At 38.1% G+C, this 72,089-nt stretch overlaps 1 long non-coding RNA gene across 1 annotated transcript; it reads right to left on the reverse strand.

The window, feature by feature from the left end:
• Nucleotides 1-10,657: 10,657 nt before the first annotated feature.
• Nucleotides 10,658-55,304, reverse strand: LOC138924144 (uncharacterized). The gene is made up of 3 exons (XR_011438856.1): nucleotides 55,111-55,304; nucleotides 12,556-12,663; nucleotides 10,658-12,203 (listed from the first exon to the last, which is right to left on the reverse strand). It is a non-coding gene; the product is annotated as an uncharacterized lncRNA (long non-coding RNA).
• Between the last annotated feature and the right edge of the window lie 16,785 nt (nucleotides 55,305-72,089).

Here is a 72,089-nt window from a genome sequence, read left to right on the forward strand (position 1 = left end):
GCTCACATGCCACCTCTTTAGAGAAGCTCTGCCTCATCATTCCCTCTTTTCCATTTATTTTGTTTTCTCCATAACACTTATCATCAACCAGCATACCTCACACTGTACCATATCTCTCTACTACAATGTAAACTCCACTGGGGCAGACGTTTTGTCAGTTTTGGTCATTGCTGTTTCTCTATGGTAAAACTATAATTTTAAAGAAAAGTTACTAACATGCACAGACTAAGAAGCATGCATATTACAGATTCTATAACTGGATGAGGTGTGTGGCATAGTGAGGACTCCATGTGGACTTGGCTTTGAAACAAATCATGTACAGTTAAGATTCATAAAATGACTTAAAGACCAAGACTTCTGCTTAAAGTCATTGAAGGGTTTAAAGGTACAATTTTCAAACTACTATGAAAAAAAGGCACAAAAAATTATTCGTCTGAAAATATCACAAGTTTAAAATGGTTGCCACTTACGTTAACATGTGATTATCAGCAGAATTCACTGTGTTAATAAATCATCAAAAATACACAACAATGGGGCCTGGCCCAGTGGCGTAGGGGTTAATTTCACATTCTCTGCTTTGGTGGCCTGGGGTTTGCCAGTTTGGATCCCAGGCACAGACCTACACAGTGCTTATCAAGCCATGCTGTGGCAGGCATCCCACATATAAAATAAAGGAAGATGGGCACAGATGTTAGCTTAGGGCCAATCTTCCTCAGCAAAAAGAGGAGGATTTGTGGCAGATGTTAGCTCAGGGCTAATCTTCCTCAAAAAAAAAGAAAATACACAACAATGGTGAAAGAAACTTCCAGAGCCAAATCTGTCTTAACTAGAGTGGATAGCTGCCTATCATAGAAGACAATTCTGTAATCCACAGTATGAGACAATTTCTCACAACCATTAAAAATCTCTACAGGTCCCAGGAGACTCTATATTGAAGCAGGTCAGACATCATGTCATCCATGCAAAATTAGGTATGACAATTCATTCAAAGTATCTTTTGAGGACAACTAATGGTTCTCTTAAATTTGGGGCTGCAAAACAAAAAAAGATGAAATCCTAATATTGTTAACTGGCTGACATCCTTTCTGTTTTTTTTTTTAATAAAAAAGGGATTTCCAGTGCCACAGTGCCATATTCATTGTCAAACATAAGAATGGTGTGTATGAATAAGAAGTAAGTGGGGATGAGCATAGTGTGCATCATTGTCCATGTGAATCTTGTGAATTTGTACAGATTTAAAAATTATCATGGCCCTGTACTTTGCATTCCTGGCAATAATAATCCCTGGAATTGAGGCCTGTTTGTTTACAACTTAGAAATATAGTGTTTCATTTTTCCTCCTACTAATGGAACTTAATAGCAATGGCATCATCTTATTATGAACACAAGCATTTCTCAATAAATTCACAGCTTGGTGCTCTGGCAACAATGAAATGCCATTTAAAGGACAGAGCCTGCAAACTGAAATATGATTTAGAGAAACAGCAGTGACGAAATTATTGAAAATGAACCTCATCCCACCGCTGGTTTAATAGCATTATTGAACCAATCAAGATTGCAATTTGGGGGCTAATTTCACCTGCTAATGAGTAAGTCGCTGACAACTGCTAAGGTTTCTAATTCAGATTTTGTGTGTTTTGCAAGCTTAAATGCTAAAGCAGAGATTTGACTACTTCTCCCTGTCCCTGTCCACATCCCTAACTTAGGTAACAGCCTGCAGTCTTCAGTATGTCAGCTCTCCATTGCTATGTAAAGTCAAATTGCCATGGAGGGATAATTGCTTAGAAATTGAACTATAGGCAGTTCTGTCCACACAGTGTGTCATCAGACAAATATTTCAAAGGGAATACTGAAACTTAGAGAAGCACAAATGGTCTTGGCTGCGGATGTCTTAGGATTTCAACTTCAATCAAAGAGAACAGGCCTTGCTTAAAAGTAGTCACCTCCACACCCACTGCAGCCTGAAGTCAGACGTGCGTAATCACAGACACTCCTTGTCTAGTCCCTGCAAGTTGCCCCTGAAACGGGGGTGCACACGCTGCTCGTGAGGCAGCGCATTCAGGTGAGTTGTGGCACAGGATCAGAAACCGCTTCAACTTGTCTGAAGGGAGAGAGCAAGATACTTTAAGAAAAGAGCACAAAATCCTTTGTGATCTTGATTCTTGGAAACATCTATTTTCTTAGTCAATGTAAAGCATGGAAGGGTGTGTCTTGTATTATTTATTCCTGGCCAGGCGTGTATGTCAGAGTGGAAGGGCTTTTCTGGGCTGGCATACATGATTGGGATGAGACAAACAGCAACGCAGATATTCCATTGTTTCCCTCTGTATACAAGGGTGGGTGGTGCTGGAGACAAAGGCGCTGGAATGTTGGAGAAGCGCTTTAGCGGAAATGCTGGTGAGAAGCACCAAAGGCTATCTTCCCCTTCTCCCCAGCTTGCCTTCATTTTTCTGGAGCTGAAACAAAAGATAACTTTAAAAGCATCCACACATACAAATAATAGAAAGGGGATGTGCCAAGTCACAGTTATAAAGGAGCAGAGCATTCTTATAACATTTACAAAAATGAAAACCTACCCTGAGCCCCCTCATCACCATGCATACACCCTCAATTAAAACAATGCCCCTGATAGCAGGCAGTATAATCTGCATTTTATTTCACTCATGAGCAAAATAACAAGTTACTCAGGCCTGCGGCACTCATGAGTGATATGGGGCGTGTAATATCCTTTCCATTGAGTTTCCTATTATTAAGCTTGAAATAAGGAGTTCAGAATTAACTGTGACAATGATTTTATCTAGTGTTGGCATCACCATTAGCTTTTGCAGTTTACTGCTAATAAAACTTTAAATTTGCTATTACTTCTAATAACCTTCTTGCCACCTTAGCTGTAGAAATTAGACAAAGAACCCTGCTGACATGTGGCTAGTGACATTTTCTGGAAGTGTAGAAAACTCCGATGACAACAGTGACTGTTATTTACCAAAGTATAATAAAGCCAGGCCCTGCTGGCCTTCTGCAGCCTAATTTAAAGCACCTGTTCCTGAGGCTCGAAAAGGACTGTAAAAGAACAAAGCATAAAATTTTGGTTCTGTTACTGTTGCTCTGAGCATCAGAGCTTTCTTTCATAGCAATCCAGTAGATTCTTTTTTTTTTTTTTTTTTTTATTTTTCTTTTTTTTAAAGATTGGCACCTAGGCTAACAACTGTTGCCAATCTTCTTTTTTCTTTTTAAGGATTGGCACCTGGCTAACAACTGTTACCAATCTTTTTTTCTGCTTTCTCTCTCCAAACCACCCCCCTCCGTACACAGTTGTATATCTTAGTTGCAAGTCCTTCTAGTTGTGGGATGTGGGATGCCACCTCAACGTGGCCTGATGAGTGGTGCCATGTCTGCACCCAGGATCCGAACCCTGGGCCGCCGCAGGGGAGCGCGCAAACTTAACCACGGAGCCAGCCCCAATCCAGTAGATTCTAAAGTAGGAAAAATAACTTGTGACTAGGCCTACATGAGTGAAATGAAATATTAAAACAAGTCATTGTCAGGTTAACCCAGAAACCCAAATGTATTCATCTGAAGCATTAAAAAGGGATGCAGTGATAGACATCTGTGGGCTTGATCACTTTCCATCAAATCTCTAGGCTCAGTCAGCCCTTCCTCTGTGATATTGGACATTACTTTTCCCCAATAATTAGGGTTATGAATGCTCTCCTGCTTTCATACTGTCAGCAGAATTAATATATATTTGGATGATGTGACTTTGGTCATGGTAAAATATAAATGAGACAACGGACTTAGGTGTACAGAGAAAAATAGTTATAAGTCTTATGAAACATTCTTAAAGCATTTGCTTTTAATCACAGAGAAAAGAATTAGTCAGTTACCAGTTTTTTGTTTGGGAATCTGTGTTACATCTAGTCAGTTTCTGCCTGGCATGACAATTCCTTCCCTCCCACAGTTTCATCTCAGGGCATGCTGTGATATTGGACAGTTTGGTGTTTACTTTCATTGGGCAGTGTGGTTATTTGACGAGAAAGTCTGCATTCCAGAAGACTGAGAATCAAAGGGAAGCTTGTTGGTCAGTTAAAAACATGTCTTTTGTAATTATTCTGCTTTATTCCGTCTTCTTTAACCAACTCTCTTCTCATTTTAAATAACTGAATTTTATTAAGAAATGCGAGACAAAGAGGGAAGAAGTTTTTCCCCTAAGACACTCCATTGAGGATATTCTCTTTACCAGCAAGTGGGAAGTCAGCACTTCTAGCAAGGCTTTGAGCAAGATCGACTGTAAGTGGCAATAGAGCAGCCAGCAAGCTCTTGAGATTTCCTGGGCTGTGAACGAGTTGTTTATAACTGCAGGAACAAGCTCAGACTGTTCTCAGCCTTTACAAAGTTGTGAATGGCTGCAGCATATGGCAGCACTTCCTTCCTCAAGGAACTTCATGGTTAAGCTTCTCCCTCTGGAGCACTACAATCACATCCTAAGAGAGTGTGAGCCATGCACCCATTTTTCTTTTCTCTCTCAGTCCAATGCACACTGTAGATGTAGAGGTCGTGCTACTGCTTTTTCTGAGCCTTTTTGAAATAGATAAGAGGGTATATGGGTGCCAACATGAAGTCTCACTAAGAGTCTTGAAATGGGGCATGAAAGAGATCACTAGGAAAGCAAGCTCTAAAGGAAGCACTTGGAACTAGGCAGGATATTAAATGGTATTCTTTTGACTTTCCTAGTGACCGAGGAAGTTTGTCTTATGGTTTTTGTTACAGTTCCCGATTCCCTCGCAACTCTAGGAAATGCTATCTTGGCATTCTGAGCCAGGAAGGAACAGTATCTTTCCTTTAATGAGCCAGGACTTCATTTGCTGTGAATGTGAACTATGCTTCTCACATCTGGGATTCATCTGTTCGACCACAAAATGTTGGTTAAGAAAGAAAGAATTTAGAAGAGAAAGTGATATTCAAGGCCAGCTCATTCTGAGTTAGCTGGAAATTTGGTTCTAAGAGAGAGAAAATAACTGAGAATCAGGTGAAAACTACCAATGGCTGGAGAGTGATAGAGGAAGCCCCTAGCTCCTGACCTTCATGGCTCACCCCTCAACTTGCATTCCAATCCCCCTCTCTTCAGAGCCCCATCCCAAGTTCCAGCTTTCAATCCACACGCTCTATCCCTGAAAATTCCATTTGTTTCCTGTAAGTTACAGATATGAGGCTTGGGGAAGGAGAGAAGAGGATATCCTGCTTCAGCACTGAGAGAAACTTGCTCCTGACCTGCCCCAACTTAGGGATGATGGCCAGTTCCCAAAGCATCCTTCTTTGAAAATTGTGTTTAGACTCCAGTCAGAGCCATTAGAAATTACATTGTCACTAGATGTGACATTACTCATATGAAATAATACATTTTGGATTTCTAAAATGACTCCTTTCAACAGAGTTTGAGAAAATACAATTGATTCATAAATTATTTTTGCAGAAGTACTGGTTGTGCTAATTTCAATAGATTGCCTTAGATTTTGTTACCTTTTGATAGCTACGAGCAAACTATATTTGTTGAATTCTACTTATTTCTTATCATTCAATTGGTAAACACTTTTCTAAACTCATTATTTGTCCCGTAAAACAGTACTGAAATTGTACATACTTGTCCCCAAATTGTTTCCTCCTCTAGTACCTTTTGTCCACTTGGACTATTCATCTCGATCACTGAACCACAAAAATCGATGTCTTTTGTTATATACCAACAGCTTTCAATCTGCTAATTAGGGCTAATGAGAGGGCAATTGAACTTTACTTTCCCTGTGTCTTTCTCTCTTAAACTGTGGGCTGATGGCATTTTGCAGGCTAGAAGAATGAGCAGCCTCCCTGAGCCTCATACTCTTTTCATTATGCCACTGCTACTATAGACATTTCCTTGTCAGTGTTGGCATATAGGAAGTTGAGGTGTGCAACTGTGCTTATTGCACATGCTCAGGGAAACTAATTTAAGGCAACTGGGTAGAGCTGGGCTGGTTCTAAAGAAAACCTTCAGTGTGGGATGGGAGAAGGAGTAGCTAGGCAATCCCTCAGAATTCACTTATTCTCCATGTTATTTAGAGATATTTTTGCCCTAAAAGTTAAGGTGCTAGAATTTTCTGTTACTCTGTTCCGTATTATTAACTGACATGATTTCCTTTTATCCACCTTGTGGAGTGGTCAGGGTTTTTTGCTCTGTTTCTTTGAGAAATGGGAGCTTGGAGAGTTACCTGGAGAGGGAATACGGCAAGGTGGGAAAAACATGGTCATTGGGGTCAGACAACCTTGCATTCAATTTCTGCTACACCTTTTCTGTTGTTTACTTTTGTGTGTTACTGAAACACTTGGAGTTTCATTTTCCCTCATTAGTTTATGGAATGGTAGTACCCAAAGGTTTGGTGAGACTCGGAGTCAAGAGCTACATTGAGTGAGCTCAAGATCATTCATTCACCAAACTCTTATTGAAATTCTACAATGTGCCATGCATGGTAAGATGTTAGACATACAAAGATAAGCAAGATGCTGTCCATGTCCTCCAAGGGGTTCTGATCCAGTGGAGAAGATAATCATGGTAATAGAAAGCCACAAGACAATGAGATAAGCAGTGTGGTATGTATGGTGACTCCAGGAGGACAGAGGTAGGTCACCTGGCTCAGCTTACAGGACTTCAGGAAGGTGTCCTGGAGAAAGTGAAAATTAAGCTGAGTCTTAAAAGAAGGGACAAGTTAACTAAATCAAATGACAGGTGAGGTTAGGGCAACAATACTCGGGAAGCAAATGAGTAACGGCAAGTGGCCATAAAGAGAATTCAGGGAATTATAAATATACAAGTTATGGATGAGAACCCAGGATTGGGGGTAGTAGCTAGAGAAGTGGTTGGTGGAATAAGAGGTAGGAGAGAGTTAGGATCATAATTAGGAAGGGGCGGAGTCAGGGTTTGAATGTAAATTTTCTGATTTTGAATCTTATCCTCTTTCGTCACAGTCCCCTCCCAGCTCAGCGTGTGTATGTTTGTGTTTGTATGTGTATAGTCATATGTTGAAATGAGTCCTCCACATATATTTTTACCACTCTCGAAGCAGTACTTTTCTTTGCAGCTAACATGTAGATATACATTATATCCTGTTCTAATGGAACCAAAATGTCAACATCCTTTGAGAGAAGCGCTCGGCACTTCTCCAGTTCTTGGCAATTTCTAGAGAGAAATTTGAATGTCAGCTACTTTTTTGTACTTGAATTATTATAAATTTAGATTCATAGATAGGTGATAGTGGACAGATAATTTACCTATACAAGGAAGTGCCTATTACATTTGTCTTTTAAAACACAACCAATGTGTAACATAAGACCTCAATTCTGTATAGAATGTAAATATTCTAGCCCAGAAAGTCAGTTTCCTAAGAAAGTAGACAAATTTGAGTATTTTAAGTGAGACCCATATTATTCTAATCTTCCAATCCAGGCTATTTGATTGCAAAAAGCACAGTGAAAACATCTAAGAATGAAAAAATAAATAAATACACAAAACAAAACTAACTTAGCCCATATCTAAAACTTAACAAATTCAAATATTTGTAATAAATAGGCTCCTTACAAGGGTGTGATTTTAAAAGAATAGCCTAAAGTTCATGAACATTTTAACCTTGCTCTGGCAAACATGTGACACTGATATTTCTTCCTTTATGGATACAATGCACTATTTTCAAATAGCATCTATGATTGAATGTCTTCAAAGCTAATTCCTGTTTCCTGCTGTTTTTCTTGTAACCTGGGGGAATATTTCCATAGGCTGAATTAAAAGTTTTTTTTTTTTAATGGGGTCTGTGGGGAGGTGAGGAAGAGGTTAGTCATTCCCACGGCTCCTGGGCACATTATCACAGTATTTGTCCTTGCTGCAATGTTGCGCTTGCTAAGAAGCAGAAGGCAGAGGTTAACAGATTCCCATCTCTTTTGTACTCCTTTGTTTAATTTTGTTTAACTTCTATTTCTCAAGATCTGAACAGTTTCTCCCGTGCTTTTATAGATATTCTTATTTCATACTTATAACTCCCAAAGCCAAATATCCTTCTTAACTTGGTCAGGGTACGTCACATGTATGTTAAAAGGGTTGCATTTTCCAGTTCTATTGCAGCTGAGGACCTGCAAGTATATCGCCAATTCTAAAAGCACAGAGCATACATCTAGAACAAAGCACGACTCTGTATACCGCTGTGATGGTCGTTTTCCGTTTGCCCCTCCAGATCATTCTCCAGTTTTCTCCCCAGGAGGCTGATCTGAAGGGACTGAAACTAAGTTTCTTTTCCTCTGGCTTCAGTGAGGCTCAGCCAATGGAAAGCCCTAGTAGAAGTGGGGGACATGAGGAAAGAAAAATTGGAGTATTTGTTCTCTGGTTCCCTCTCATTGGGTCATGGGTGGGCAGTGTCTGAGTTCCTCTTCCACCGGCTCCTTTTGGGCGACCCTCCCTTCAGATGCGGGCCTCACCCTAGTTCCTAAACACTCTCTCTTCTTGTCGCTTCAGCCTTGCTAGTGATTAGGAGGCTCAGAAATGCCTGCTTCCCCCTCCTTGGTTGGTGCCCCCTAACTCTGCCCACCCTTTGGGTCTTCTTTGAAACTCTCTTCAGTCACTTCTTTTGAGTGCCCCATCTGCTTCTTGCCAGAACTTTGACTGATACAAATTCCTAAAGCCAAAAACGATGAAAACAGCAGGAACAAATATCAAATTTGGGCATTGAATCAACTGAGATTTGTTTTCCTGCATCTCAATATACTGCAAACAGCAAATATATGTGAATACAAAGTACATTATGTCTGAAAAAAAGAGGTCTCCCTAGGAGTCGTAAATTATTAGTATTACACCATATTTAGCATTTGCCGGACATTAATAACATGCAACTGGCAAAATTTGCACTGAAAACTACACTGTTTTTCTTCTGTCCTGGAAGGCTAGTTTTTTTAATGTGCCAATGTTTTCCTGCAAAGATATGTACTAAAGATGGAATATCATAAGCCAACCCCAGATAACTTCAAAGCCACAGTATTGATCATTTTACAGGCTCTTCAATCTTTTCTTCAGAATACTATGGTAATGGTAAAACCCTGCCCCCCCGCCCCATCCATGGGCCGGTGCTTAAGACAAGCTTCAGTGTATAATGACTTACCGCAAACTCCATTAATGTAATTTGGGGGGTTTGTTGTGTTTTATTTTGTGGCTCATTTCTTGTTCCACACTGCCTTGGTCTCCAGTGCTGCCTTCTACCATAAGTTAGAAATGAATTTTTAAAAATAAGCACTTGTACTTTGAACCATAAAACAAAATCTGAAGCTGAAATCAAAGGAAGAAGGTAAATTACTTTTAGTGCTCTGCAAAGAAACTTTCACTTGGCTATTTCCTGTTGTTTTGAAACTCTGAAAATCAATACAGAAACATATCATATTCTGAAGGCAGGTCATCTGTGCACTAGGTGTTTTTAACAGTTGGCTTTGAAGGGGATACTTATGCCCCCTTGACATGAATCTACAGTTCTTCACACTAAGCGTCCCCATGAAACTACATTTTTGCTCGGGCTATCCATCTCAATGGTTATTACTTTTTACTGTTCCAGGCTCCCATCTTCTATTATAGATTCACTGATAGATCAATATGACAGAGGCAAGATAAAAGTCAGTTAGCTGCACATGTCTATTATGAGCCTGAAAATTCAGACACACATTTCTCTTGACAGAAACCAGGCACGTAACTGAGTCGTTATGTGTCTGGGTGGTTTTCTGGTTCTTTCTGTACAAACTTACATTTCTGGACATCTTTCTTAATTTTGAGGTCCTCATGGCCTGTCAGAGAGTTAGGAGTGAGTGGTTCCCTAGGGGCTAGAGTGATTTTAAAATACAATCTTCGCTTTTGAAAGGAGAGAACAAAACACATTTGCTGCTACTCTGAGGCAGTAAAAGGAGTGCTGACACGCTTGGTTTCTAAACCACAGGCAAGCGCACTGTAAACCAAGCTAGGGGTTCAAAGTCAAGGGAAGAATCTTTGCAGTCCTCTAGTGGGTAATGGGAGTGAGGAAAATGACTTTGGATTGGTTGGAAACCTCAGGTTCCCTCTGGCTGGATCACTTCAGCTAATAATCAGCAATGATTCGAGAAAGGAGTAGAACTCTGTCAAACATTTAAACCACTGTCCACAAGATGGTCTGTAATATCCGCCAGCGTTCACAGGGCAAGAGTGCTCGAGCAACACCTCAGAGAATGAAGAAACGGGTAGCAAAAGAGGCTGAGATTCCAATGGTTTCAGAGTTTAAGATTTTAGCTCTTATTGCAAGTTCTCATGGTTAGATAATTGACAAGAGCTATGAAACTTGAAAAGTCCACCAAAGGTCATTAGAAATTCAACTAGGAGCTGGCCCCGTGGCAGAGTGGTTAAGTTCGCGCGCTCCGCTACAGGCGGCCCAGTGTTTCGTTGGTTCGAATCCTGGGCGCAGACATGGCACTGCTCATCAAACCATGCTGAGGCAGCGTCCCACATGCCACAACTGGAAGGACCCACAACGAAGAATATACAACTATGTACCGGGGGGCTTTGGCGAGAAAAAGGAAAAAAATAAAATCTTAAATAAAAAAAAGAAAAGAAATTCAACGAACATTTAGACCTTTTAATTCATTAATTTATTGTCTCACACATGGATTTAATAAACATTTATTGTGTTCTTACTCTGTATCAGACACTACAAGGTAAACAGGCAATTAATGAAAAATATACACAGACATGACAATACATTATTTTCAGAAAGAATTTTCTAAAATCAAAAATCCAAGCACATTTATGGATCCAAAAAACGCAATACAGCATACGTCTATGGGGGAAGGAAGTGGCAGGAAGAAATGGGGATAAGGGAATAAATAAACAAATGAATGACAGTGAAAAAAGAAAGGCATTATGCAGACTGGAAATAATTCTCTGTGAACTGAGTTTGGAACAAAAACTTACAAGTCATAGGAACTCTATATGACTCCACTCATAGGTGGAAGTTAGTATATTGATCAGGAGATCTGATTGGTGGTTACCAGGGAAAAGGGGGGGTGGAGGGAGGGCACAGAGGGGGAAGTGGTGTACCCACAACATGACTAACAAAAATGTACAACTGAAATCTCACAAGGTTGTAATCTATCATAACATTAATTAAAAAAAAAAAAAAAAACTTACAAGTCATAATGCTGTGTGGTGTGGGCACACATTGCTTCTAGAAACATGGAGAGCAACACTTAGCCCAGATGGGTTTTCAAGGAATTTCTGGAGGATGAGCAGGGGGTTATCAGATGAAGAGGGGTCAGTGAAGATATATTTGCATCTATATAAACATTCATGTATTCATCTATTTTTTATTTTATTTATAAACGTATTATGAGATCTACCCTCCTAAAAAATTTTTAAGTGTACAGTTCAGTATTATCTGTCGGCACAACATTGTACAGCAGATCTCTCGATCTTTTTTACCTTGCGTGACAGCAATTTTATATTGCCCCTCCCCCCAGTATATGTATCTATTTTCAGTTTTAATTTCTCCCCTCCCCCACCCACAAAGACAAGGGAGCACTTACACAAAGGCATGAGGGAGAAGAGCAAGCAGCTTACCGCTCAGTCAAGGGGGAGAGGGGCAAGATTTCATGTGGTAGTCAGATCACAAAGAGCCTTACAAATTACACTACAAAAATTTAATTGTATCTGGAGCAAAAGGAAGCCTGTGAAATTTTTTGTGTGAGGGCTTGAAATGGTCAGGATATTTACTCACACCCATCACTCTGAGGGCAATTAGGAGGGCAGACGAGAGGAGGGTGAAAGCAGAAGCAAGTGAACCAGTCTGGAAAAAGCGATAATTTAGACAAAAAATAATGAGGGCATGAAGCAAGGTGTGGCTGTGGTGGCGGAGAGAGTGGGGATGGGAGCAGGGCAGTGGGTAGTATGACAGGCTCCTAGGTAACAAGAAATGCCAGAAGGGGAAGGGCAAGTGACAGAGCTGTGGACTGTCCATTTACTCACTTTCAAAAGATGAAGCAAGTCATGGAAGCAACCTAGGTGCCCATCAAGGGATGAATGGGTAAAGAAGATGTGGTATATAAACAAGTAGAATACTACTCAGCCATAAGAAATGATGAAATCCAGCCACTTGTGATGACATGGCTAGAACTTGAGGGTATTATGCCTTTGAAATAAATTAGAGGGAGAAAGTCAAATACCATATAATCTCACCCATAAGTAGAAAATAAAAACAACGACAAACAAACACAAAGCAACAGTGATTGGATTGGTGGTTACCAGAGGGGAAGGGGGCACGGGGGACGACAAAAGGGGTGATTAGGCACACGTGTGTGGTGATGGATTATAATTAGTCCTTGGGTGGTGAACATGATGTAATCTACACAGAATTCAAAATATATTATGATGTACATCTGAAAGTTATATAATGCTATAATACAATGTTACTGCTAGAAAAACAAAAATTAAAATTTAAAGAAACAAAACAATATGAAACAAAAAGATGAAGCAAGTCAAACCTCAAATCTGGTTGGAAGACAGTCGGTGGACTTTAATTCAGGAGGAGCTCCGAGCACACCCGGTTTGGCTGTAGTGTACACACTGAAGTTGGCCTCTGCGTGCAAACCCTAAGAAATGACAAGGAGTATCCTTCTTTTTCACAGATTAATTTTAAGAGCAAGAAGAGCATGACTGAGTTTCATAGAAAACAAGTTAAGAAAAGGCAGAACTGGAGCTCTGTGAAAATCAGCGTCTAGTAGTGAATGTCAAAAATTCACCATTGTTTCATTTCTAAAATGTGTCAAATCTAGTCAGTAGCATGCGGTTCTAAAGAAACAACTCTAAGAGTTTTGTTTTATTTTGGCTACAAAGTATTTCCAATCAATATTAACATTTCTATAAAATAAATGAAAAACGACCAAAGTCCAGGAATTTGAGAGGGATGGAAAAAGAGTCTAAAATAAAGACCAAGCCATGCTTTGGCCAGAGTTGGGATAAGTGTTTATATATATATTTTTTAACGGCTTTATTGAGACATAATTCACATACTATAAAAATATCCCATTTAAAGTTTACAGTCAAATTGGTTCTAGTATACTCACAGAATTGTACAAACATCACCATGATCTAATTTTACATATTTATCGCCCAAAAAGAAATCCTTCCACTCATTAACAGTTACTCCCCATGCCCCGTCCCCTGGCCCCAGCTCTAGGAAACATCTAGATTTCCTTATTCTAGGTATTTTATTTAAATAGAATCATATAGTATGTGCTCGTTTGTGACTGGCATCTTTCACTTAGTATGATGTTTTCAAGATTTATATGTCGTCACATATATCAGTATTTTATTCTTTGTTGCTGAATAATTTTCCGTCGTATGAATGTGCTGAATTTTGTTTATTCATTCATCAGTTAATGGACATTTGAGTTGTTTCCACTTTTTGGCCATTCGTGTAACACTCTTATGAACATTTGTATACAAGTTCTTGCATGGACCTAGGTTTAAATTCTCTTGGATATATATCTAGGAGTGGAATTCCTATGATTAACATTTTGGTGAACTACTAAACTGTTTCCAAAGTGGCTGCACCATTTACGTTCCTACCAGCCATGTATGAAGGCTCCAATTTCTCCACATCCTGGCTAACATTTGTTATTGTCTGTCTTTGATTACGGTCGTCCTAGTGGGTGTGAAGTGGTGCCTCACTGCAGTTTTGATTTGCATTTTCCTATATGTTTATATTTTATTTTATTTATTTTATTTATTTTTAAAGATCCTATTTTTTTCCTTTTTTTCCCCCAAACCCCCCGGTACATAGTTGTATATTCTTCATTGTGGGTCCTTCTAATTGTGGCATGTGGGATGCTGCCTCAGCGTGATTTGATGAGTAGTGCCATGTCCGCGCCCAGGATTCGAACCAACGAAACACTGGGTCGCCTGTAGCAGAGCACGCGAACTTAACCACTCGTCCACGGGGCCAGCCCCTATATGTTTATATTTTAAATCTGGTGATTCAATAATCTCTTTTTTCATTATATATAAGGCAGATTCCTTTTGCATTTTTTCAAATCTTGTAAAACTTTGTAAAAATTCACCAGTCGTCTACCAACACAATAATGATGCTTAAAAGCAGTGCAAAACTCAGGCACTTGAAACATTAAGCATCTATTAGTTCGTGAATCTATGATTTAGGCTGGGCTCAGCTAGATGGTTCTGATCTGAGCTCACTCGGTTATCTGGGGGTTGGCTGAATGTTGACTGATCTAGGCTGACTCTGACGAGACAACTCAGGTCTCTTCCATGTGTCTCCTGCCCTCTAGCAAGCAAGACTAGACATGTTCTTCCCAGACAGTGGCCAGAGAACCTAAGCAGGAGTGACAAAGTGCAAATGCTTTTCTGTGCCTTTGCTTCTGGTACAACTGCTTATATCTCATTGGCCAAAGCAAGTCACATGGCTAAACTCAGAGCCAGCAGGCAAGGAAGTATGTCCACTTCTTAATGGGAAGAACTACAAAGTCTCATGCCAAAGGGTATGGATACCACGAGGGTGAAGCAACAAGGCCATTCAAGGGATCAGCCCACAACACATGTGACACTGTCACTCAGAAGAGAGATGGGTTAAATTGGTAGGTCAGCAATCGCTGCTTCACCAACCTCCACACTAGGCTGCATGTGCTCTCAGCTTTGCTGCATGAAAAATGGATCCATTAGCTACTCTCTAGGGTTAAATATTCTGGTAACAGCTGCTCTACTTTTCAAAAATAAGAAAGATATTTAGGTGGCAAATGAACACTCTATTGTTCGAAAGCCTCTCCAGCGCCATAATGAGAAATCAACACAGAACTAGATCAAACAGCAGCAGGTATTCTGAAATATTCTGGGAAGTGTTTAAACCTGGGAGAGATGACATTAGTTAAGTATTTATAAATGTCATATCATCTGTTTTAGGAAAAGCTAATAAAATATCTTGCAGACATTTCTGGTCCTCCCCAAATTGCTTCTGTAATCTATTCTATAGAATTGGCAAATGGGGAAACAGACATATCATGGGTCAATACCAGTGAAAGGACTCTCTGCATGGATATAGGATTCACAGTCCATTAAGCTTCAGGTCTGCCCTGATGTGGATCCCTCTGATGTATTACTATTATAACCTATTTTTGTTGACTCAGTTACTATGTCAGCAAAACCAAACATTTTGGCTTGTAGCCCAGCCTTGAGCTGTCTATGGAGGATATGTTTTTGCCTTTACCACCATGACAGTAATAAGCAACTGGCATTAGTTTGATTTGCATAATTGTGTGCTTCCAACTTAGACTCTGTGTCAGTAGGAGACAACTTATTGTGATGATACCCACAGCATATTATCTGTTTTGTGCTATCAGCATTTATTTATGTAAATTCCATCATTACAAGGGGTCATTTTCCAACCTTCTACCACGAAATCACATTCTCTGCCAATAAGCAGGAAGAAAATACCATAGGAGAAGAGCTGGGCATATTTTATCATTCACAGTTGTTGGTCAAGGAGTCAGAAAGGGTATTTTTGATAGTTGCGTGCTTGTTTGTTTTTTCAGGCAAGTTTGCTTTCAGGATTGACAGATATGATGACAATCTGCAAGTCTGTTGATGGCCGTTTAGTACTAATGCCATCAAACAGACACATTCTCTTTCTCTCTCGCATACACATATACACACACCACAAAGAGTGTCCGACTCATCTAAGATTTTCTTTAAGAATAATTTATGGTCTAAGAAAACATGTTGTGTTCCCTAGATGGTGAGTTGAATGCTTTCTTTGATAAGAAGCAGAACTCTGTAATTTATTCATGCAAGAGATAAAAAGATAGAATAACTAACTAGAATATCCCACTTGTAAAAGTACCTGAAAGAATGAATAGGATCCATGTGGAACATGAGAGTTCATAAACCAAACTTCACAACTCTGTTCACAAAAAATAGCCAAGCTCAACTGTGCATTTTGTCTAGAGGTAGATTTGAGCCTTCTAAGTGTCCATGTAACCGGAGCTGTAATTTATACATTTCTTTGATAGCTGTCTCTAGTTAAGCACAAAGGGATGTCAGCATTTAACCCTACTTCAAGGAGTAACAATGTAGAAAAAAGGAAAAAAAGAAAAAAACCCAGCAGTCAACCATTTTAAATCTAGTTGACACCTGTCAAAAGGAACCCTGACCAAAAGGAGGATAATTAGAATATTACTTTATTGTGAGCTGGTAGTTCCCAGCCTACTCTGTATCATGCTTCAGGCTGGTCAGAGAAGAGAAAGAAGGGGGGAAACAATAAAAATGAAAAAAATCAGCCAGACGTCACATCTCATAATTCAGCAACCTCATCTTTAACAGTTGTCCTTGCAGAGGGTCTTAATGGGAGCTCAGCTGATCGTTCAGCTCAAAATGAACTGAGAAATGATCTTTTAAGGAGTGCAACATAAAAACTACATTTGGGAAAGTTTGTAAAGAAGAATACGCAGGATTTCCCTAGATACCTTTCCAAGCCTCAGTGCTAAATCGAGAATCAACAGACAGATATTCCACTAACCCCAAACTTCTTAGTATAATCCTTTGAAAGAGTATCCTGTCAGGTGTGTGTTTTGTTTTATTTTTCACTGAACTTTTGACACTTTGGCAGGTAGGAGGGCACTGATTCACAGGTACACAATACCCAATAGTGTGGGATGCTCTTTCCTCTTGCATAAACATTTAGAGCTTCAACTCATAACTAAAAAGTTTCTCATGACTTTTTTCCCATTCTCTCCATTTCAATTGCCCTTCTCAATAATATTTCCTTTATTCTGTATTTTATAATTGAAATGTCTTCATATAAAGCGTGGAGAATCTCCTGCCACTTTGACTTCTATTGACCACCTGTGACAAATGAAACTGAATGAGAAATAGGGGGATCCAACGGTAGGCGTGATGAGGTACTGCACAAAGCGTGTGATTACGAGCTACTGGACAGGATTTAATTCCCAGACATTTGTACTATTTATGTAGCATTTGTCCGTCTTTTAACATGTTGGCTCCTCAGTTTCCTCATTTGTAAAATGCAATGGAGAGATGTAAGGGTCTTTTTAATGTGATCTTTGGAACAGCACCACGATTTATGTCATCATTTGCTGGACTGCTTGCATGTGGAATAGAACCAGGAATGGAAAAGTTAGGTCTCTTGATGTGATTTCTTGTGTGGACAAGTTCTCAAAGGGAGAGGAAAAGGTGCTCAAAGAAACACAAAGCCAAGCAAACAGAGCACACGTTCTCTTAGGAATATCTCCTCAAAAAGAGTTCAAATAAGCGACTGAGGAGAAAGGCAAAGCTGGCCATGGAAGAAAAGCTGGGAGAAGCAAAGATCTGGCCACCGCTTCATGTCCAGTGGGGGAGTTATACCGCACACATGTCAAAGGGAGAAAGCAGCCTTTCTGAACAGCCCACCACATACTTAGAGAAGTGGAAGTTGAAAGGCAATGTGAAATGTTACCTAAAAGTCAGAGGGGCAGAATAGTAACACTGGGAAAAATTATACCAACCCCAAAATGGGCAAGACAACTGAAGGATGCAGTTCAAGGAACCAAGGGAGACCCATATTTGGCAGTTGAGCAAGAAGGACTGAAGGAAATGACAGTAGCAGTCAGAAAAAAGTTAATATGTTTGGCCACTGGGACTGACAGAAGCATCTGGAAACAATGAAAGGCAGAATTTATTTTTCTCTACAAGTTTTCTTTGAAAATAACTCTCCAGTGGAACAAAAATTATAATAACCATATCCTTAACATTTCACTTGTTGTGTTTTAAAAACAGATCTAAGAAACAAACATAAAATTCTGGCTTTGTTAAATAAGTGGAATTATGATGTACCAAACAATTCTTTGTGGGCTTTCTGATTTCATGAGTTCTTACTCCACTTAGAAGAAGCCTGAGGCATAAGAAAAGCTTAATGAATACTTTTCTCTATATTCCCTACAGCCGTCTTTATGCTGCTCATCCTCTTTTGGACATATGGAAACATAATGGAAGGAATGAACAAAAGACTCAATGATGTCCTTTCTTGGCTAATGACAAAGGAAAAAACCCATGCTGATCATTTATAATGTGTAATGTCCTCATATCAAAGATAACATAATCAGAGGAGAGTGGGTTACAAACTACCCAATTGACTCAGCAGGTATCACCAAAATATTTGCAGGTTGCTTGGTAACCCAATTAAAAGTCTCTATTTAAATCCCAGATCATTAGTGACTGAAAATCACTATCATTTGATGGCTCATCTCAGTCCAGTTCTTAGGGGAGATTTTCCTACATCAAAAAAAACAACAACATATTTGGCACTAATTGGCTCCCTTGGTGACAATCTCAGCCTATAGGCCAAGAATTGAGTGGACCTCGGAGGCTAAGCTATTCCCCCAGCCTGAGAGTTGGTGCTTCTCAGCACAGGCTGAAGGACACTGGTGGGTTAATATGAGATTTTTACACAGATATTAACTGTCTTTGGATAAATTGAGATGTTCTGTATAAGGATATCACATTGGTAGCAAGTTATGTTTTTAAATTAAGTTCTATTTAAGACTTTCTTTTTAAAATATCTCTCATCTCCTCCCTTGTTCCCCATTTTTACATCCTCCCCCAAACCTACAATGATTAACATGAAGAATGCTAAATTTTATCATCTCAAAATAAGAACACTGGATTAAAGACATTGATGCTACCAAAAAGATAGACCCTGATTAAAAGGGAAATTGTTTCTTCACTAAAATTAATGGGTTGGTAGCCTTGTTACTTTGCTGGACATGATAGAAACTTCTGTAGAAATGGACAGATTTCCATAGCATTCATATAAATATAAGTGAGATTTAGCATTATTTGAATGCTTTTCTGTTGGAAATTAGTCTGAAATTGATCTTTTGAGAAAATGGGTTTTCCACAGATTGTGGTGTTGAAAGTCGTAGACAAATTCAAAATCAGTGAAGAGACATAAGCGTGGGGAACATATGGTTAGGGAATATTAGATTTGCTACTAGAAATAATGTTGTAACTATGTGTGTCTACCTTGGACATTTGACTATGAAGAAGAGCGTGATACAGAGCATTGCAAGACAAATGTGTCACATTTATGGTACAATATTTGACACAAAAAAGACAGATAATGAGAAACATACGTAATAGAACAAAGTTATGAAAAATAAAGTATAATACAAAAGAACTGGACTATAAAAGGGGCGGGGCTCCAGGCAGATGCCTACTATATCTTTGGTCCTAATTTTCTTACCTACAAAGCTGGAAATAAGGATATGCAACAACTCTTCCTTCAGAAGAGATTCCTTTACAATTTTCTTTCTACTGTTGTCTGCTTTTGGTGTACTGGGACGTGGAAAGTCAGTTATATTTTATCTTCAAGGTTTTTAACAAAAATTGTAAAATGACAAAACCTGCTGAATTTATTGGACTGCAGTATTTTCTAAAATGAATCTCAGAGGATTCGCTACAAGAAATATTTAACCAGATATATGGACACTTTTAGTTTCATTTGGCCACAGTGCCATGTAGGAGGAAGGTGGACATGTGGAGTCGTATCGAAAGAAACAGTGAAGAAAACTCCTAACGTTTTTGTAGCAATGAACCTCCTCAAGGCAGAAGTCAAGACCACAAAGATGCAGTGCCTGACTTGATAAAGTGCACAGGCTTCCAACCACTTACAAATCAGAAAGATTGGTTTTTTTCCTGAATTATTTTCTCAGAGCAGCAGAGCACAATAATTTCATATTTTCCACCGTTATCGTTAAATATTTTTTGAATTTGGGACCAGCGTTTCAGAATTTGTCTTGTGCAAATGATCCTTCATTCTTCCTTGTAGCTAAGGCTTTGAGGAGGGAAGGTTCCAGGCACTGCTCTCCAGTTGATTTCTGTGAGAATATGTACGATCCAGTTAAATCCTATCTCATTTTCTACAGCCGCAGTGTATATGTTCGGCTCACATTCGTAAAGATGATCCAGTTCTAGGAAAGTACTCGAATGTGTCATAAAGTCATGGAAGAGACTGTAGCAGTTATCTCAAGCCACTCTTTGGTGCATAAATTCTCTATAAAACATAGTTTACCAAGTAAGTTTATAAAATACTAGTCCCAAGAGTGTCTCAATGAACTAAAAAGTTTGGTGCTCAATTAATTTAGGGAATGTTGCATGCTATCCCATTCCATTGGAGAATAACAGACCCTCATAATGTCTCTGAGAAATCCTGAAGTAGGAGGCAAGCACTGTCTATTTGCTAATTTAGAGTCTCCTACACAATTTGATCATAAATCTATTTTTCTCTTTAATTCCTATTTACTTGTATTCTAAAGTTATTCTTTAAATAACTTTAAATAAACTTTAAATAAAGTTTAAATAACCTTAAATAAAGTTAGAGACTTTATTGTCTCTAACAAAGCCACAAGGCACCCTCTGTGCAAACACCTAGAGATTTTCAAGAAAAACATGATTTTTTTCCAGTAAATTCTTCCTCATTAGGAAGTGGAACACTTCTTTGTTGCCACCACCTGTTCATTGTTACAATGCACCCTAAAGACATACAGTGAATATTGACCTTGTGGCAATACCTTAGATATTTTAAGTCAAGGAAAGAATTAATTTTGGGGCTATGACTCTTCTCCTGCACGTTATACATCCCCAGTCCTCAGACATTCCTTCTGTGCCACAGATTCAAGAACATTCCCCATCTCTGAATACGCTTCGGTTTACTCCTACTTCTCTCAAGGGCAGCACTAGAGATGGATATAATATCCTGAGGGGCTAGAACAGAGCAGAGCAGAGGAAGACTGCCACCTACCCCATGGAGTAGTCAGTTGTTTATCAGGTGGTCAGGATTACTTGCTCTGCTTTTGCCTAAGAAGACCTGTAAGAGATGTCCACTATGGTGGGCAGAATTCTAGGATGGCCCCAGATTTCCTGCTCTCCTCATGCTCATTCCCAGAACAGTCCCTGAGGCTATGAATATGATGGATTTTACTCACAGAGATTACATTATGGCACAGTTGACCTTAAGATAGTGTGGGCCTCACATAAGCACATAAGCCCTTGAAAAGCAGAGAATTTTCTCTGCCTGCTCCTACACCAGTAAGTCAGAGATTCAAAGCAGAAGGATTCAAAGATCCATCGCTAGCTTGAAGATGGAGGGGGCCACATGGCATGGGATGTAGGTGAGGTGACCTTTAGGAGCTGAGGATAGCCACTGGCTGATAGCCAGCAAGGAAACGGCCAGCAGGAAACGGGCACTTCAGTCCTAAACCACAAGGAACTGAATTTGGCCAAAAATCTGAATGATCTTGGTAGTAGATCTTTTTTCAGTACCTCAGGATGAAAACTCAAGTCAGGATAACACCTTGATTTTGGCATTGTAGGACCCTGAGCAGGGAACAGAGTAACACTGTGCTGGATTTCTGACCTACAGAACTCTGAGCAAATAAGGATATTTTTAAGCCGCTAACTTTGTAGCAATTTGTTGCACAGAAATAGAAAATGAATAAGTCCAGATGACTGAAGCTCATCATCCTTACCACATTTTGCTTTTATATGTGCTGTATGATATATGTCAATAATGCATTTTCCATTTGCTCTGGCTGAACAGCTTTAAGTATCTCACATAAATAAATATTACTTGCATGTCTCCTTTTCTTTGCTTTCACTAAGATACTGCCAGCTTGCAGCCATTCTCTGATTCATAGATTTCCCTACAAATTCATATTTTATGGACATACAGATCTATCTAATTTTTTGTACTTCCTTTGGACTTTTTCATTAAGATATGCCCTTTCAGTTTCAAATTCTAAGTGTGAGACATACGACATACTTGATTAAATATTTATAATAGTTATTTATCTTTTTCTATTAAGATTGTAAGTTTACTCTGTTGATTACTCAAACCCTAGTATTATTATGCTGATTGACCTCAAGTATTGATTATGACTTCTCCTCTCATTTGCTTTTTTCTTATGAATTCCTTGGCATCTTCTCTGCTAATATCTTTCTGACTCATGTTCTTTGTCCTTTATAATAATTGATATTAAAAATTTCTTCTTCTACATATTATCTTCAGTTTGATCAGCTCTTGTATCACTCATTCTTTCACCAGCTCTCTTAGTCCATCGTTGCAATATTTTGAGCCAAAGTTTAAGACACATCTACCTTTTCCGTGGTACTCTTTTGTATCGAAAGCTCTTCACTGCCTATAACCTCATTTCTCTTTCTGAATCCCAGCCTTAAAATGAATAAAAAGGTAGAGTTGTTACCTGGGGCCCCAAATTCTTCAGTGTTAGATCACTGTAGGATTTGTTAATGCTCTTCCTTTGGCTTTCCTTGTCCTGCGTGGATAAGCAGTGATAGATAGTAGTTAGAGGGTCTAGTGAGCCTCAGCAGCTACAGTGTTGAATAGATCCTCTTCAAGAAGTAGCAAATCCCCCAATGGACAAGCCGTTAGAGAGGAGTGCTACCATGTCCTCCTAGGTTTGTTTTTGGAAACATTAGCCATTCCTTCTCAGTCTCCTTTGTTGGCTCCTCCTGCTCTTTTGCGACTATGTACACACTTTGACTATGAGCTCAGTTTGGGCTGGAATTTAGACTTGAAGGCGAGATAAAGGACAGTATCATTTGGATCCCATGTACATGCTTGGCTGGCTAACAGAAATCTTAGTGAACAATGAAACATCCCCTTCCCTTTTGTTCTTTTAATGGAAATTAAGGAGTTATACTTTGAAAATATGATTCCAATTATCTGATTTGAAAATGGCTAGCGATCTATGTTACTAAATATCAAAGATTAACATCTGCTATAGCCTGAATGTTTGTGCACACACCCCGCTCCCATTCATATGTTGAAACCTAATCCCCAACCTGAAGGTATTTGGAGGTGGGAACTTTTGGAGATGATTAAGTCACGAAGGTGGAACTCTCATGAATGGGATAGTGCCTTTATAAAAGAGACCCCAGAGAGCTCCCTCGCCTCTTCTGCTATGTGAGGACACAGCAAGAAGATGGCTGTCCATGACCTAGGAAGCCAATCCTTACCAGACACCGAATCTGCCTGTACCTTGATCTTGGACTGCTCAGCCTCCAGAACTGTGAGAAATAAGCATCTGTTGTTTTAGCCACCAGTTTATGGAATTTGTGTTTTAGCAGCCAGAATGGGCTAAGACTGTATCTAATGGCATTTGCTTCAAATTGCCACATAGTTCCTAGATCTCAGGAAGAGCAATGGGTTTGTCTGATTCTCCAGATGACAAATTTCAAGGGAAGTTCTATCTTTGGTCTTGATATCCCGAAGAGTGATTATTGAATTTAAGCACCTCAATTAACCCTTGGTCTACTCCGATAGTATCTATCTTTTGTCACTACTATTTATTGTAATTGTTTAATTGCTTTAGTTCTGAAAACTTGAGTAATTGGTGAGTGGGTGTAGTACATGCACATGCATATAGGGGTGATTCTCTTTGGTTACCATGCTTTTCCAAATATTTTTCTATGCTTTCCTTTTTAACTATTCATTCTGAAACTCATATCTATTATTTTACTTTCCCATTATCCTATAAACTTAGTAAATACTCTTGATTTTTGCTTTATAAATTTTCACGTTAATCAGCATCTCTCTAATTAGTTCAACATTTTCATTAATATTTGCTTTGAATATCTACATTTTCCTTCAATTTCAAACCACAAAATCTGAAAATATTTCTTTAACTACACAAATTTGGCAAATTTGTGTGCAAATTCTCTTCCATCCTCTCTTTTCAATAACAATAATTAAAAATTATCAGAACATATTTATACTGCTTATAAAACATTTTTTCCCTTTCCTGTGTGCTCCATAAGAGCAACACAATGTTATTTTCTGTTATGTAGTTTAATCCTAAAGCAGGATGACAAATTAAATGTGAGTTGGGCTCTAAAATAATTAAGAAAAACATCTTATATATAGAAAAAGGGCCATTGAAGATATCTTAGAGAAAGGTCATGTTGAAGACCACAAACCAGTATTTTCCTTCAGCATTGGAACAGACTATTGTTTCCTTAGTTGAGTTTCAGATAAAATCATTGGCATGAATTTAAGTATCATGTTCTACTGAAAATAAGTATTTTTAAATGATAAAATTGTTCTTCCCTCAGTGATAGACAATTACCGAATGGAAAGCCAAAACATGTCTTCATTTCTTGCTTGATAGGAGATTCATGCTCCTTTATTGGAATTGTGGTAAGAATCTTTTTTTTTTTTTTTTTGACTTGCTTGCTTTCTCCTTTTGGCAAAGACAGCTGAATTTACACAATTTAAATCTGTGGATCAAGTGAATACACGTACAGGATGATATATTGGTATGATAACCATTTGGTTTTAGTTGAATAACCTTAGAATGACGAGACAAAATAAAATATCTTTTATTTTATTTGCTCTCATGATATAGTTTAAACTTTTAACTTTTATTTTGCCCTGTGAGAAGTGAGAAAATGAAGACAGGAAAGGGAAAAAGAAAATTAAGATTTATTGAGCATATATTCTATGGCAGTAATTTTACATTTTGTATGCCATCAAATCTTCAAAATAATCTCATAAAAATGCATTATTTTACCCATTTTATGGATAAGAAAAGACTCATCATTTGTTGAAGACCATACACCTGATACATACAGATGCTTCTCTAATCTTCCAGAAAGCAGTCAGATTCTAAGGCCCAAGTTCTCTCTAGAAAGCTCCCCACCTCCTGCTCACCTAATGGCGTTCCTATTTTAAGACAATGGCTTTTAGGACAGCAGACTGAGGTTTCCAAGGCCTTGTTGACTCTCCCATAGTCCAAGTACAGCAGTTTTTATTCCTTTGTAAGAAACAGGAAATTTATTCCCTGTGGATCTGCTTTATGTGTACTCTGCTCGCAAAGAGGTCTAATGTTTTATCAAGAGCTTTTGAACTGCAAACCAGATGACTTTTTTTTTTAAAGTTACTGGAAGTAAAACGTTCTTGATATAAACAAAATGGAAGCACCTCAGACTATTGGATCAGAAACAAATTTAAATCCCTATGTTTATACTCACAATGATGTGCTATAAACGGAGCAAAGCACATTTTATTGTTTATACTTCTGAGTGCCTAAAATTAACGCCATAAACACGAGTGCGTTTTTTTCCTTAGTGCTTATCAGGTGTGTGTTTGTGTGTGTGTGTGTCTGAAGCTACCATTTCCTCTTTACGATTCATTGGTAGACTATCTAATTTAAAAAATAACAATATTTCTAGGAACTTTTTTCTACATAAATCAGCATAGTGTGTAGGCCCATGATTGAAGTTGCACTTAAATACACAATGCCAATGATTTCATGCAAAGTTAAAGATGGTGGCTTTTAAATCATAGAAGTGTAGTAGTTCAGAAACGTCAAAAGTGAACCTCCTAATTCCCTTAAAAAATAGTTGAGACTGTGGAGGAAACAAAAAGTGGTTGGCAATTAGTGAACTGAGGACATAAATCCTCTGTATAGATTGACTTCTTAATGTCACAAGTCAATTTAGAAATTATGTACAAAATAAATCTCTTTCCTCTCATTGCACCAATGTATTTAGCATAATCATCAGCATCACTGGAGACAGAGATTGAAAACTAAATTGTTCACTGTCTCCAAGACAAACCCCAAATAAGAAACTTGATATTCTGCATAAACTCTATCTCTGGAATATGCTTTTGAAAAAGCATGGTATAATTACATGTGGCGTTATAGAGACTCTTGTGTTTATAAATATTTTCAAAAGCCTTTGAAATTGTTTGTAAATCCAAAGTTTATAAATGACTTATGAAATCCGCAAATTTGCTAAATATGTTTCTGTGTTTTTGTATTATGCTCTGTGATTTTTCTTTCTATGTGCTGTAAGTCAAAGAAAATGATATACAATATGACTAGATGGGACTAAAATTTCCAAACAAAAGAAGCATCTGTTTTTCTAATTTAGTTTTTGAATTGATGTTGGTTTCACAATTGGTTACACTGCAAACAATGTGGTTCAAATGACAATAACATTGATTACAATTCTACTTTGCACTAAGAGCACTTTTCATCCACGATTGTCAACTCCCTTAACCAGCAGTAACTAAGTCTTTCAGCACCTCTGTACCTTGGATATTGTTTTACCCAATCTGAAGCAGATTGAACTGTATCTCTGGAGGAAGCTGACAGTTTTCATGAAGCCATAGATGGCTAGAATTTTATAGATTGGATTGGAAGGCTTATCTTTTGATGTACATTTTGAAATTTTGGATTAAGCTATATATGACTATGGTTTCTCCACTATGCTTATCTTTCCAACACTTTGAAATAACTTCTGGGTCAGGGACCATGGACCAGGTAAGCTTTGCCTCACATTAATTCCTCTTTTCTTTGTGCTTCTATGCAGTGTGTTCCTGCTTCCTCTCTTAGCCGGTGGAAGAGGCCATATTACAAGTGAGTACCAGGCCTCCAGAGTGTCATGCTATCATACAGACCTTTGACTTCTGATGTGGTTTCCATCAATTGCTTTAGTCCAAACTTTCACTTTGAAGATCATCTAAATATCCATATCTGCACCTTGATTTTTTAAAAATCTTTTTATATCTGTGCTGTGTCCAAATAGATTGTGAGTTCTTCAAAACAGAAGAAATTTACATTCCTTGTATTTTCGTCCAGTCATTTGGTCATTCAGCAAACACTTACTGAGTAACTACCGTGTTTAAAACAGCATGCTCAGTGCGGGCTCATAGGAGCCACTGAACACATTTTCCTGGTTAAAATACTTATTATTTCAATAAGGTGAGAACTCTAAGGAAAACTCATTGGAGACTGAGTTGACCAATGTGCTCTACTGAAATCTTTTCACGCTGTAATTTGTGTCTATAATATTAGAACTTTTCCACTGTGTAATTTTTACAGTTATGATATCTTAGTCCTGATGACAACCATTTTGCTTTTTCTCTGTTGAGTGGGAATCATATTACTCTATGACCTGGAAATGGAAAGCTCTGAACCATCTCCCAAGGGTTTTGCTTTTACTGTGATGCCTCCAGTGATTTCATTAGTTTTTAGTTGTGTATTAAAATACCACTTTTGCCTAAGGTAAACTTAACAGGCATTTTTTAAAGTGACAAGAACAAAATGTTATAGTAAGGTATTAAATGGAGATCATTTCTCAACAGTGAGACCAGACTTGTTTTAATGTATGCTTCATCAAATGGTATTTTATACTTCAGCAAGAAGAAATTGCCAGCTCAACTGTTTAATTACTACCCCACTGAGAAAACCCAAAATGGCCTATTACCTGATTCCTTTTCATGCCATTTTTGACATTACTCAGACATGTCAACCTTACTTGAATGGCCTTATAAGACAATGGATAACCAACCTGATTCTGGAATGAGGAACACTTGCAGCACAGAACCTGCTTTCGCCTCTAATGAACTATATAATCGTGAAGAGAGAATTTTGTCCCAAGTAAAGTCAGTTTTGCCACCTGGGAAATGGAAGAATAAAAGAGTATTTCCATAGGTTAATGTGCGGGATACTTAGAAAGGGACCTAATACAAAGCAACCACTCAAGAAATGTTAGCTAATGCTATTATAATGGTTTTCAAATAAATCAAATTTATGCTAAATTTATTGGAATAGATGAATCAAGTCATATGGGATCACAGATAAGTTAATAAATTATTCTTAACTGGTTAGAGAGCAACTGACACTTTTGGTGATTCTCAATCTATCATTATTATGCAGAGCCTCACCATGTAGTTTGATTGAAGTGACTATAGAGTCACTTAGTATCTATAAGAGACATTTAGTCATCACATCACAATACCATTATGATGTGGCTAATATGGTGTTCAGTTTACAATCGTGGAAACTGAGGATCAGCATGAGAAAGTGATTTTTGAGGGTAAAACAACTGTGAAAGGGGCAGGCCTTGACTGTAGGTGTGTTAGCTTCCACATATTGTATGCTTTCCAATAACATTCTAGTTAGCATTACCTAAATGTAATTAACAATTAGTTATTTTTATCAAGAAAATCAAATCATCACTGCTGATCTAATATTATTAAATGTCTGTTACTTGCTCAATAATATGTAGCAGGCTTTAATGCACATTTTTGTAAACATAATCCTTCAGTCATTGGCTATACTTATTGGGCATCAACTCTGCTGCTGTACTAGCTACCAGGGATATTTCAAAGAAGATACATTCCTCACTGTAAAGAGCTTGCAATGTCACATGAGAAAGACACAAATGATCACACTATTACAGAACAATATGAGTGTCAACACAATGGATTTTTTCCCCATTATCCCCATCTTATAGATGAAGAAGCAGAGGCTTAGTGAGAAACATAAGCAACAGTAAGACAATGATTAATGTGAAGAACAGCCTGGATTCAAACTCAAAGCTTTCTATCATTTATCCTTTTTAAAATTTCAATGTACCGTGCCCATGGGCATTGTCAGCAATGGATTTCTACTGCTTAGGGGCACAACTCTTTGTGTAGCTGCATCTTGATGGGTGTGGTTCTAGACCTGTGTGGCTCTGACCTGAGGAACTGTTTAATAACATGGAATGAATATAAAATATGGCAGACACAGTTGTTTGCATACTAACCACCATTTCCCATCTTCTTCGTTATTAAAAAAGAAAAAAAAAAACACAGTTTTTTTCAGGTGTCTCATACCCATGCATTTCTGGATTCTCCCTAGCTCCAGCAAGTAAACCATGATTGGTGAAAAGAACCAGGGCAAGCCCATTCTCCTTGACAGTTTTGGTTTAGTCCTATTATGCAGTTCTGGCAAATAGGCTGAGAGGAGACATCTGCTGAGAGCCATCTGGATAAAAATCCATTAAAGAGATACACAGAAAGAAAGACTCCATTTTATGCTTTTCTACGTTTTGTAGCCATCTTGGGTCCATAAAAGGCAAATCAACTTACTGAGGATGACAGATCATAAAGAGAGAAAAAAGTGAGGTCATTGATGATGTCAATATGCCACTGAATTATTCAACTGTCAAACTACTTTACCTCCAGAGTTCTAAATATGTGAAATAATGAGTTTTATTTATTGCTTAAATAACTTTGTGTTGGATTTTCTCATTTTTGTAGGAAAGAAGTGTAAAAAGGTATTTTTGTGGGATTCCTCACATAAGATCTTAAAAAACATTTTCGTTTTTCTTATTTGAATTTTTTTCATGTTCCTCGTTCCTCCTGATATGATTTTTCATGACATCTATATCCTAAGGTCATATTGAAGGGTCTAAGATGAAGTTTAAACTCTCTGATTGGGTCCAACTTTGGATATCAAACCTTGATTTGTGAAAAAGGCTATAATTCCTGGGCACCTGAGACACTCAAAGACACTTATGGATTGATCAGCTTCAAAGACATCTTAATCCAGAAATGTGTTTGATTATCTAAAAGTACAGAGCAGAAGTGGGGCAATAAAGCTAATTGCGATATATAAATTTGGATGGCAATCAATGAAAAAATGATTCTCTTTTACTCAATGTTATTGCAGCCATAGAAGGCAAATGAAACTAGGTGGAAATCAAAAGATCTAAGAGAAATAATAGAATATTTTGCTATGCAGATGTGCTAAGCTGTATTGTTCTGATATTCAGTCAAAGATCTACCAGTACTGTAGGGGAGGTTGTAGAAAATAAATATGTGTTTTGTTATCATTTTTTGTGTGACTCTATAGTAGATACTTAATCTACAAAAAGATGGATGCAACATAATCTTTGCCTACAGAGTGGCTACGACATGGAGATGACAATTGGTGGACAAGTGACTGAACAGTTAACGGTTTACTGCCATAAGTGCTAAACAGAGATGTGCCATGCAGTGCTTACAGGGATGGCCTAACTGTCTGAGAATTGATGGTAGTGGATTACAATTGGGTTAGAGAAAAGAAGTTCCACAGAGAAGGAAGCACCTGATCTGAATCTTAAAGAACGCACTCAAGGAACTGCAAATAGCTTAGGGTAGCTAGAATGCATCCTCCATGGGGAAGTATGGCAGGAAATTAAGCTGCAGAGGTAGGTAGGAGCCAGATTGTGAATAGGGAAAAAATAACAAGGAACTACATTAAGGTAGTGGGGAATGGGCAGTGGAATTAACTAATTGGTCAGGTGGCTACTTATCTCATTAAATGTATCATCCAAACTGGAATAAGTTTTAGAGAGAAAGTGAGCACAATTAATAATTATGATAGATAACAGGTATAAATTGGAACTGTGTGGGGTAACTTAGGGTGGACAGCCACGCTAGTCAAATTGGAATATACTCAAGAACTCTTCATTTGACAGAATTAATGGTACATAGTGGCTGATCTCTTCTGGAGGTGGTGAGTGAGGACAAACAGCACAGAATCATCCTCAGCCTTCTGATGCAAGCAAGACTGATGGTGATTACTTTCAACAAGATAAGAAATATGGAAGAAGGGTCAGGAAGTTAGAGAGAGAAAATGAATTATGTTTTAGACATGTTGAGTTTGAGATGTTGGTAGGAAATCTAAGTAGCCCTGTCTGTAGAAACCTGAAAAGTGGATTAAGAAATTAACAGAGAGATGTTCAGTACTACAATAAAACTTTGGGACTCATTAGAATAAGATGGGAGTTGAAGCTGTGGGGAAGGTTACTTTTGCCTTCTCTCACTATATACAATGAGAGAAGATAAAAGAAAGGATCCTCATGAATAACAACAAAAAAATGGATCATATGAAAGAAGAGAATTCCATGGAGGAAACTGAAAAAAGTCATCAAAGACACAGGAAGAAAACATAAAAAGAGTGTAATGGAAGAAAAGGTGAGAGTTATTTCAGTAAGTATACTGAATGGACATCTATAGTTTTGCCAATGTGTCTCTCTCTTTCTCATCTGGAAATAGAGTTCCTTTATCTGTGAGAGCCCCATCCCCTGTGCTCCTTGTCCCTAACACACACACACACACACACACACACTCTTCAGCACTAGGATTGATCATTTGATGCCAGTTATTATAGATCATCTTTCCCAGAAAATAATGATTCATTCAAGTGTAGTAATGTTACTTAAATCTATTTCTCCCAGGTATTGTAATCTTGATTGAATTGGCACATGGAGACGTGGTGGTGGGAGTGAATCATTCCAATACTAGTTTTCAAAAGGGACTGTCCATGAGATCCTGACTGAGATCCATGAGTCAGCCCTGGTTCCTCTACTTCATAAGCCCTGGTTATTCTGTCTTTCCTTAGATTCTGTGAATTAACTAGTAACCTTACAATAAACTTCCTTTCTTTTTTCTTTTGGTTTCTGTTATCTAGCATTGGTTTCTGTCTCTCACAATCAAAGAACTTCAAATGATGCTAAAATTGGGAACTGGAAGTGGAGTGTAATGGTATCTAACAAGTTGTTGGTTGAGTGGAGGACAATTAGATGCCCTGCTCCAGACAGAGAAATTGGCAGACTACTTAAAATACAGCAAAGCATGTGATCAACCTATTACCTGTTGTGTTTTGTGAATTGGACCAAGTGCTAATGAAATTGGAGTGTTAGTATACTTGATAGCAGAAATGTCAGGATGCTGGAATGTAAGGCTTCTTAGTGTAGTCTTCAACATAGTTCTACAAAAAGGAAATATTTCAGTCTGAGCTGGTTCATGTGGAAGCAGAGAAGTAAGGCAATGAGCCTGCCCGAGGGAGGTCATTTATGACTTTGACTAGGGGTTTCAAGGTGGTTGAATGTTTGTTAATCATTCCTTTTGTTGAACGGAAGAGTCAGATTCTCTTCCCCCATGAAAATGAATGTAAACCTACACAGGAGCAAGACTTGGTGGTAGAGAAATTTGCAAACAAAAAGGAGCTAAAGAAGGTGATGAGGCGAACTGACCACCTCTTCTTCTACCACAGACCTCCTGCTGTTTAGCTTTTGCTTGATAAACAAAAATTATTATCGCTAATGTAAAAGAAAGAAAGCCACTGGTGTATGGTCTAGTGGCAAGTGGGAATATCAGATTGAGTGCTTTAAAATTGCTGCCTTTTGCTTAGCATTTTTCCCCTAAGGTAGATACAAGACAGTACTTAGGTTCATAGATCTTGACTTATCAAAAATTCTGAGTTTGTGGGGCCGGCCCCAGGGCCAAGTGGTAAAGTTCATGAGCTCCACTTTGGTGGCCCAGGGTTTCGCTGGTTCGGATCCTGGGCGCGGGCACAGCACCACTCGTTAGGCCACGTTGAGGCGGTGTCCCACACGCCACAACTAGAAGGTCCCACAACTAAAATATACTGCTATGTACTGGGGAGATTTGGGGAGAAAAAGCAGAAAAAAAAAAAAAAAAAGAAGATTGGCAACAGTTGTTAGCTCAGGTGCCAATCTTTAAAAAAAAATAATAATTCTGAGTTTGACTACTAACCTAGGAGTCACAAAAATACAAATAATCCAGCAGTTGTCTAAAATCATGAGGAAGTTATATAGCCAAGGAATCCCAGAGCCTGGTAAATAGAGGCTTGTATTTGCTCAATGCCTGCACCATTTCCTGGTTCCCAAACGCCAACCACCAGGAATTGATCTGCAGAAACAGAGAAGTCTCCAAAAGGAAAATACTCTCCATTTTCCCTCCTTTATGAGGCAATAGAGCGCAATGGATAAGGTAAAGCCAAACTACAGCCAGGCCACTTGACCAAGGAGCTCATTCCTCTGCCAGGGCAGACAGACTTGGTTATCCTTGACCGTCAGGGCATGCTATAGGTGCTCATCCATTTCCTCAAATACATCACAATCTCTTTTGTATCTGTGACTTTGTATACTGCCTTCCCTCTGAATATCTCTTTTTCATGTGATTTTCCAAGACAACCCTGTGCATTCTTCAAATCCCAGCCTATACATTTTCTTTCTCAAGCCCACCCCTCCCTCATCGCAACCCCCTGCTTGGATTCGCTGCCCCACTTTGTGCTCCTGCTGCAGCTAGTGCATTCCTAGACTTCCTTCACTTATTTTCTTTGGCTCTGTGGTCCTTCTTTCCATCATGAAATTATGCATTACTTTAGGTCAGAGTAAGTTGCATTTCCCTTTGTTTTTTCAGGGCTTAACCCAACATCTGCCTTCAAAATTACAAATTACAAATATTATTAAGTGCTCAACAAACACTCTCTGAATTCATGAAGAAATCAATCAGTATAGACTATTCACTCAAGAAGATTTACTGTGAAAGCAATGAGTGTAGAGTGGGGACTCAATAATGAATGTGAGCATTAATTAAGCCCTTACCATGTACCAGATACTCTTTTATGGGGTTTATATTTCATTAAGTCATTGACTCTTCAAAACAATCCTCTTTAAAGCAGCTACAATTATTATCCCCAGTTTACTGATGAGGAAACTGAAGAACAGAGAAGTTAATAACTTGTCCTAAATTATACAATCCATGAGTGCCAGAGGAGAATTTAGCCCAGGTAGTCTGACTTCTTACCCAGTTTGATAAACCACTACTCCAAACTGCCTTTGTTGAGCATGAGAAAACTAGATACAAAATCCACTTATTTTTCAAATGTTCATTTAAACGTTTACTTGCAAACCAGCAGGGAGTTTCAGTTTTATCCAACTAGCTTTTTAATGCTATCTAGACTTTAGGGAGCTTAAAACTTAACCTGTTGATTGGATTCTAGAAGACCAAAGTGCCTTTTGAATTATGTCTGACATATATGGAAATGCCAAAGCAAATCAGATTATAAATCAGGCAAATATTGCCACGAGCACTTGTCTGAAGGTAGTGACTTTTGACTGTCATAGAAATATTTCAACGGTGATTACATAGACATTTTTCATGATTATAGCACAGGTGGTTTTGCAAACTAGGTAAACTTGGCTGTGTTAACTGGCTATTGGTTCTTTCAACTAAATTTTTGATTGCATAATAATAAAAACCCCTAAAGGTTCATATAGTTTTAAAGTAAACCAAACTAATTAGCAGCAAATTAATTTGAATTTATTGGTTGGATTAAACTGACGTTAATTACTGTCATTTACTTTCTGACTGTATATGCCTCCAACGCTTCCCCTGCGCTCCACATCATTTTGAGCTAATCTTTTTTGGTAAAATGTCTCTTGAATTGTAAAAGAAATGCATATTTTCCTTGTCAAAAACTATGATGTAGATAAGAATTGACATTTTGAGATATTTTCTTCCAATCTTTAATTTTGTAAATTTAGAGTTACAGCTATATCGATAGACGAATGTATTTAGATAGACATAGATACAGTGAAGGTATATATTTTTAGACAATATCTTCAGTTTTCATTTAAACTAAAAATTTTCCATGTTATTAAGTACTTTTTAAAAGCTATCAAATAGAGCATTCTATGGGTACCTCTTAATTAATTCTGCTATTCCTCTACTGCTGCACATTCGAGTCATATTCAGGATTTATTTTAATAACCGGATAAATGGCAAAATTACTATGCATAAATCTTTGTTCATGTTTCTGATTATTACTTGGGGATTATTTTTTATAAATATAATTACTAGGCCAAAGAATGTGCAAGTTTTAAGGTGTACTTTATATGCATTTTAAAATTGCTTTTCAGAAAGATTGTCCTAAATTGTTGCCTACCAGAAAAGTGTGACAATGTCCATTTCATATCCTTGTCCACAATGAGAAATATGATAAAAAACTGCTAATTTGGAGAGTAAAAATTTTATGACATTCATACTTTTATTTGCATTTCTTTATTTGTGAGTTGAATTTTTCCATATATTTATAGCCTACTTTCATTTTTTCTATAATGTTCATATCATTTATGGGGTGTTTTTCATATTGATTTATGTGTGCTTTTTTGGTGGTATGGCTATTAACACTTTGTTCATTATTTTTGTGGCCACTGTTATTATGACTTATTTTAATCTCATGTATATATTTTGGGTTGTCTTAAATCTTCCCCTGCTAAATGTTTTGACTTTATTATAATATTTAATCAGATAAACCACCTGAGTTATGTCACTGAAATCGCACCAATAACGTGCCAAATAGTTAAAACATTGGCAAATAACTAGACAGCTGACTGAATTTTTCATCTTTCTTGTTAATAATATCAATTTCCAAGTCTCCACATTAATATTTAGGATATAAGTGTTTAGAATGAGTAAACACTGATTTAAAATTAAAGAAATTGACCAAGTGTGTTCTTTACTGATTTTATATTGCAAACATTCCGCTGGGCACAGAGATGAAAATAAGGTCTGACCTTCAGTTTTCTGCTCTAATCATTGGCTTTATTCAGAGAAAATTCAGAGCAATTAAAATGCTATCAGTTGCAAGATCCCATATAAGCAAATCCTGCGGCTCTGATTTATTTGCTATTCATTTAACGGTGTGATTCTGCTCTAAAGGGTTTCACAGTTGCCGGAACATTTGCAAATCTCTAATCTTCAACCTATAGAAATTATTTTTAAATATGCAAAATATAGGCACTTTTGAATTTTGGAGAGAATTAAATTTAGTTGTATAAACTATTAAAATTATATTGTAAACTGGGCAATAATTTCATTAGCCTGTTACAGAGAGGTTAATGAAATACATGACAAAACCAAATGCACTATAATCTAATTAAATATGATTTAACCTCCTCAGCATTCATATTTATTGCTCTTACATATTATTATTGTTTACATTTACATATACGTCATTGTACAATTGCAAAGTTAAGACTTTAACCTGGTCTAGTTTAAGTGGCAGATATTTTTGACTAACTGCTCATTTTCAGTGTATACAAAAGATATCTGAACCCAAATATCATGTTGTCCTTCTCAGTTCATCTTTCAGTTAGACTCAACATTATAACAATCCTGTGTGGCTGTGTGGAAGAAAACATTGGAAAAGACTGTTGATAAGGCTTATGAATATTGTCAAATCTTTCTTCACTGGAATAATTAATCATATCCTGACATAACAGTAATACACGATGAAATATGAGATTTTGGTCATGCAAAATAATATTTCATGCACTAACAATACAAATAATATAATTTTAGAATTTATAAATACATTGTATTTATGTACTTATCATAATACAATAATTTTTTTGCAATTATGTTTAGAACTAAATGAACATAGTCTTTAAAGCAGGAAAAATGTTCAGAGCATGTGTAGTGCTGTGCTCAGCACTCAGTTGTTGAGCCAATAAAAAATGACACAATGATAGTGTAAATGCTGTTGGAAAGTTTGGGGCTACATTTGTTAGTACTGGACATTTGAGATGTGAGGTCAATAAGCTTAAGCAACTCAAACCTGTTTTCCTTACTTAATCTGGCTGCCTAGGCAGGTACCTTCTTTATCCTCACACCTCCATGAGTCACATTCCCAAATCTGCGCCCTTGAAGCAAGCGAATGATCTTTTCTCATTCGGTAGCATTGTTCTTCCTCAAAGATGCACCTTCTCCTTTCCCATCACCCGCACTGGTCCAGTTCAAGATCTTAGTAGCTCTCACCTAGACTGCTGCAGCAGCTTTCTAAGTGGTTACTTTATTTCCAGCCTCATTTCTAATAGGTACCAGATTTGTTTATTTAAAGCAGAAGTCCAGCCGTAGCATCCCCCTAATTTAAACTCTTCAGGAAAAGCTGGAACCCTCATACATTGCTGGTGGGATTGTGAAATGGTGTAGCTACTTTGGGAAATGGCATGGCAGGTTGTTAAAAAGTTAAGCATGAGGCTGGCCTGGTGGCATAGTGGTTAATTTCACACACTCTGCTTCACAGGCCCGGGGTTTGTGGGTTCACATCCCAGGTGGGGACCTACACACCACCCATCAAGCCATGCTGTGGCAGCATCTCACACACAAAATAGAGGGAGATTGGCACAGATGTTAGCCTAGTGACAGTCTTCCTTAAGCAAAAAGAGGAAGATTGGCAGCAAATGTTAGCTTAGGGTCAATCTTCCTCACCAAAAACCAGAACAAAACAAAAAAAAGTGTTAAGCATAAATTTACCATATGACCCAAAAATTGTATGCAAAACCATATGTTTTTGCAAAGAGTTGGATGTGAATGTTTATAGCAGCATTATTCGTAATGACCAAAAATTGGAAACAATCCAAATGTCCATCAACTAGTGAATAGATAAATTATAGTATATCCTTACCATGGAATATTATTTGACAATACAAAAGAATAAACATCGACACATGTTACAACATGGGTGAACCTCACAAACCGTGCTAAATGAAGGAAGTCAGATGCAAATGACCATATACTGTATGATTACATTTATGTTAAATGTCCAGAAATGGCAACTCTATAGATACAGGAAGCAGATTAGTGTTTTCCTGGGCCTGGGGAAGGAATGCAAAGTGACTAAAATGGGTATGAAGTATATTTTGAGATGATTGAAATATTCTAAAAATAGGATTTGGTTAATATTGCACAACTCTATAAATTTAGTAAAAATCTTTGAATTGTATGCTTAAAACAAGTGAATTTTAAGATATGTAAATTATACATTTTAATAAAACTATTTAAAAACAAAGAAGGAGGAGGCTATGCATATGTGGGGACAGGGGTTACATGGTAAATCTCTGCATGTTCCCTTTAATTTTGCTGTGAATCTAAAACTGCTCCAAAAGAATCAGTCTCATTGAAAAAGAAAAAAACCAACATAAAAAGGAATACGGGGAATTTTTTTAAAGAAAACAAAAGCAGAGACACTTGGAGTGAAATAAAAATGGAAAAATGTCTAAAAGAAACAAAAAAACAAACAATCCGCCAACAAAAACAACAAACTCTTCAAGAGCTCCTGATCCCAGGATCCAGCCTAGGCTCCGCCTACCGCTCCCAGGATGCTCTCCGTTCTTGTCTCTTGCCTACCTCTCTGCTCATATCTTATTGTTCCCAGTGTCACTAAGTGCAGGTTCACCCTGCTATCCGAAAGTTTGCTTTGTGCCACCTTGCTTTTACGAAAGAACCTACATTAGAACCTGTTTTCGCCAACGGAAAGAAATCCGAAGATTTTCGCTTTTACGAAAAAAGGCAAAAAGTGAAAATAGCTTTCAGTGTTTGTTTTGCAGCTAGCTGTTACAGAGGCTAAGCAGTCAAGCATGCTGTCATACTCAAGCCTCCTTCATCAGCCACAGCAGACAATGAACCATGACCTTTGACACTGAGGCAGGAAGACATGGGCGAAGGTGTAGACATTGGTGACCTGCCTGCCCTGATGGATCCAGACGATGATGATGAGATGCTAATAGATGACCCTCTTCCTCTCTCACCTAGCCCCTCGTCTCCTGTATCTCCCAGCACCCCAACCTCCACTGACTCAGCCTAACACACCATCATCCCCACCACCACTTCTCAGCCTTCCAGTGTGCTTGCTGTCTTCCCACTTCTGGTAAGTGAAACTATACTGTTCACACATTATTTCTACTTTATATAGGGTGTGTATTTATCATATCATTCCTGCTTTTACTATATGTTAGTGTTATTTTAGGTTTATGTGTTATTTGGTATGATTTGGTAGGTTATTTTTTATTTTTTTTATTTTTTTTGCTGAGGAAGATTCACCCTGAGCTAACATCCTTGCAAATCTTCCTCTATTTTTTAGTGTATGGACTGCTAGCACAGCATGGTTTCTAACAGAGTGATGTAGGTCTGTGGGCGGGAACTGAAGCCACACTGCTGAAGCGGAGCATGCTGAACTTAACCACTAGGTCACCGAGACTGTCCCAGTAGGTTACATTTTGAGTCTGAGAATGCTCAAAAATTTTTCCTATGTAAATGAAAAGTAATCGCTTCTTCACTAATTTAGCCATTGCAGGTTACAAAAGGTTTCCTAGGAAGCTCTACTTTGAGATAGTGGGGGAAACCTGTAAACTCTTACAGTATTACCTGTAGTTCCTTGTGCATTATAGGCTATTTCTTTTCTCTTTTCTTTTAAGGAGTGGGAGTTAAACTTTTTTTTTATTGAGGTCATAATAGTTTATAACATTGTGAAATTTCAGTTATACATTATTATTCATCTTTCATGATACATATGTGCCCCTTACCCCTTATACCCATCCCCAAACTCCCTTTCTCTCTGGTAACCACCAGTTTGATCTCTTTGTCTATGTATTTTTTTAACTTCCACATATGAGTGAATTGATATGGTGTTTGTCTTTCTCTGTCTGGCTTATCTCACTTAACATAATAGCCACAAGGTCCACATATGTTGTTACAAATGGCACTATTTTGTCTTTTTTCATGGCTGAGTAGTATTCCATTATGTATGTATAGCACATCTTCTTTATCCATTCATCAGCCGTTGGGCACTTGGGTTACTTCCCTGTCTTGGCTGTTGTGAATAATGCTGCAATGAACATAGGGGTGCATAAGTCTCTGAATTGTTGATTCCATGCTCTTCGGATAAATACCCAGTAGTGAAATAGCTGGGTCATATAGGATTTCTGATTTAATTTTTTGAGGAATCTCCATGCTGTTTTCCATAGTGGCTGCACCAGTTTGCATTCCCACCAGCAGTGTATGAGAGTTCTCTTTTCTCCACATCCTCTCCAACATTTGTTATTTTTTGTCTTGGTGGTTATAGTCATTCCAATGGGATTAAGGTGATACCTCAGTGTAGTTTTGATTTGCATTTCCCTAATGATTAGTGATGTTGAACATCTTTTCATGTGCCTATTGGCCATCTGTATATCTTCTTTGGAAAAATGTCTGTTCATATCCTTTGCCCATGTTTTGATCAGGTTGTTTGCTTTTTTCGTTGTTGAGTTGTCTGAGTTCTTTATCTATTTTGGAGATTACTCTTTGTGGGATATTTGATTTGCAAATATTTTCTCCCAGTTGATGGGTTCTTTCTGTTTTGTTCCTGATTTCCTTTGCCTTACAGAAGCTCTTTAATCTGATGAAGTTCCATTTGTTTATTTTTTCTTTTGTTTCCCTTGTCTAAGCTATTTCTTAAGTCTATGCCTTTGCTCACTCCCCTATACAGGAAATGTCACTCCCCCCACGACCCCATTCTAACTCCTTTACCAAGCATGTTTCTTACTCATCCTTTAAGCCTTAGCTTATGTTCCATCTACACAGAAACTTACCTTGGCCTCCATGTTATCCCTCAAACTCCCACCTCAGAATGAAGTACTCTCCCTAATGCTCCCAAAATGCTTCCAAATACTGAGCAATACTCATGTATACAGCTGTTTGTTTGTGAGTTTGCCTCTTTCTTTAGATTCTAAGTTTACCAATATTATTTTGGTGTCTTTAGAAGCTAGTACAGTACTTGGTACCAAATAAGTGCTCAAAATGTTTGTAGAATAATGAATTAATATATTCATGGCTACTAGAGATTTCAGAATCAGTATTTATGGGGCATTCTCATCCAACCTGACATGAAGTATTTTTTTCAACCTTATTTTTGGCAGCTGAATTGCAGGAGAGATGACATAATGACATCTACATGAGATCACAGGTTAAAATATTTCATTTATGAACTCATATCAGTTCATGTTTTCCAAAATGTGAAATGGCAATCTTTTGACCAAATTCATCACTTGCAGATAGGGTGGATCAAGTGTGTGCGTGTTGTGACTGGTGACTCGCAATGATGATAGATCACACTGCCTAACAGGCTGTCAGTTCCTGACATGATTTACAGTTCACAGTAGAGACCACAAGGGAAGATGGAAGGCCACTTGGGGACCACCTGTTACAGGTGAGGAATGCAGTATGATTTTCAGCTGTTATGAAATCACCTCATCAGGAGGATTTGGAAGCCAGTCAATAGGCAGTGAGTAAACAAATATGTCAGGCAAACTAAGCACCATCAAATGATGGATTTCAGACATGGGAGTTCAGATAAAGCTAGGAGTTTCACACTGCTTCATTTAGTATTACTAGAACTGTGTAGGGGATTGTGGCATTACTAAATTCTGCTGTACATAAAAATGAAGCCACAAAAATGAACACTATTTCCTGGGGCAGTAATATCAAGCTGATATCATTCTATACAGTGTAAGTGATTTGTTTGTTTCAAGGCTCTAAGGATTATGATTAAAAAAAATCACATAGCAAATGTTCTAATACAAACTGTGAGCAGAAACATGTTATTTATTCATAACCATACAAGCAAATATAATAAGGAAATCTTTTAGGAGAAGATAGAAGGAAGAATGCGTAGCCCTATGAATTTTTGGTGTGGGCTTGCAGATCGTTGGGTAGAATTCCATTTGGGGCTATTTCAGATTTGCAGAGAAGACAGTGACGTCTTCCTAAAAGTGCGTGGAACGTCATAAAAATGCAGAAAGTCTGGCTACACAAGGAACTGGAGCTTCCATTGGTTGCAGCATGGAAGTTTAATTGTTCTTGCTCTGGTTTTAATTTAAAAATTTTTTAAAGAACTCAGGAAGCAATTAAAGATGGCAGAGTAAAGACATTTCTGCCCTGTTCTTTGAAACCATCTTAAAACCAACACACAGAACAAAGAAGCAGAAACAAAAACTTGGAGGGCTGCCAAAGTGTTGTGAAATTTATATCTGGGTGAAATGAGGAAAGCAGCAGGAGGTGTGTTCCTCCGTGTTTGCAGGAAGCAGGCAGAATTATCCAAAGGTAAGCTGCACTTTCGGAAAGGTCGCATCAGTGACCTCTTCCTTGGAACAGCAAGGGCTCAGTTGCTTTGTGGAATGTGGGCTATCACTAACCCTGTTGAGCAGAGAGGAATGACAGGGAAGGTGGAGCTAAGTTAAGTGCTTAAATATCATCTTTGGAAAAAAAAAAAGGGCAATCAGCCTAGGTGGGTAGAAGGGAAAATGTGAATGGCAAGCAATCTTTTAGTTGATTATCTGGTACAGAAAAGTAATGTAAACTCCAAATCATCACTCAAAATCTGGCAGCCTACTTTATTATGAGATACGGAAGGTATACTCTAACCCAAAAAGAATCAAAATCAAAATCCTAGGACAGCCTTTTGTTGGGAAACATTTCAAGAGAAGGGATCTGAATTCAAGCTACCTGAATATCCAACTCCCTCCACTGATGCCCTTTCTAACATCATCCTCTCATGCATACTTGGCCCAGGGAAAAACAGTAACAAGAAAGACAGACAGAAAGAAAGCACATGAGAGATACATAAAAAAATTCTGGAAGAGAAAATATAGAAAAAAGGTAAGAACATATCAAAAATATGAAAATTATGAGAAAGCTCTTCTCTGAGAATCCAAAGGTAATTTGAAAAGTAAAGTCTTCTGAATATGTATAGTAGTAAAGGTAACTACCAGATCTAACAGCAGAGAATATACTTTCCAAATGATATGACTAAAACACGTGCACACAAGAAACACAGATGAATAAATAAATAAACAAATAAATAAAATTAAACTATTAAAAGTATAACATGAAATAAAACACTAGAGCTAATTGTTATGTCAGTAAATGCAAGTGGGATAAAATCACCCGTTAAAAGTAAAGGACTTTCAATTATGATCAAAAAGTAATATAGGTCCTATATATGATATTCATTGAAAATTAAAATAAGGGCTGGATGTAAAATACAGGTTAACAAATTCAAACTGAAAGCAAGTAAGGATCTTTTTGTCAAAATTATAGAAGATCTAATTTTAGGGAAAACACATTAAGCTATCAAATAAAACACAGAATAATGAAAAGATCAAAATCCACAATCAAGATTCATTATGAATCTCCATAAATTAGCATATTATCAAAATTCAAAATGCCAAAATTTCAGCAAATATAACCAATAGGCAGAAAATACAATATTAGGAGCAGACTTTAATTAGCCTCTCAGCCCTTAACAGATACATTAAACAAATATTAAGTAATGTTTAGAGGAAATGAATAACACAGTTGAAATAATTATTCTTAATAGACAACAAAATATATACTTACAATTAGAATAGAGCCTTTTTTCAGTTGCCACTGAAAATTTATGCATTGATCATGTTTGATGCCACAAAGAAAACCTCAGCAAATTCCACCAAGTAGATCTTATATGCACCACACTTCAAAATCATAATAAAATAGCATCAGAAACCAGTAATATAGAAAACACACCTTAAACCACATATAAATTAAAATACATATTAAAACAACATGGGCAGAAAAATAAAAATTTATGTTATAGAATAAGTAGGAATATTAATTATAAAACTTTATGTCTATCAAATTTTATAAAATAGGTATATTTCCAGTGCTCAAAGTAAAATATGTTGCACCAAATACTCATGTTACTGAAGTAGTAAATAAATGAATAAAATCTTAGTTTAAGAGATAATGTCTAATAAAAGCAATAGATAAACAGAAATAATAAATAAATGAAGTTATATAGGGTGAGATAAGCTAATATTTACTATGGGGATATAATAAAATAATACATAAAACTAAGAGCTATTTCTTTGGGATGAAAAATTCTATAACAGAAAATAGAGTTATCTATCAGATAAATTAATTACTGCAAAAAGAAGAAAGTCAGATTCTCAAAAAACAAATTAAAAATGGATGTATAATCACAGATACAGAATTATAGAATAGTAAGTTTCTAAATGCCATACAAATAATTTTTTAAACCTGAATGAAATAAATGATCTTCTGCGAAAACAATCTGTATGATGCCAGAGGATATAGAAAATCTATAAAGGCTGATTATCCCCTAAAAGGACACCAAATCAAATAGCCTCACAGGCAAATTATATAAAAGCACCAAGGATAAGGAAAGGTATTAGAAGGAAGAGAAAGGAAGAGAGAGTGAGAGCAAGAGCAAGAAGGAGATGTAGAGAACGGAAGAGAAGTTTCCAAATTCCTTCTGTGAACACCATGACCTTGATGCTAAGACCTGGAAAACAGAGCACACACACACACAAAACTAACAAATGGCACATATGAATAATGCCTCAAAAATTCTAAAAACTACACTGGCAAATAGAATCCAACAGCCGTTTAGAAGAATCATATGTCATGACGAAGAAATGGTTTTCTCTAGGAATGCAAGAAGGGTCAATAATGGGAAATCTTTACATCTAATTTAGTGTAAAAAAGAAAAAATACACATAATAAAATTCATTATTAGCTAATACATGGAAATTTCCTTAATGTGCACACACGTATACACACAAAGATACAAGTCAGCTTCATCCTTACTGATGAAACACTAGAAATACTCCCATTAAATTCAAGACAAACACAAAACCCAGAATCGTGAAAAAATAGATTAATAAATTCAAGTACTCAAATATCATATGGTCATATCAACTTAGGCAGCAAAAGTATTTGAAAAAATCCAACGTTCGTTTGTGATCAAAACTCTCAAAAAGTTAGGAATAGAAGTGAACTACACAACTTGATAAAGAGTATCTATAAAAACCCTACAACTAACATCATAATTAATAGTGAAAGACAATGCTTTCCCTCTAAATTAGAGGAATATAAGGTAACGATATCCATTCTCATTTCACCACTCTTGTTCAACATAATACTGGAAATTCTAACCTATGCAATAAGGCAAGGAAAATAAAAGGCATATAGATAGGAAAGGGGAAAGTAAAACAGTCCTCATTTACATGATTATGTGGAAAATCATTAGGAATCTACAAAAAAAAATTTAAACACTTCTAGAGCTAATATGAATTCAGAAAGGTCTCAGGTTACAAGACCAATACAAAAAAATCAATTTCATTTGGGGCTGGCTTGGTGGCATAGTGGTTAAATTGTCACTCTCTGCTTCTGCGGCCTGGGGTTTGCCAGTTTGGATCTCTGGTGAAGACCTACGTACCGCTTTTCAAGCCGTGCTGTGGCAGGCATCTCACATATAAAGTAGAGGAAGATGAGCACTGATGTTAGCTCAGGGCCAGTCTTCCTCAGCAAAAAAGAGGAGGATTGGTGGTGGATGTTAGCTTAGAGCTAATCTTCCTCAAAAAAATAAAATCAATTTCATTTTTGTATATTAACAATGAACATGGGAAAAGAAAAATTAAAAACGGAATACTATTTACAATCACTCCAAAGAAAATGAAATACTTAAGTATAAACTTAAGAAAACACGTACAGAATCTGGATGCTGAAAAAAATGAAATGCTGAAAGAAATCAGAGACCTAGAGAGATATACTGTGTCCAAGGAGGGGAAGACTCAACATGTTAAAGATGTCACTTCTCCCCAAATTGACGTACAGATTCAACACAATTCCTATAAAAGTACTAGTAAATTTCTGTAAATGTAGACAAAATCATTCTAAAATATATGTGGCAATGCAAAGGAACTAAAATAGCCAAAACCATTTTGAAAAAGAAGAACACCGTTAGAGAAATAAGTCTCATTACATAGGTACAGTAATTAAGATGGTGTGACATTGGCAGAGGGATAGATACATAGATTAGTGGGACAGAATAAATATCCCAGAAGAGGTACACACAAATATGCCCAATTGATTGTTAACAAAGGTGCAAAGGCAATTCAATGGAAGAAGGATAACTTTTCAACAGAGCAATTGGACTTCCCTTGACAAAAAGTGACCCCCAACCTAGACCTCACCTAAACCTCAACCTCAACCTAGACCTCACCCCTTACATAAAGATTAACTCAAAATTGATCAGACACTTAAATGTAAAACATAAAACTAATAAGACTTCTAGAAAAAATCATAGGAGAAAAATCCTCAGAAACTATGGCTTGGCAAAGTGTTCTTAGAAGCATGATTTATTAAAAAAAAAAAAGCATAAAAAATGAATAAATTGGATCATCAAAATTAAAATTGTTTGCTCTGTGAAAGACCCTGTGAAGAGTATGAAAAGAGAAGCTATATATTGGGAGAAAATATTTGATAATCACGGATTCAACAATGGAGTAGTATCTAGAACATGGAAAGAACTCTTAAAATACAACAGTAAATAAAATAAATTAGAAACCTTTAGATAATGGTCAAAAGATATGAAGAGAATTTCACTGAAGAAGATATAGAGATGGCAATAAGCACAGGAAAAGATGTTCAAGATCATTAGTCATTAGAGAGATGTAAATTAAAACCACAATGAGATATCACTATATACCTCCTAGAATGATAAAAGATAAATGTAACACCAAATGCTGGTGGGCATACCAAGAAGCTGGATCACTCATTCATTTCTGATATGAATGTAAAGTGGTGCAGCCACTCTGGAAAAATCTATGGCAGTTTCTTACAAAACTAAGCATGTGCTTGCCATTGACCCAGCAATTTGCGCTGGTGAGCATTTATCCCAGAGAAGTGAAGACTTATGCTCATGCAAAAACCTGGACACAATTGCTCATATCTGCTTCATTTGTAGCAGTCCAAAAGTGAAAACAACCCAAATGTCCTTCAATGGGTGAGTGGTTAAAAAAAACTGTCACACATCCACACGGTAGAATATGACTCAGCAACACAAAGGAAGGAACCATTGATACACACTTACAAGGATTTCAAGAGAATTGAGCTGAGTGAAAAAAGGCAATCGAAAAAGATTTCATACTGTATGGTTCCATTTATATAATATTTTGTAAATGGCAAAATTAGAGGGATAAAGAACAGATTTGTAGTTTTCAGGGGTTAAGCGAGAGGTAGGAAGGTGGCTGTGGATATAAAAGGTAGCGGGATGGTCCTTGAGGTGGAATGGTTCTGTAACTTAACTGTGGTGGTTTTCACACAAATCTACCCATGTGATAAACACACACACAGGCACGTGAGTGAATGTCAAACTGGTAAAATCTGAACAAGTTTGGTGAGTTCTATTAGTGTCACTTTCCTAGTTGTGATATTGTACTGTAGTCTGCAAAATGTTACCAGTGAGGGAAACTGGGCGAAAGGTATATGGAATGTCTTTGTCTTATTTCATGTAACTGCAAGTGAACCTACAATAACCTCAAAATAAAGTTAAAGAATGTCACCATGGTTAATGAAACCAAAAATAAAATGGAAAGGAAAACAACAAGCTGAAAAAACTGGCAGGGCATATGATGTTGGGCTCATCACTTCCAACATATTAATTTTAAAAACAGTAGAAAATGGGGCCCGGATTATGGACGGATCATTCATAGAAAGGGTGACACAAAAAAACTTTTAAATACATGAAAATATACTCATATTTCTCATCATAAGACCAATGCATTTCAAACTACAATAAAATATCTTTTTTCACTGTTAGATTTAGAAGGATCAAAAGGTTTGATAATAAATGGCACTGGCAGGAGGTATGAGGACAAAAGCACTTTAGTGCACTGTTGGTCAGAATATAAATGGACGTATTCCTTTGAAGGCTATCTGGCAATATCTATCAAAATTAAAAATTCACTTGCCATTTGAAAGAAATTTCACTTCCAGAAGTTTGTTTAACAGGTATGCTAACCATGTATAAAGCGCAATATGTATAAATATTGTATGTAATAAGGAAGAACTGGAAATTGCATAAATGTTCATTAAAGGCCAGCGATTCAATAAATTATGGCACAACCATGCAGTAAAATATGCTATTAAGAGTGATGAGGCAGCTTTCTGTAATCTGATATAGAGTGATCTCCAAATTAGTGTTAAGAGAAAAATCACAAGATCATGAATAGTGTGTATAACATATCTTTAATTGTGTAAGATTAAAAGATACATATACATTGATGTATATATATGCACAAACACACACATGCACTTTTAGATACCTGTGTTTCAGGAGAGTTCACAGAGATAATGGTGGCTTCCTCCAGGAAGGCAGTGGGGATCTCAATTTGGAGAGCTGCATCCATTCTCTTTTGAGCCCATTGTCCGTCTTCAAATAGTTAACATATGCGTCTATTTTCATTATTGATGTGTCCCCTCGAAGCCTAACATTTGCTTACTACATTGTAGTGGCTAAATAAACATTTGTTGAGTTGAACTGAACAATATTTCTATGTTATTCACCCTCGAGGAGTAAGTCAACATTTCAACCATCAATTACTTTTATTCGTAGAAAGCTCTATACTTTTCACAAACCTTTTCTAATACACCATCTTATTTAGTCCTCAAATGTTTTTCAAGTTATGCAAAGTATTTCTAAGTTTTCCCGATGTGCGTATTTCAATTATGTCCTGCAATGAAGTCATTGGTACATCTATAACAATTGCATTCCTTTATTATAAACTTTTGATTCACATTTTGTTGCTTTTCCCAGTTGCCTGACACTTTTCTCTTCTGTATTTTACCCTTCTGGCCAGTTCTTCTCCTTGGTCTCCTGCGTTAATCACCTACCACACTCTTTATTACCACATCTATGATTCATTATTCTTTTTTTCCTGCTTTCTTTTTATTTATAAAACACTCTCTAAAAACAGAAAGAAAGAAAGAAAGAAAATTGAGCTAGTTCTCTTTGTGTCCTTCAAGTACTCCTTTGAAATCTATTTGGAAACTAAATGCTGCAAATTCTCCTCCCCACCCCACCCCCACCCGGCTTTCTATAGAGCAACAATTCCTTCTCCAGCCCACGAATTATTGGCTCAGGCCAGCAGTTTGTCATAAAATATTCTACATGACATCCATGCTTTGTCCTAGCTCTTCTATTTCCTGCAGACTCTTAAAGATCTTTTTTAATATCCTTATTCTCAAATCCATCAATTTCCGTGTTATAAGGCGAAAAGGCCTTTGCAATTACTCTATGTAATACTTTCCTGCCTTCTTTTTTAAGGACCTCATCCTGTATTCCTCTTTGTGCTTCATTTAATGGGTTCTTTTGAAAGGTTAGCCTTTTCTAGTTAGCCCCACTTAATAGTACTATTTACACTTCTGTTTCTGTTTTCTGGACCTTTTACCCTTCTCCTAAATTCTTTAAAAACCTTGGTACTCCACTCCTCAAAAATATGATCACGCTGTGTCCATTTCCAGAAGAATTCATTTTTTTCTTGCTTTTGATCAGTTGCTTATGGGAATTAACAACTTTGTACTTTTATCTATTTAATTTCTTCCTTTTGAAATAGTTCTGTAAAAAAACCCCACAACAAAACCAAAAGCTCTGTGATCATTTGTGATTTCTCTTTAGACATTGTCTTGATCTGTCTTTTTTTTTCCAGTGAGGAAGTTTAGCCCTGAGCTAACATCTGCTGCCAATCTTTGCTTTTTGCATGAGGAAGATTGTCCCTGAGCTAACAGCTGTGCTAGTCTTCCTCTATTTTGTATGTGGGATGCCACCACAACATGGTTTGTGAGCAGTGTGTAGGTCTGTGCCTGAGATCAGAACTGGCAAACTCTGGGCCACTGAAGCGGGGTGTGTGAACTTTTCCACTGTGCCACCTGGCCAGCCTTGATCTCTCTGTCTATTTTTATCACTTAGGCTCAATGCTCAAGTCATCTTGATCACTCTAGAAGGTTTCTAGAAATGTCTGGATCTTGCTTCTTCTTGCATTTGTTCTTTGGGTTTTCAAGAGTTTGTTTACAGTTTTCTCATTGTTTTCTGTTCCTTTAGTAATCCTGTCTGTTGATGATATCTCCAAAATTTCTATTTTGAGCTGTAGGGTAGGTCTGGCTGCTTTATTGGACATGATGCTACATAACCAACCAGTTTGAAATGCATTGGAGTACAAAAACAAGAATTCGGGGCCCGGTGGCACAGCGGTTAAGTTTGCATGTTCTGCTTCCGGGCGGCCTGGGGTTCACCGGTTTGGATCCCGGGTGCAGACACGGCATCTCTTGGCACGCCATGTTGTGGTAGGCATCCCACATAGAAAGTAGAGGAAGATGGGCATGGATGTTAGCTCAGGGCCAGGCTTCCTCAGCAAAAAAGAGGAGGACTGGCAGTAGTTAGCTCAGGGCTAATCTTCCTCAAAAAAAAAAAACCAACAAAAAAACCACGAGAATTCATTTTGCTCAGTCTGTGCTTGTTGATTAGAGGGGATATTTGTGCTCTAGGCTGAGGGTTGGCTAACCTTGGGCTGAGCCTTCGGGATTGGCTTTGGGTTTGCTCCACATCCCTCATTCTCCTTGCACTGACGGTTACTGGTCCTGTTCTTCCTGTAATGAAGCATGCAAGGCCCATGCAAGCATGTTTAAAGGCTCTGCTCACATCACCTCCTCTAACTTCCCACTGGCCAAAGCAAGTCTCACATATACTCCGTTTCCTCTGCTACACTGCACAGGAGGGAGTGGAGAATGGAAAACAAGTGTGCAATCTACTACAGCTGTAAGTAGTCTGCTCCTTTGGAAACCCGATGTCTGTGCACTCCCTTCTTCCTCTTCAAGCAGACACACCCTGATGTCTCCCCCGCAGTCATTGCAACATGCTCCTCATTCATCTCTCTGGATGATGTGTAATCCCCTCCATTGGTTCTTAATTTGGCTCCCCATAGTTGAGTTAACTAGATAATTTTATTAGCATAAAGACATGAATAACCTCTTTGGTGCAGAGTGATCATCGAATCTTGCTGAGCAGAAATGCTGACAGCTCGCTGGCCTGGCTGTGGAGTGAGCTGTTTAGTATGTCCTGGTAGCCTTGGGCTCTGCTCTTCAGCAAGAACTCTCTTGTCCATTTTCTTTTGTGGTTCCCTGACTTTGGGATAGTCTTCCTTTTCCATTAATCTGTGGCCCCATCTGAGGTAGACATTCAGGAGCATCTCCTTCCTAAGGATCACACATATAGAACAAATCACTTCCTGTTAACATGGGTTCAGGATCCAATGGACTATTTTTGGACAGTAAGTTACCCTAAAAAATATAGCAGGTTTTCAGCATTGTTGCTTTTTGGCCATTTCCAACTGTGAGTAAACATGGCCAAAGATCTTGGATAAATAGAATTTTTAAGCTTGAGAACTCTGGTCTTTTATTTATAGACCTCTGTGCTCTGCCCATCCAAAAAATTCTCAGCTTGCTGTCTGCTACATTGAGGATATCTGAAATAGTGCAGCATCTTTGCCAGCATTCTCACAACTTCTGTGTGGCGGGGCACCAGTCATATTTATTGCTGACTGCCATTTGCAGACACTTCTTTTAAATGCTTCAATCTAGAGCATAAACAGTTGGCCTTTTAAACCTGAAAGTTTTCAAATTACCAGACTCTCAGTCAGCTGAGATTGCAGGTTTTAGGCAGAGTGCCTCCCTTAGCGAAGATGCGGATCTTTCCATTTCAGCTGTCAGACTGGCCAACCAGTTCCACCTTGAATTCATCATTCTTTTAGGATTTTGCTGACAACCCATGCCAACATTCTGCACATATTTTACTATTTCTTTTATCACTATGTATAGTCTTTGTCAGCATATGGTTGGCCTTCCAATGTATGGTACTTGACGATTTGACTAAATATTCTGTCAGCATATAATTAGGGTCTTGAAGTTTTCAACTTTCACTAGTTGAGTCATTATTATGCACCTACCCAGCTCTTCTTCCATTCCAGTGAAACATTTTAGTTTCTGTTACTTGAAGAACTTCACTTCCATATACTAGATCAGTTGGATTACGTTTTGAATGCATATAACTGGAAAAAGAAATAGTGGAAATGGCAGTGGTTTAATCAATACAGATGTTTATTTCTCTCTCATGTAAAAGAGAAATTTTAAGGTAAATGATCTAAGCCTGCTCTGGCGGCCTCAGTATGTTACTATGGGACAAATCTATTTTCTTTCTGCTCCTCCATTTTTAGCATGAGGCTTCCTTCTTTGAGGTCAACTCATAGTCTAAAGTGGCTGCTGTAGCTCCAGCCATCACTTATGTGGTAGCAGGAAGAGATGGAGAAGGATAAAAGAGTATCCATTTACTTTGAATGAGTTGGTTCCCTTTAAGCAGCCTTCTCAGAAGATCATAGCAAAATCATAAGCTTACACCTCATTGGCTAAGTTGCTGTGAGCACTATTGAGTTGATTCTGACTCCTAGCGACCCTGTGTACAGCAGAGTAGAACCCTGCCAGGTCTTTTTGTGCTATCTTCTCACCTTCTGGTGCTGTATCGGACAGTGCTTCACTGCTGTTCATAGGGTATACATGGCCAATTTTTTTAGAAGTCAGTGGCCAGATCCTTCTTCCTAGTCTATCTTAATTTGGAAACTCCACTGAAACCTGTCCATTATGAGTGACCCTGCTGGTATTTGAACTCCCAGTGGCATAGCTTTCAGCATCACAGCAACATGCAACTGCCACAGTATGACAACCGACAAATGGGTGGTGTGGTTCCCTCACCAGGAAAATGAACCTGGGCTGCGGTGGTGAGAGTGCCGAATCTTAACCTCTAGAATGCCAGGGCTGGCTCAGTGCCCAGGACTTACATGTATAATCTTGTCTTGCTACAAGGAATGATGGGAAGTGTAGTATTTTATTTGTTAACTGAATACAATTGAGATTTAGTTATTAAGGAAGAAGAGGATCATAGGTATTGGAATTCTGCAATTAATAGCCTGGACCAGAGATTTTGCCTTTAAACTTTTGTTTTCATTTTTTTTAAAACACGCTCAGTTAAACTTCGACATCTTGAAAGGACAGAAAATAGCCTCTCTCCTTTATCATTCTTGTATCACAATTTAAGTCATCCCTATTAAAACAGCAACTTGCTCCCCATATACATATGCCACATTTCCAACCTTTGTAAGAATTAATTTCACTCATTACTCCAGTCTTATTAAAAAAGACAGAATCTTTTTCTTTATATAGCACAGCAATAATTCTTTTGCACAGATCTTGTCAGTCTGACTGGTCGATTTCCTTTTCTTTAAAGTACATTCCAGACTGCCTCTGTGTTTATCTAAAAAGATTTTTTTTAATGCCTCATTTAATAATTTCATTCTGCAGATGAGAACACTGAGGCCTGGAAAGAGTGTATTAAGCCCTTTCATGTCATGCAGCAAGGAATTAATAGACAGTCTTTGTGCCTATATTCTTGGCTTTGTTTGCAATGAAATGTGTCCACATATCACTTTTTTGGTTTTTTTCCCCACTCAGATTCCCGTCTACCCTTTTTGGTTATGCAGTGAAAGTCTCCTTCAACCATTCTTATTATATGCAGGAGATAAGTCATGACCCAAAATAATATTTCCTTTTCAAATTTCTCTTATGGATGGGGATGGAGCATAGTATATTCATAAATCTGATATTTCCTCTCACTGAGGAAATCACACACACGATCATATATCTTCCACTTCAAATCTCATATATCTTTGAACATTTACATTTGTGTGATTGGCAACCCTTCTCCCTTTATGAATTTTTTTTCCCTTTTGGCCATTGTAAAGAGCCCTGAACCAAGTTCCTATCTATGCAAAAGTAAATTCTCCTCTTTGTCCTACTTCTAAAATGAATCTCATTTTCCTCCCTCTCATCCATGCCTTTTGTTGACTAAGTTAACAACATTTACAGAGTACCTTTGACATGCAGGGTACGAGAAATCTATGACTTAAAGTGGGAGCATGCAACACAAATAACATGAAAACATACATTTTGCTTGATCCCTGGAAGTTTCCTTTCAACTCCCAGGTCTCTTTCCCTACTGTGATTTTCCTCCTACTGCTTCTCTTTATCGCTAGAACACAGCATGTAGCGAGCAACCATCAACGTTTTTGCATAGTGTTGAACCTCAGACTCTGCTGTGGCAACATCTCTTTCTGCTCTCTTCTTTATCCTTCAGCATCTCATTTGCAGCAGATAAATGACTTGTAGTGGTTGCTTGGCTGGGAGACGGGAAGTTTTGGCTTGATGTGTGACACAGAGTAAATTCAGGACTTACCACGTGCACATTTATGGGTTATGCTTTTGGTATTTTTGGTATTGCAATTTTGATTTTTTTTCATGCTAAATTCCACCTGACCTTGTTCACACCATTTTTTCATCTTTTCATACATCTCTTGGAGGTTATGCTTGACCTCAACCCTCTCTTGTGGTGTTCACTTTCCTAATTCTTACCCTTGCCCAAGCCCCACGCCACTGTCCCTTTACCCCAGGTAGCAGCATTGAATTCTTTCCAAACCGCACTATTGATTTCTGCAACAGAGATAATCAGGAATATAGTTCCTAATGTGATGGCCCGCACTCAATAAGTGGAAATTGTTCTTCTCCTCTTTATTAAGTGATCTTCATCATACTTTTGCATGGTGAATATGACTGGCATGGAATGAGCGAACCAAAGTATAAGATATTGATAGGGCTAGTTAAACACTATCCAGCTAATTATTATTACAGTAAGGCAAATAGATTTAAAATCTCCCTCATTGACTTAGACTAAATAAATGACTTCATTCTTGCAAATTACATCCCCTTCACAGAGCTCTGCTCCTCTTTAGTTTTCAGTGTAATATGAGACAGAAGAGGCAAGGAGTTTGCAACAAGACACCCTTAAATTTAAGCCTTGGCTCTATTGGTTACCATTATGTGAAACTGGTAAGTTATTTGAATGCCTTGTAACTCAGTTTCTTTTGGGTGTGAGTTAAGGACTATAACACCTCCCTTGTTGGGATGGCGTGAGCATAAATTGGAAAAACCATATCCAACTTGCCTGGTGCATAGTATAGGTCCACAAAAGTTAGTTCTTTTATTCTAATGACAGTTATTGGATACGAAACCAGTGGCATTTATTGGATACTACTTAAAGTTTTTACATATATCTTCTTTTTTCTTTCCCATATCCATTCATAAGGCTTACTAATTATTTTTCAGTTATATTCTTGAATCTCTAAATGAAAGTATGTTCTTTCCCATTTTTCAAAAAGACACCAAGGAAAGAGAAAATAAACCAGCAATTTGGATAAGAAAATACAGCTTTTAGCCCAGGTTAAACCTGTTGCTGGGCATACCTGTTTCCCTGGAAGTCTGAGGTAAAATATGCTGCTTCCTGGTGATAAAGAATTGATGTGATTTTATTTTGAATGAGCTTTGAGGGGAAAAAGCCATATTTCTTCAGCATTTTCTCATCTTATCTATCTAAAATGGCAACTGATTTAGGTAAAAGCTCTTTAGGAACTGGTCTTATAAACTTAGCTCTAATAAACTAAATGTCAATGCGATAAAAAAAAAAATCCTTACTAAGGGAAAAAAACCAACTTTGTGCCACTTCTGAAAAATGTGCTTTGCCGCAGCTCTGAGAGGCTTTTTGGAGTACTCTTGGGGTCCATTCACTTACTTTTCACAGAGCACAAACTTCCAGGGAGAGTCTGGCTGAACAAGCCACGGTATTTCTCTCAGTAGGTGGTGGCAACGAGGCACGAGAAAGCTCCTTTTCCTTCTTGACGAGCCTTTGCTTCAGAAGATCCAGCGTGCACAAATCTGAGGAAGAAGGTCCCTGCTCATCATTCACAGGTGATGAGTGTCCAGGGTCTAAGTTGACAAAGGGAGAAGATGGGCTAATTCCAACATAATGACATTTTACAGAGAAAACTGTAAGGTCGTTTACATAAAGGTCAAAAATTGACTCACAGATATGGAGTGGTTAAGATGTATCTTAGTAGCAAACACGGGGAGAAAACACCCTCTTCATTTTGTCCCTACTTCAGTTCCTTCAGTGCTTTCTCAAACCATTCTACTGTTTAGCACAGCTGCTGACTTCTCTACGTGTCATTCTGTTCTCCATTTTGCTCTCGCTGGTCCCACTCCCATCACACTGGACTTCCTCTAATTCCTGGAAAACTTTCTGTGCTCTGATTTGACCACGGGCCTTCACACGTTATTTCCTCTTTTTTGCATGGATAGCTCTCATCTATTTTTAGCCAAGGTCTCAGATTAAACACCAGGGAACACTGCCAGGCCTCCATATCCCACTGGGTTACGTGCTTGCAGAGTATCCCTACCCCAGCTATTTTATTACCAGGTCCTGCGACATCACTTGCAGGTTCCAGGGCAAACGGAAAAGGCAAGGCTCTGGCTTGTTCTTTTGTTAGTCCCTTCCTATAACTCGATGCCTCCTAGAGACCTTGTGAACCTCAAAGCTGAGCCCTGCCCCGTCTGTCTTTTGGGGCCAACCTCTCACCCCTCTCAACTTTGGTCTGTATCAGACATTGCCTGTACTACTATTCATAGAATTTTCATGCTAACTTTTCGGTAGTGGGTGGCTAGGTCCTTCTTCCTAGTCTGTTTTAGTCTAGACGCTCCGCTGAAACCTGTCCCCCATGGGGGACCTGTGGCATAGCTTTCAGCATCACAGCAACGTACAACCGCCAAAGTAGGACAACTGACACGTGCATGGTGTGTTTCCCTGACTGAGAAAGGAATGCCAGGCGCAGTGGTGAGAGCGCGGAATCTTAACCACTAGACCACCAGGTCTGGCTAGGGCCCTAGCTGCAACGGGGAAATCACCCTCCCCTTCTCAAGGGCCACCATCTCCACACACGGGGGACAGAAGACTCTCAAACAATTGCGCTCTCTGCCCTGAAACACGCTTGACGGAGTGTGAGTGTGGGGCAACTACCAAGCTGCCTGCTAAACCTGCTATGGCATTGTCAGCCTGGGGCAGGGATGCATGCTGCGCACACACACGCACACGCGCACGCGCGCGCACACACACACACACACAAGTGCCCCGCAAGATGCCTTGAGACCATGCATCCGACCCCGACTCTCCTTGTGTGCACACAAAGATGCCCCCTAGAGGTGACGGCAGAACACAGGCCTCCCTCCACCGTGGAGCCCTATTTCTACCCCAGTGGAGGGCAGCAGTGGCTGGGACACCAAAGGAAAGAAAGCTGGGAGCTGGGGACCCTCCTGGGGAGGTGGGGGAGGCAGTGAGAGGCCAGACTGCACATGAGCTCACGCAAGCTCCATTGTCCCATTAGAGTTTATTTACAAAACACTAATTCAAAGATGAAAGTATTAAACATTTCAAGGCAGCCGCCGCAGGCCTTTGAACTTCAAGAGCTTGGCCCTTCTGAGTACATGGCCCTGTGTGCCTGTACTGCCTGCTGCCTGTGAAGCTGGCTCTGTTTATAACTGAGCCCTCCTTATTTTTATCCCCATTAAATTGTATCCTTTCCCTCACAGAATGTAAGCTGCATGAGGAGAGGGTCCATATCTATAATAAACATTTAATAAATATTTGTTGAATGAGTAAATGAATGGACTAATGAAGCCCTTCCATTAGTTGGTGCGTGTTCCTAATCGATGTGGAAGACGCACGTAGCACCCTAAACCTCATGCTGTCCTCTTTGTTTATGCCAGTTACTCTCACCTCTGCGGCCCCTGCAGAATGTCAATGCTCTTGTTCAAGTGCTCATCATTTTTCTCCAGGACAACTGGAAAGCACTCATAATGGGTTTCTTAGCTTCCAGGGTCATATTCTAAACTATAGATACGTTCATTCAACTTTTCTGCTTAGAAAATGTGCTGGCCACCATTGTCCAGAAGCTAAAATCCTGACCTCTTCTTGTGATATCCAAAACCTTCCATAATATGGTCCCAATGTATTTTGTAGGATTAATTTCTTTCTACTTCTGCTTTATATGGAAACATATTTGTTCTTCCAATTCCAGATTAAATAACTGAAGACCTGTCCCCTCTCATGTGAAATCTCTTTAGGTTATACCATCAGCTTTGGAGGGCAGTGTCTCTCTCTCCTCTGCACTTCGAGTCCTTTGTGATACCGTAGTATCGACTGAATAAATGGTCAAGTTAAACTGTAGCCTTTTTACTCTAAAAATTGAATTTCTATTATTAAATAGCAACTTTTGGGATGCTGCTTAACAGTGTTGAATTCAATTAACATTTTAGTTTACCATTTTACCATGTTGTATATTAAGGGTGTTTATGTACCAATATCTATGTTAGGTCCCAGGGGAACAAACAAACAAAAGTGATTGTCGTGAACCACCCCCACTCCAGAGAAGTGCCTGATCTAATAGGAGACAGAGATAGACAAAATGAAATGCACTATTATAAGCATTATAGTAAATGCAAAGAAAAAGGTGTCTTTGACAATTAATGTATTTCCGGAGTTAGGAAAATCATGATGGTGAGTGTACTAGGAACTGAAAACTCTGAGTATTTTGGAAAGAAGTAGTTTCTAGAAAATAGACAAGACTATGGAGTAACTTGAAAGTCATTCAGTTGAAGATGAATTTCTTTTATTTTGCACACTTTTAGAGAACAGAAATAGAAAAATAAGTGGAAGTTATGAAGACAAAGGTTTTGAATCAGGGTGAAGATCTTTCTGTAAAGGAGAGTATTGAAAAACAGACGGGGTTTCCTCAGGAGGTGAGGACTTCCCCGTTGCTAGAGTTGTTCAAGTAGGTGCGGAATGACTAGCCTCCCTTGTTGACTCTGTAAAGTACAATGAAACAAGAATATTTATGATGAACTGATTTGGTATAGCAGATAGCGGTGTGCAAAATCAGAATTTTAGCCCATGCACTTTGTTTTCCTGATCATATGAGATAGATGCTGACCTCTTTGACTCCATTTCCTAATCTGATAAGTGGAGACAATAAATTGTGCTTTAAAGGGTTGCTCTGAGAATTAAATGGGATAAAGTAGTCGAAAGTACTCTTAAAATGTAAAGTGCTGTAAAATATGAGTTATTATTATTTATGTTGATAATAAGAAAAATAATAATAGTCACATGCATTATTTCACTCTCTATAGTCCTAGAAGATAGACAAAAAAGTTATCTTCTCATCTTACACGTAAGAAAAGTATCAGATTACAAGTCACCCTCCCATAGACATAGCTGGTCAGTGGGTGGCAGAACTGGGAGTCATGGCTTCTCCCATAGAGATAAGAATCATTTCCCCTGCAGCACACTGTCTTTCTGGTGATGGAGAGCCTATGACATTTTACAGTTGCCAAAGTACTTTGGACCAAAGACACTCAAGTTATTATAGACTCTGTTTAGACATCATTCTCTAAGTGAAATGCTTATGTGATTTTTCACTCAGGGTACAAGGATAAAAATAACAAATGTTGGCTAGATCTACCCTTTCTTCAGTAAAAAAACACCTTTCTTTAATAAACATTGACAGGTCTTTTTTCAAACAGGAGCTTTAAAAAGACACAACAAGGGATTAATCAAGATGAACTGAATACCCAGTATGGAATACCACACATATATATGAAATTATAAATGATATGCAGAACAGCTACTATTTTACTTTTGGTGTTAATTACCAGCCCCCATTATGCTGGTAACTGCTTGGGTCATATCTCCGCTCTTGTTCTTTTCATCTACTGTCCTTATTTTGCATGTTCTCTTATTTAAGTGTTCTAGTTCTTGATTCCATAGTGGCTCGTGATGAACCAAACATTCTTGTGTGACAAGGGGGACATACTGTCTACAGGATGTTCTCAGTAATGACTCAGTGTTTAGTCATATAAATGTGGATACTTTCTGCCTAAACTGTTTTGATGTTTATTCTAATTGCTGTTCCGTAAATGTTTCAAGAAAGGAACTTTAGGAGATGTGACGACTCTCCTAAATGTTGTCCTCTATAAAAATCCAATGTTCTCTGTGAAAATTTTCTGGGGCTTCAATGACAGCTCTTTTTATAGTTTTCCTTGCATCTAAGGGTAGAAAATGAGTATCTTCTAGTCTGAGTGCTACGTTGTATACCCTCTGCTATTATTTAAGTGTTGTCATTTCTTACCATCAAAAGCTCCCTCCCACCCCCACCCATTTACAGAATTTGGGATTATAAAAGCTCTCGCTGGAACAAAATGTTTTCTCAACAGGATCTTGTTGTTTGACTGTTTGAAGACAACCACACATGAGTTGTTCTTTTATATATTTAGTCTCATAAATATACACCAGAAAAATTGAGAAAGTCATTGTATACAACCAATCTTTTGAAAATATGCCAACTCTGATTTTCTTTTCCTAATAAAAGCTCACAATTCACTAGCTAAGAAGTTTGTGAATATTTTTGTATTCTTTTCATCTAGCAATACGTACAATTTTAACGGACTTATGAATTTTTTAATCACATGGAGTTTTAATGCCGGCTGTCTGTGATGGTGTGCAGTAGCATAAGAAGTAGGTCGGTGGTAAAGCTTCAGTCCCACTTACAATTCAAAATCTCAATAAACTGGTAAATGCTCCTACTCAAGAAGTCACAGTAGGGGCCTTCATTCCTTTTATATCTATTATATCTTATACATATTTATAATGGAATTTATAAATCCATTGAAAAAGGAAATATACGTGTATTTCCTAGCAATGAATCTAGTCATTGCCTTTGACTTTAGAGAAAAGGAGAAAATGAAATTCTTCTATTTCAATTAACCGGGAAGGAAAGGACTGAAAATGGCACCAATCTCACAGTCATTTTTCTTTTCTGAAAGCATCTGGACATGCAGGAAAGAGCCGTCTCTGTCCTCCAGGCGGCAGTGCTGCACACGAGCCGCGGTTTCACTTTCATGCTCAGGGGCCATTACAAGCACTATCCACTTATATTCCATTACAATTGATTGAAAATTATACATCAAAAAGTAGAGAGAAAATGTTTAAGATTTTATGAATGCAAGCGAAATGATTAGAGCTCACAAAAGCTTTGAATTCTGAAGCTTGGCTTCTATCTTGTCCTTACATAAGCATCTTTGATCTTCTCTTCACCCAGCTTTTTAGATGACTTTTATGTGGTCTTATAATTGTTTTATTATTTTAGGAAAATTAGTCATGTAGACTTCTTTCTTTCTTTTTTTTTCCTATAGAGGTTATTTTTAAGAGAAAGTTTCCATTCCATTACAAGTCAGGGGATTTCTCAAACCAGATGGAATTAGTGTTTACTCTTCTGTGTGTTATAAGGAATAGAAGTTGGAAGAGCTAGGTTCTGATCTTGGATCCTCCATGAAATAATTTTGTGACCTTGGACAAATCATTCTTCGATCATGCTTTAATTTTGCTCTTCCTACAATGGGCCCCTTGTCACTTTTTTCAGGATTAACAGAGTTAGCCTATTTTGAAGAGACTTGAGAACTATTTTACAAAGGTGAGACATATTAACATAAAAATCCAAGTTTTAAGGTTAGGTTTATAATAAACATTCTTTAATAAGCAAGAAGACACTGCACAAAGGACTCTCAGCCTCCTTTCAAATTGCATTGTTTTCCCATTAACAACCACCCTCGACTATGCCTTCATGTGCAATGGCAGGTTGCCAAAGCTGTGCAAACTTTTCCTGTGGGGAACCCCTTAAGTGTAATCTCTCAGAATAGAGACAGGATTAGGAAACACCTGGAAGTCTTGGTTTCCGCATATGAACCAACCATTGGAAAGTCTCCAAATGATAGAATTTTAGTTATTATCGTTCTACCACCATTGATTTATTATTTGCTCTATTTGATAAATAATTTTTGAGCACTTTCTCTGTGACAGACATAGTTCTACACACTGAGAGACAGCAGCAGCCGCCAGACCACGTCTTTCTACTGTGAAAGAGTAGTGGACTCCAAGAGAAATTTTGATGGAGCAAGTAGCAATTTCCCAGAAGTCGAAGGAAGCTGTATTTGTAATGTAGACAAATTTACCCTCACTTTTCTTTTTTCTTTTCCTCCAGCTGCAACCCTGAGCTAGAATTTTTGTTCCACTCCCGTCTTTCATTTCTCCTAACTTGAGTGACGTGGTCAGTCCCCAACCATGGCACTCCCTGTCACGTCATGTTGACCTCTGCCATGTTTTATTGTGTGTCTTTTCTGGTCTTATGATAAGTGCATTCAAGGCAATTTTTTTCCTAAAGTATTTGCCATGAAAACAAGCTCATTAAAGGCTCTGAGAAGTCCTACAGCAAGAACTTTCTTTAACTTAATTTAACAAAGGGTTTTCCAAGCTTATTTTTGACTGCAAACTGTGCTTCACCCCCCACCCCCCACACTCCTAATGATATCCCTGGGTACTTATTAGCTGAGTATCACATTCTAGGAACTACCGCATTAAGCAATCTAAAATATGTACTAGCCTTTTTCCTGTAATTCTCTCTCAAAGGCTAGGTCTTGATAAAAAGGTTAAAACAAGAACATTTTCTTCCCTTAGGAATAAGCTTCCAAATTAAAAAAAAAAATCATATAGTAAAAATACAACTATTAGATTATTTGTTTTAATTACTGAAAGATAGGAAATAAATGCATCATTTTTTGTTTTCAGTTTAGCACATTTATTCAAAATAAGTTGAGAATAGGATTAAACAGATCAATAATCACTATAGTATTGTAATATGTTGATGGTTTGAAAGAAAAAAGGTTAATGGTATGAGGAAAGTGTTAAAGTGATAACGCATTAGTGTTATATAGCCACGTGAATCTAATAATATTTCTAAAACTTTTGAAGACATCACCTTGAGATAAAATATCACTATTTAACACATAAACTAAAGCTCTTTAGAACATTAAGACATGAGTTGAGGTCTTGAGTTCATGGATTTATTCCATTTTTTTAAACTTTATTGAGGAATAATTGACAAATATAGTTGTATATATTTAAGGTATACAATATGATGATTTGCTATACATATGTATTATGGAATGATTACCAAGATCAAGATAATTAACACATCCATTACCTCAGATAGTTCTCTCTTTTTTTGTGGTAACAATGCTTAAGATCTACTCTCAGCAACTTTCAAGATTACAGTACTGTATTATTAACTATAGTTACCATGCGGTACAATTTATTCTTATAGCTGAAAATTTGTACCCTTGACCAACATCATCCCATTTCTCCTCCCCCCAGCCTGTGGTAACCACCATTCCATTCTCTGTTTCTATGAAATCAGTTGTGCTTTTTTGTTTGTTTGTTTTGTTTTGGTTCAGAACTCACATATAAGTGATACCATATAGTATTTGTCTTTCTCTGTCTGACCTCTCTCACTTACCATGTGTCCTCAATATCCATTCATGTTTTCACAAGGACAAGATCTCCTTCTTTCTCATGGCTGAGTAGTATTCCTGTGTGTGTGTGTGAGTGTGTGTGTGTGTATATATATATATAGTACTTTTTAAAATCAATTTGTCCATCAAAATACATTTCTTTTTCATTCATCTAGTTTTTTCTTTCTCATTTGCTTTAATTAAAGCCCTATAAAAATTTTCTGATTGGAATGCCAATTCAGTAAGTTTTCTTAACAGTATTGTAAATAGGTTTTATTCAAGTCTTTTCTGGCATGTGGTTTTGTTATAAAGCTGCTTGCAGGATCTGTGGATTGCTGAAGCGTAACCTCTCAATCATGAGGATGTACTCCACATGGCCTGGTATCTGTGCCCTTGCTCACCCCTTCCTTTTCCTTAGCTCTGCTGTTCCTCCAAGTTCTGCCTGCCTTGGGCCTCTCCCTTTTCCTTCTAGACATTCTGTCTGGGCAATCCAGCTTTTCATGGCTTCAAATGATATATGTATACATTTGACTCTAAACAATATATCTCTAAGCAAGATGTTTCCCCTGAGCTCAAGGTCTAAGTGTCCACCTGGGCACGAGCCTTCCCTGAACCGCAGTCAACACAGTCACGACATTGTGAAACTGAACCTTTTGTCTTTTGCCTTAACTCACCCTCATACCAAGCGGACAGTATAGACCAGGCTTTGTTTGTGGTGTACTTCATCTTTTACACACCTCTGTTCCAGCATCTATAGCATTTCACTCTTCTTATCTGTCCAATGATTGGCTTCCCTTCTTATATTCTAACCTTAAGAGCAGGAATTTTTTTTAAAAAATTTCTTATTCTCTTTTATCCTTATGTATATATTTTATCCTTGGAGCACAGTGTAAGGCCTGGCACATAGAAAGTTCTTGATGCATATTTGCATTGAGTGGTGAGTCCAAGGAGAGAGTTGAAATCAGGTGCTGTGTTGCAGGGAAGGCGTGGCACTGTTGTCTGGGGAGATACGTTCTCATGAGGAGATGCACCTCCAAAGAGGGAGGGTGTCCCAGGAGAAAAAGCAGGAACTCAGTTCTAATGTAAAGCGGGCAAGAGGGAGGTTGGTAGTCGGTTACTGAACATGGATCACATTGTAGTGCTAAGAATGAAAAGAGCCAGAAGGTTTTGCCTCTCCTGGCCTTGGCCACTAATGGTGTGTATTAACATTGTGTGTGGCCTTTCTTTCATATCAGACTGGGACTTCATAGGGGGCAGAAACTCTAGCACAGTCAATTTTGTGTCAATGGCCCTTAGCTTAATGCCTGGAACCCAGTAAACACTCAGCAAATGCTGTTAGGTAAATTAATAGGCTAGTTAGTAAAACTTTTGAATCTCATTTTTCTGATATATAACATAGGGATTATAATAACTACTTTAGTGATTATTTTAAGGGTTAAATGAGAGAGTGTAAGTAAAACAGCAAGCACAATGATTGAATAGAAAGTCCTATAAAAATATGTCACATTCCTCATAAGTTTGTTACTCTAAGACCATGATTGTTTCCAAAGATTGGAAGAAAAAAAAAAGACGTAAGGAAGAAAGAAATGATAATGTGTTTTGAGGACCTACCAAATGTCTACTTTCAAGTATTTATTTCAGGGACTCTTCTCCTCAACACTGTGAAGGAGGTAGGCCATTTTCCAGAAGAAAACTGATGCTTCACAGAATTAAGTGACTGGGCCCCATCCAAATAGTTAAAAGTAGCAGCAGTGGGATTGAAAACTATGGCTCCTGAGTCTGACTCATGAGCTCTTTTCACTGTAAGGAGCAGGAATTAGATTTCCTTGGTGTAGTGGGTAGGTGGGTTCAGACATGGGGAGCCAAATAGGAGGCTAATGTTTGGCCTCATCTAAGATAAACTGATTATCCTAATTGTGCAGAGAGACTGTTACAGCCACAACCTCGACTTCTCAAAGAAACTAACACTAATTAATACTTAACAATTATTCTCTTCACAAATCACCATTTATCTTTAAATGTTCCTGTACTCCCAAGAACCTCTCTGAGCTTTAAAAAACATATCTTTCTAATATTAATCACTGGAAGGAAAGTGAAAAAGTAGTGTCAATATGTACAATCCCCTCTCTTGGGATCCATGCTTAATGACTAGCATGTTTTTTCCTAATTTAAGGAGCATTTTCATTCTATTTCCTTGTATGTGAATGACTCCATTTTTTTGGATGATGATAAATTGATCTTTAATCGCTCCCATTCTTACTCCTGTCTTCTCTTCTCCATCTCAGACTCGCTCTCCGGTCTTTGAAGTTTCTCCTCTCGACTTCATTCTATGTTAACAAATTCGGCCAAGCAGCTTGGAAACCCCCTGGCAGCAAAAAACCCAACATATTTAAATGTTTACTGCAGCTGGGAGAAATACAGTTACATCTACTCTCAAAGATGACAATGATGCCATATTCAAAATGTCTGAAGGGAAGCTTAAGGGGATTTTAATGAATCGCCTTTCTTCACTTAGGTCCAAGAGACTTAAACATATCTAATGTCCCAGGTTAAATTGCATGATGGGCTAGTCCTGCCAGCATATGAACTAAAGTCATATTTGATATTTTTACAGTCTAGATGCTCATACTGTCACACATGAGGTTTTCTTGTATGATTTTACGGATAATAATGTAGTCATGCATCATGTCGATTGGAAAACAATCTCTTCCTTACTGATTCTTGGAGGAGACTTAGAACTCATGTGGTAAAAATTGCTTCATATGTCTCTGGAATAATGAAAGATGAGGGGTTTTTTTGGTAATTAAAACCTTAAATGGAACATATATCATCCTCTTATAGGATGAAATTAGTGATGAAAGTGTTAAATTCCCTAGAAATGCTTATTGTTGTTGTTATTATAATTACCATTAATGTTATTGACATAATGCCTTATAATTAATTGATGGCAAATATTACATGCTTATAGAATGAAGAATAAATTAATGAATTCAGCCCAACTCACTTTTTTTTTTTTCTCTTTACTAAAAGAAAAAAAACCAAAAACAAAACCCTTCGTACTGCAAGATTGGGGAGGAGACTGTTCTTGTTCTCTTGTTCAGCAAATATTCTGGTTAAGAGAGAACCATTGCCACCTCTTGTCCCATCCTAGCTCTGCTCCATCTTGAACTAGTGGGAGATGAGGCCGGCAGACTATCAGCGGCCTTCTCTCCGTTGTGGTCCAAAGGCTGACGTGTGCGGAGAAGAATAGATCACTCTGCCACCTTCCAAAATTTGTCTCTAGAAAAGCCTGCCTGGTGTTTTCTTCCTCCTGATATCTGTATGTCATGGGCATTTTATCAACTAAGACACTTCTTACAGACGATAGAGAATGTCAAACTTAAACTAGCTAAATCTACAAAGATATGTATTGCTCTCCCAAGTAGGAGTCTAAAGAAGGCACGATTCAGGGTGGCTTCTTCGGGTGCCGAGTCTTCTTTTCCCCGCAACTCGCTTGGCTCTGCCTTCCTTTGAGTGCTGGCTTTATCCTAAAGTGGTAGCCAGTTTCTGACCTCATGTCTGCATATGGTAAAATCTAGAAAAAGAATATTATCTCTTCCTGTGTTCCTCATTTAGCAATGAGAAAATACTACCCAGAATCCCCCAAAATTTCCACTTGCATTTGATTGGCCTGAGCGAAGTTACATGCTCATTCCTTTAACCAGTTCCTGTGGCTTAGGGTGAGATCCCGAGGGATGACCATTTTTGATGTAGGCTGATGAGGGTCTCCTCTCTGAGCTGTACTCAACCTCAGATGGCTGGGTGTGCAGACTAGGTATTAGCAAGTCTACCACAACATCCTTCATGAACACCTAGAATTCCTCCATTGCCCTGGAACCTTCTGGAATATAAAGCAAATCCCCATCTGGAGAGGAGAGACTTTTTCCGCTCATGATATTTCCTCTAATGCAGTCCCAGAGACTTTCCCTAAGTCAGATCTACCCTGATCTAAATTGAGTAGACGTCTTGGATTTAACAACTTGATTAAACTGATTTTGAGCAGGATTCTTGGTATTATTTCAGAAGTGATGTTTTACATCCACCCTGAAACACTGGGTTAGATGTTCCAATATATTAAAACATGTCTGAAGCTAGTTCTTCAGATGCCTTGGGCTCGATTTTCTGTGGATTGTTGTATCTTTATTTTCACTTTGGTCCCCAGAGTTGTCCATACGTCATGGTTCTTTCTTTTCTTTGTATTTTCTCTCTGTTTTGTTTTCTTGTTAGTCTCAAACTGCTCTATAATCTATACCAGGTATCCTAACTTATCCTGTGAATAAACACTGGTTTATCATTCATACTGTGTATAGATTATCAGGGTTAATATGACATTCAGCCTCTTTCTTTACCAATTTTGGAGGCAAAATCTCTTGCAAGATTTTTTGCTTCCAGATAAGTTGTTAGGCACTAGTTATATGATTATTAACTAAACATGTGTGATTGTTAAAACACATATACACACACACAACAAAAATTAACAAAAAACAGATATGGACCCCGAACCTCCTGGAGCTCATATTTTAGCAGCTAGTCAAGGCTTAAATAAGAAAGCATACACACACACACAGTCATACACGCACACACAGTTGAGATAAGTTCTATAAAGGAAAAGCATAGTATAATATGAGAGAGAGTAGAAAGGGATGGGTGAGAAGTACTTTAGACTGGATTGTCAAGAAGGCCGCTCTGAGAAATTGACACTTAAGATGTCTCTTAGAGGATGAAAAGAAGCCTGGATGTGAAGAGTTAAGGAAAGAACCTTCTCGGTGGAGGAGACAGCATACGTGAAGACCAGCAAAGGAGTCTGCTGGGGCCGAGTGGGTGTGGGCCACAAGATAAGAATGAAGAGGTCAGCATGGCCAGATCACTCAGGAACTTGGCAGTGAGCTAAGGAGAGCGGATTTTATTACCAGTGCGATAGGAAACCTCTGAAGAATTATAAGTCGGATAGTGACACCCTTAGGGTGTAAAATGTAAAAGCTCGTTACAGATGCTTCTTAGATAACAAAATGGAGAGGGTAGGAATGGAAGAGACAACTCAGGAACATTGACATATTCCAGGCCAGAGAAGATAGTTTACAGACCAGAGTGATAACAGTGAAAAATGGAAGAAAAGTGAGTTAGTGATGTACACGGGAGGTAAAAGTGACTTATTACTGAAGCATTTCACAGTGGGCTGGAAGGAATAAACAAGAAGGACTCCGACGTTTCTGATGTGGGGCAACAGTTTCCCTGAGATAAGAAAACAATGAGAAAAAGATTGTTGGGGTAGTTTGAGTTTGGTTTTATTCAAGTTAAATCTAAGTAGAGCTGTCAAGAAAGCAGTCAGAAATAAAGTCTGGGGCTCAAACAGAGGAATTTTAGCTTGAGGTGGAACTTTGGGAATGGTAAACAAATAGATGGAATTTAAAGCTGTGAAGCTGGATGAGATCCATTGGAGACAGGAGTAACTAGAGAAGAGATGAGAAGACGAATGAAAGAAAAGTTTTGGAAAGCCCCTGCATTTACAGGTTGAGTGGAGAAAGTAATGCTGTGGAAAGAGAATGAGAAGGTGTGGTGACAGAGAGTAGGGCAAAATCTAGGAGAATGTGAAGTCATGGGAGCCTTGTGATACCTCATGACAAGAGGACTGATTTGAATGCTACTGAGAAGTCTCGTGAGAGGAGAATTGAAGAGTAGTCCTTAGATTTGTTATGTGGAGATCATTGTGACTTGGTGAAAACGGTTTTATTGGAGTAGTAAGGGAAGAAGCCAGATTGAATTGTTTAATGTCGACAGGTAAGAAGAATTGGATATGTCGATTGTAGACAACACTTGTATTTATGGAAATCAATCTCCTTGTTTTTGGAAAAAATGTTTAATAGTAATGTGATTAGAATCATGCTGAAGAAAGCAGCATTTATTAAACCAAACTCTCCTCTGATAAGTGTTCTAAATCTTATTTCCATCAGGGACCCTCCTCTCCTGTTGTCTCACATTCCTCCTCCAACAAAAAAGATATATATCAGAATTGCCATATGGTGAGAAGAAGCAGGCAGATAGAAAGATGTGTGTAAAAACAAAATAAAACCCTGGAGAGACAATGTAAGCCAAAAGAAAAGGGGCAGATGGATAAGCTTACACAGAAGAATTAGCCCTTAGCCTCTGCACAATCAATAAATGTTGACTGGCTATTGACAAGAAAGGGGACAAGAGAGTGAGAATGCACATTGGAAGGAAAGGCATTTCTTCATAACAGCTGCTGTTGCCACCACCAAGCAGCTGTTCAGGTCCACAGCTCAGAACTTTCTGCTCCCCTTACAACTCTCCACGGGGCCCCAAACTCACACCCTGATCTTGCAGTCTTAGAAGAGATGTCATGTGTGATTTATACTGTATTGAGCCAGAAATTGTTAAATCACTGAGCAGGCTGAGAGAAAACTCTGCCTATGCAATGAATGAATGGGGTTTACACTCTGCTCTCTTCACACCATGGGCATTGGTGAGCCTCAAAGCCAAATGGTAATATTTGGTCAAACAGAGTTACAGCCTTTCCAGCTGTAAAGAGGAAACCATATTTCAGAGATTTAAAAGGGGAACATTCTCTTATCTCCTCAGTGGGATTAGGTTTAGGATGGTTAAGATGAGGTTAGGTTTAGATTATTATACCCTAAATTCACTCGTCCATGTCTGTTGGAAATACCGTTCTTGTATATGCAGTCTGGGAGGATCTTACTAGCCGTGTTCTATATGAAGGTGCTCCTTTACTGCCTGCTACATATTTCCTGTGATAACAATTTTTCCCTTCATCCACAAGGAACTAACATAGTAAACAAATTCCTTTAACTTTAAAAAGAAGAATATTAATTTATTAATGTTTTAAGGGAGTCTTGGGTAGAGGCAAGTATATTGTCATCACTATAAAGGCATACACCTCAACATCGTGCCCAATCGACTGCCTTAGGAAGACATCTGCTTGCTTAACATGGATGTGATGGGCTGCTTCTCTCTGGCTGTGGGAAAGAGTGAGCAGCTACTCAACCCCACAAGAGAGTATACCTCTATAGACATAACAGTGCCTCTTCTTTAGGTAGGGTTGTTGATTTTAATACCAGACAAAAATGACAATACTAAATATTTCGTTTTTTTCATGCAATACTAAAATAGCACTAGCAATATTGGTATTTTATAACAACATGTTCAGAATTTATGAAATAAAACAAAAACAGTAAAAATAAATATGTATTACAATTCCACACAAACATTTCACCACATTCATCTGGCATTATTGGTGGAGGAGGGGCAAAGGGAGATGGCAGGAGCTTGTAGGAGATGATGGGAAAGACGCTGCAAGAGGCCGGGCTGTGGATATCAGAGTTGTGAGGGGTAATTGGAAGGTGGGGAAGGATAAGGATAAGAACATAGAAAAAAGAGTCAGAAAGATGAACAAAACTGCTGACGAATGTCCAAAACATTAGTATTACACATACAAAAATACTCCAATTTGATTCTTAAAAGCAGCAGCATATCAGGAGGTCAGTATTATATTTAATAAACAAGTCAGGAGAAATACTAGCGAACATTTGCCCTTTGCTTTCCTTTGTTCAAGATTCATAGAGGACCGCCCGGAAGACTCCTTTTTATTCAGTCTATAATTACTAGGTTTCATCTTTACTTATTGCTTCTGACAAATAAAAACATATGTGAACGTGTTGTAGTCTCAATACTAGTGTTCAGCTCTAATGATTTAATTACCATAGCATGCAATCTATGTACACATTTATCCTATTCATTTCCTGCATTAAGTAAATCTACCGTGACCGAGGCTTATTCGGAAAGTGACAGTGAAATGCGAGAAACTAATCCAAAACATTGAATGTTCCATCTGGGAGAATCGGACCGCATAGAGAACAAAAGCTGAGTGAGATGGGATTAATTTACTCCCTGTATATTTATTGAACACTATATCAAACAGAAGGAAAACAAACACAAAGAAGAGCAGTTTTTACCATCAAGGAACTCACCCTTTAGTAGTGGGTGGGGAAGAGTGACTGCCATAGACAAATAAATCAAGTGTGATGGGGGTTAGGAAAAGGGTGAGACAAGGTGCCATGGAAGCCTTTAGGAAGGGCTTTTAATCCAGACGAGAGAGTGGGAAGAAAGGAGAAGGCACGGAAAGGGCAGAAGGGATGAGTCTGAAGCTGAGGCTTGGACAAGGCAGAGGTGTGTTAATATTCCAGGTGGGAGCCGTGAACCCTGGCCTGAAGTTAAAGACAACAAGACAAGTTCAGGGAAGCAGGATTAGTTGTTCATGTGGCAAGGTCAGGCATGGAATCTGTATCAGGAGAAAGCAGTGAGGGATGGAGAAAAAGGCAAGTGGAGCAAGACCATAAGAGGCCTGTTTTTGCTGTTTGGACTTTAAGTGAAAAACCACGCAGAATCACTGGAAAAAACGTAAATATATTTGCGCTCTAAAAAGATGTCTCTGACAATATTAAGGAGAATGATCAGGGAGAGTGAAGCCAGAGGGTTAGGAGGCCAGTATAGTACTGTAGCAAAAAATGAAATTAAGACATTAGAGTCAAAATGACTCAGTGTTGTGGGGAAGAGAGTAGACTCAGATTTCTTGTGTACAAAGTGCTTGGAGAGTGGAATTATTCTTTGAGGTAAGACACGTGGATTCCTTCATTCAATCAGAATTCACTGGGTGACTACAATGTACCAAGCACTATTCTGGGTGCTAGGGACACAGCAATAAGAATATGGACAAGATCCTTTTGCTCATGGCCCTTTAGCTCTAGTGGCAGGAGTGGAATCAAGTTTGGCAGCAGAGAGGAAGCTGGTGGCTTTCCTCTGGGACACAATGAGTATGAAGTGTTGGGGAGAGCATCCGGACAGGGTTTGGTAGGAAAGTAGAGATTGTGGCTGGAGACAGTGACACAGAGTAAGCAGCTTATAAGTGCTTCTTGAAAACATGAGAGTGAATGGAACACTTGGGATAATGCGTGGAGTAAGACCTATGAATGAACATTAGGAAGTTCATAAAAATCCCTCTCATTGTATATAAAAATCATGGCATTTGTTTGTTTTCCTGGCACATCTTTGGCTTTTAAGAGATTCTCAACGTGGTTAGGAACCAACGGCTTGTTTAGAGTCAGAAGAGGGAAACATGAAGAAAGGATCATGGGCTACAAAATCAAAGGGATAATTACAGGGAGAGGGGAGTCAAATAGAAAATTGAGGAAAGCAGCAAGAGAATTGCTAGAAAAAATAAAATTATTACATTAAGTGGTCCAATGGTCA

Source organism: Equus caballus, chromosome 5, assembly GCF_041296265.1.
Source record: "Equus caballus isolate H_3958 breed thoroughbred chromosome 5, TB-T2T, whole genome shotgun sequence".
Lineage (NCBI taxonomy): Eukaryota > Metazoa > Chordata > Mammalia > Perissodactyla > Equidae > Equus > Equus caballus.